Source organism: Bufo bufo, chromosome 2, assembly GCF_905171765.1.
Source record: "Bufo bufo chromosome 2, aBufBuf1.1, whole genome shotgun sequence".
Lineage (NCBI taxonomy): Eukaryota > Metazoa > Chordata > Amphibia > Anura > Bufonidae > Bufo > Bufo bufo.
Genome location: NC_053390.1, coordinates 70,235,627 through 70,297,148, shown reverse-complemented (window position 1 = coordinate 70,297,148; position 61,522 = coordinate 70,235,627). Strand labels below are relative to the sequence as shown.

The following is a 61,522-nucleotide window of genomic DNA, read 5'->3' as shown; positions in this document are numbered from 1 at the left end:
GATTGAGGTGCTGGTAACACAGCCTGACACTCAATCTCCCGTTACCACCCGACACCCACCCCAGAGGGCTTACAAAAACACAAATAATTCAAACTCGTCGTTTAGACCCAATGGAATAATGGTGTTGAATTCAAAGATCCTCCTTGATTCAGTTTGTGACATATTTGCGATATGATTACCGCCTCTCCATGGTTTTTTAACTTTCTCAAAAGCCATGAACTTCAACAAGGAGGGATCACTATTTTGAAAGTTCTTGAAGTGATTCGACACTGAATGAGACTCAAAACCTTTTTTGATATTGGCTATATGTTCTGCGACCCGTATTTTTAAAGATCTCTTTGTCCTGCCTTTATACTGTTTGTGGCAAGGGCATTCGAGGAGATATATCACATCCATTGAGTCACATGTCAGGCCATATTTTATCACAAGTTGGAAAGAGTTTTGAATATATGTAGTTTTTTTGGGAAAGATGTAATTTGGCAGTTGCGGCATCTACCGCACCTGAAGAACCCCTTAAAACTGAGCCAATTCAAATCATTACACATGATCCTATTATTGACCATGGGTGCCACCTTCAAGCCTAGATTGGGTGCCCTGGTGTAAACCATCTGTGGATCTGTTAGTGTGGCTCCAATGGTTTTGTCACCTAAAAGGTGATGCCAGTGTTTCCTGATAATTTTGTCCACTGATTTGTAGTGTGTGTTAAACGGTAGAATGACACGACAGGTGTCCTTCTGAGATTGTATTTCTTCTTTCTCCTGATCTGGTGTGAAAAAAAACTCTCTCTATTCATGGCCCTAACTTTGTTTAGGGATCTATCTATCACCTTGTTGGGATATTGTTTCATCACAAACTGATGTCTGAGTGTTCGAACAGTTTCTCTTGATTCTCCTAAACTGATTAGTGGGGATGTTTAGGAGCCACCTAGGAAGGTGGCAACTGGTATATGGAATGTAACTGTTGCACATCACAGTTTTGTGATATGTGCTACACACCAATTTGCTGTTACTCGTAATTACTAGTAAATCAAGATATTCTATCTGGGTCTGCTGGCAGAGCTAGTGAAATGTAAGTTCCTATTATTTATATTAATGTTACGTAAAAATTCTTCCAGAGACAGGTCCGGGCTTTTCATGGCTCAATGGGAGGAGGATCGCATCCTGCCCAGGCTGGGGACAGATCTGGTGCTATGGCGACATTACATCGATGATATCATTTTCATTTGGAAAAATGAAGCAATCATGTTAAATAGGAGTCAGCATACACCTGACATCATTTAAAGTGCCTCTGATTAACCCCAAATAAAGTTCAGCTACTCTACTTGGTCTTTCCTGAAATTTTCTTAGTCGCATCCCACAGCAAAAGCCACGGTCCACAGAGAGCTTCCAAAGCATCAGAGGGATCTCCTTGTTAAAAGGTATCAGTCAGGAGAAGGGTACAAAAGAATTTCCAAGGCATTAGATATACCATGGAACACAGTGAAGACAGTCATCATCAAGTGGAGAAAATATGGCACAACAGTGACATTACCAAGAACTGGACGTCCCTCAAAAATTTACGAAAAGACGAGAAGAAAACTGGTCTGGGAGGCTACCAAGAGGCCTACAGCAACATTAAAGGAGCTGCAGGAATATCTGGCAAGTACTGGCTGTGTGGTACATGTGACAACAATCTCCCGTATTCTTCATATGTCTGGGCTATGGGGTAGAGTGGCAAGACAAAAGCCTTTTCTTACAATGAAAAACATCCAAGCCAGGCTACATTTTGCAAAAACACATCTGAAGTCTCCTAAAAGCATGTGGGAAAAGGTGTTATGGTCTGATGAAACCAAGGTTGAACTTTTTGGCTATAATTCCAAAAGATATGTTTGGCGCAAAAACAACACTGCACATCACCAAAAGAACACCATACCCACAGTGAAGCATGGTGGTGGCAGCATCATGCCAAGGGGCTGTTTTTCTTCAGCTGGAACTGGGGCCTTAGTTAAGCTAGAGGGAATTATGAACAGTTCCAAATACCAGTCAATATTGGCACAAAACCTTCAGGCTTCTGCTAGAAAGCTGAACATGAAGAGGAACTTCATCTTTCAGCATGATAACGACCCAAAGCAAACATCCAAATCAACAAAGGAATGGCTTCACCAGAAGAAGATTAAAGTTTTGGAATGGCCCAGCCAGAGCCCAGACCTGAATCCGATTGAAAATCTGTGGGGTGATCTGAAGAGGGCTGTGCACAGGAGATGCCCTCGCAATCTGACAGATTTGGAGTGTTTTTGCAAAGAAGAGTGGGCAAATCTTGCCAAGTCAAAATGTGCCATGCTGATAGACTCATACCCAAAAAGACTGAGTGCTGTAATAAAATCAAAAGGTGCTTCAACAAAGTATTAGTTTAAGGGTGTGCACACTTATGCAACCATATTATTTTATTTTTATATTTTTTTCTTCCCTCTACCTAAAATATTTCAGTTTGTTTTTCAATTAAGTTGTACAGTTTATAGGTCACATTAAAGGTGGAAAAAGTTCTGAAATGATTTTCCTCCAGAGACACTGGCCTATCCTACAGTCTGATCCGGACACTGGTGATTTAGTGTCAGACCGTCCCCCCATTACATACCGTCGCAGTTCAAATATACGCGACCGTCTGGTCCATAGCATCTACCTACATCCAACACCCGATACATGGCTAAAAAATACACTGACTGGGACCTTTCCATGTGGAGCATGTGTCATCTGTGGCAATATTATGAAAGGGACATTCTTTACTAGCCAAGTGACTAAGGAAAGATTTTCCATCAGATCTTTCATCAGATGCACATCAGTGGGAGTTGTGTATTTATTGACCTGCCAATGTGGTATGCAATATGTAGGTAAGACCAGACGTGAACTGAGGAGACGTATTGGCGAACACCTACTCGACATTAAAAACAACCTCGACACATCTGTGGCACGCCATGTTTGTGATCATCATGGCGGCAATCCAGATGTGCTCAAGGTCCAGGGGATCGAGCACATTGTGACATCCATTCGTGGAGGGGACATTGATGTGCCGCTGCTCCGCAAAGAAACCGAATGGATTTTCAAGTTGGACACTGTACACGCATCAGGGAGCGTGTCGGAGGACGCGCCTTCCTCTCTGATTGGTGGCTCACGCTGGCACACACCTTTTGGGGGCGGGTGTTAGATTATTTATATCCAGCGTGTGTTTGGCCGCACACGGCCATCACAGCGCCGATGTATGCACGCTACAGTGCGGCAGCTTCATTCACATTTGATAACACTATGAACAATGTATCGCTCCTGATGACACATGCCACAGTGTAGTCGTGTAGAAACGCGTTGAGCGATCTGATGTGTGACTCATTGCTCAATAGGCAGGGCAGTCATAATAAGTGAATTTGTACCTACACTGGCTGTCCAGACTTGAGCGATTTGAAGTGTTATATATCGCTCACCTAGCAGGGCAGCGCTAACAGGGTGCACCAGGACCCATTGTAGCTGCTTAAACTTTGCAGACCATCCACCCTATGGCTCAATACAAAGAGCATAAGGACAGATGCAAAGTGGATTAGATCTGCATATGTCAGCCCCCTGATCTAAGTGCAGCGACATTTCAACCTGGTTGCTATAGGCTACACCTATATCAGTGTGTTCCAACACTAAGTGATAGCTAGCAACAGGCTACTAGTCAGGCCTTCATAGTGTCGGACGGTTTATTACCTTATCCCTCTCCGCATCTCTGATTCCCTGTATGCCTGATTTTATCTACTACCCTTTTCCATTGATTCTAATAAAATCTTTATTATTTTCATTTCTAACGTTCCTTCAGGCTGAGACATAAAATGATTTATCTTTGTCAAAATTTTTTTACATCACAGAAACCTGACATTTTTACAGGGGTGTGTAGACTTTTTATATCCACTGTATATATATATATATATATATATTTCAATTTTAGTTAGTACTCGTTTAGATTTTCAAACCCACGCACGTGCCGTCTGCGTGCGTGGGTCCTGCACCTGCTGAGCGTCGGTCAGTACTGTAAATTACTGACAGCGTCTGCTCAGGTTACTGTGCTGTTTTTTTTTTTGTGTAAAAAAAGAAATCAGTTAGTGCTAGGTTTCATTTTTATCTTATTCTTTCTCTTTTCTTCTTCTCTTTTCTTTTTTTTTTAACATAAATTTTATTTTAAATTTATTACAAGCCCCCTCACGTGTTAAATCACTACATACACCCCCCTGACACTTTTCACTTTACACACACCAATAAAAATAAAAATGTCCCATTCATCCCAGAGAATGTACTCCGCTGAAGAGGCATACGCCACCCTTGCCTCTGAAACGGAGTCTGCAAGTGAGGGAGAAGAGGATGCCACATTCCTCTACTCCTCCACTCCTTCATCATCATGTCATCCGGTGATGAGGGACCCTCAAGGAGACGCCCCAGGAGAGATGAAGTAGCCCCCCCCCAGTGATCCCCTATGGACCACACCACCTTATGAGCCCCAAATTCCAGAGTTTGTGGGAAACTCCGGAATCCAGATTGACTGCACAGGCTTCACAGAAATAGATTCAAAATCTTTTTCTCTGATGATTTTATAAATTTGATGGTGACCCAAAAAAATGTATACACCCAGCAGTTTATTGCTCAAAACCCGACATACTCATATGCTAGACCCCTAGGTTGGACCCCAGTAAATACAGCCGACATTATGAAGTTTTGGGGGCTCTTGCTGCATATGGGCCTTGAAAAAAAACTTAATGAGACAATATTGGAGTTCGGATGTCTTGTACAACACTCCAATTTACAATATGGCCATGTCCCACTCAAGGTTTGAATCCATTTTGAAATTCCTACATTATAATGATAATGCAAACTGCCTAAACTCCAAATTTACAGAGGTGTTCACCCCAGAAAAAGAAATTAGCATAGACGAGTCACTTGTACATTTTAAAGGAAGGGTTAAATTCCGCCAGTACCTGCCCAGCAAGCGGGCACGGTTTGGAATTAAAATGTACAAGCTGTGTGAGACTACCTCCGGGTACACCTACAGGTTCCTGATTTATGAAGGGAAAGATTCCTGGATACAACCCCCAGATAGCCCCCCCGTCCTAGGAGTTACTGGGAAGATCATGTGGGACTTACTGCACCCACTGCTGGATAAGGATTACCACCTCTTAGTGGATAACTTTTATACCAGCATACCCCTATTCATGTCCCTAAAAGCCAGAGGTACTGTGGCTTGCGGCACAGTGCGCAAAAATCAGAGAAGCCTCCTTAGATCCCTGGTAGGGCAACTACTCTGTAAAGGCGATAGTAAAGCTCTCTGCCATGAGAACATGCTGACTGTTAAGTACAAGGACAAGAGGGATGTCCTTGTACTAACCACCATTCACACAAACACCAGTTCTCCTGCCCGAGTGCGAGGTACCACTACCCCTGTCAACAAGCCAGACAGCATCCTTGATTACAACAGGCACATGGGAGGGGTTGATCTTTCTGATCAAGTTCTGAAGCCCTACAGTGCCATGCGTAAAACCAAGGTGTGGTACAAAAAGCTTGCCGTATACATTGTACAGATGGCAATGTACAATGCGTACATTTTACATCGAACTGCAGGCCACAAAGGAACTTTCCTTCAGTTCCAAGAGGTGGGCATCAAGACCCTAAATTTCCAATGTCAGGAAGGGGTGGGCTCAAGTACTTCAGGAGGTCATGGTGCCCGTGTCATACTAGGACATTTCCCTGGTGAAGTCCCACAAACAGTGAAGAGGGGAAAGACCCAAAAAAGATGCCGGGTTGGGGAGGGTGGAGCCAGCACCCGTGCTTGATGGCCGCGTCCTGCTGAGCTCCGGAGTGTGATCCACAGTGGAAGCAGCTATATCAAGCCCACAGAAGCAGAGATGGTCAAGATCGGGGGCTCCAGACCCGGGGACTCGGGAACAATTACCAAAGCCTCATTCCAACCTACAGGGATGACAAAATTCCTAAAGAAACAAGCAAGCGCATCGGCTCCTAAAGAGGCCAAGATGGCGGCGGCAGCCTCCCGTTCAAATGAAGCGGCAACGGACGGTATGTCGGAGGAGGATAGTGAAGGAGAGGAGCCCAGCGAGACCCATAACCTCCAGGTCTCACGTCGCTTTATCATAAAAAGCCCTAGAAGAGGCTCTGGGACCGATCAAGCAGAAGCTGACAGTAGTAGCGCAGGAGATACAGAACATAGGCCACAGGGTAGATTCCCTGGAAAACATCCAGGCCTCAACTTTGAATATAGTGCTGGGTTTTCACAATTCCTCGCCATGTGCCAAGCACACATCAACTCCCTACATTCCTCTCTAGAGGACCAGGAGAACCGCAGTAGGAGAAACAATCTTCGATTCAGAGGTGTTACTGAGACAGTGACCCCTGATGACATCCCTGCTAAAGTCCATATTACTGGGGAAAGACAAAACCTCCGCCATTATAATGAGAGGGCGCACAGAGCTCTTCGCCAGCGTCCCAAAGACTCTGAACCGCCTAAAAACATAATATGTAGATTCTTGAATTACCAAGACAAAGAGATTATTCCCTCCGCTGCTAGAGCAGCTGAAAATATATTATTAGGCGATACTCTTGTCTCGATTTATCAAGACCTCTCACCTCATACCCTGCAGAAAAGAAGGGCACTCAAACCACTTACGAATTTCTTCAGAGCGAAAAAGGTCCCTTATCGGTGGAGTTTCTCCTTCGGCCTATCCTTCTCGCACTCTGGCAGACGTGTGATCATCTCCTCCTATGCTGATCTCCCTGAAGCATACCTTACCTTGGACATTCCACCTCTGAAAATAGAAAACTGGGATAAAGTCTCTGATGTAGATTCTCTACCGACATTACCCATACCACAACCTTGGGAACAAGCTCCGACCCCTAAGCAGCAACGTACCAAGAAGAAAAACGAAGCCCTGACTCCCAAAAGAATTTCCTGGCCTCTAAATGACACTTGAACTTCAAAGGCACAAGTTCTGGGTCTGACTTGCATCTTTCTCTTCCCTATAAGCTCTTCCGAGCTTCATCTACAGTGGATATTAAAAGTCTACACACCCATGTTAAAATGTCAGGTTTCTGTGATGTAAAAGAATGAGACAAAGATAAATCATTTCAGAACTTTTTCCACCTTTAATGTGACCTATAAACTGTATTACTCAATTGAAAAACAAACTGAAATCTTTTTAGGGGCGGCGTTTCAGCTTCACTTCTGCCCAGCCAGCCGCGCCCCAACTGCCGTTTTGAAGCGCCGCCCAGCTCATCAATATTCACTTCGCTGGGCGGCTTCTGTGTGCTGGCCAATTGTGCCCGGCGCAGGCGCAGAACGGAGAGGCTGAAGCGGCCTCAAAGAAGCAGAGGGGACCTAGGCGAGATGTGATCCCAGCGAGTGAGGGTGCCGGGCGCATGCGCAGAAGCTGAAAGTGAGTCCGATGCCCATAGCTTTCTATTGGGCATGCGCGGGATATCCGAACATCGGGGACAGCAGAAGCCGCCCAGCGAAGTGAATATTGATGAGCTGGGCGGCGCTTCAAAACGGCGTTTGGGGCGCGGCTGGCTGGGCAGAAGTGAAGCTGAAACACCGCCCCTTGGGCAGAAAGAAGAGCGATTGCATCAGGTTATAATATATGAGTTTGCTGTATTTATAAGATGGACAGGGGTTATACTTATATGTTTTTAATACACATTAGAAGACCTGTGCATGCATATATATAGATAATTATGCTTATTGGGCCTGTCAGTGTCCCTTTAAGGACCCTCTTATTGATACCTCCTCCAAGAGATCTTCTCTATCTTCCAAATCCCTTAAGGCTCTCCAGGTCAAACTATTCAATCTAGGATGTGTGGCGTTGTCTAAATCCTGACCTAATTGACTATTATTTTTATTCTGCAGCGAATAACTCCTACAGTAGACTAGATTACATCTTTGTGTCGAGGGAGAACCTACAGCTCTGCCCCTCCTGTTGGATTGGCGACATGACGCCATCTGATCACTTCCCAATATTCTGTGACTGCCGCCCACTCCCCAGGACTGGTAAGAGTGTAAACTGGAGGTTCAATGAGTCACTATTGGACAATAAAAAACATAGGAAACATATAGCTACTTTCACACCTGCGTTTAGGTCGGATCCGTCTGGTATGTGCCCAGACGGATCCGCACCTATAATGCAAACGCTTAGATCCGTTCGCATTACCATGACCAAAAAAAAAAACAAAACATTTTTTATTTTATTTTTTGTTCATGATAATGCAAACGGATCCGTTTTGACTTTACATTGAAAGTCAATGGGAGACGGATCCGTTTGAAAATTGAGCCATACTGTGTCAACTTCAAACGGATCCGTCCCCATTGACTTACATTGTAAGTCTGGACGGATCCGTTTGCCTCCGCACGGCCAGGCGGACACCTGAACGCTGCAAGCTGCGTTCAGGTGTCCGCCTGCTGAGCGGAGCGGAGGACAGACGGAGCCAGACTGATGCATTCTGAGCGGATCCGCATCCATTCACAATGCATTAGGGCTGGACGGATCAGTTCGTGGCCGCTTGTGAGCCCCTTCAAACGGAACTCACAAGCGGAGCCCCGAACGCTAGTGTGAAAGTAGCCTAAGAGGATTACTTTCTCATCAATAATACCCCTGATGTTTCCCCTAAAGTCCTATGGGATGCCCATAAAGTATACATTAGAGGCCATCTAATTGGACTTTGCTCCTTTCTCAAGAAAGAAGCTGATAAAAAGTTATCATCCATACTGTCAAAAATACACACTTTAGAAAGGACACATAAACAATCCCTATTGACACAACATCTTTCTGAACTTTCATCTCTCCAAACCGAGCTGAAAAACCTCCTTAATAAGCGTTCAGCCAAGTTCTTACTGTCTTCACAACAAAAATTCTTTGCTCATAGTAACAAAGCTTCAAAGTTCATGATGTAAAGAATAAAACAAAGAAGGAACGCCCGCTACATTCAATCCCTCAAATCTTTGCAAGGCCCTCTACTATTTAAAGCTAAAGAAATAGCGGAACAATTTAGACACTTTTACGAGTCTCTATACAATCTCCCCCCTTCCAAACTGCCAGATTCTTCCCTGGGGAGAGAGGCTAAAATCAGCGCATTTCTAGACACTCTTAATCTCCCTTCTCTATCTCCAGCCCAACGAGACTCCTTAACTAAACCTTTCACCTTATCCGATCTAACCTTAGAAATCAATTCCTCTCCCTCGGGAAAATGTCCTGGCCCTAATGGCCTCCCCCTGGCGTATTACTCATTTAAAGCCTCTCTTCTCCCATTTCTCCTCCCAGTATGTAATCTTGCCATGCAAGGCCAACCCTTCTCCACTGATATGACTAGAGCCACCATCACTGTCATTCACAAAGAAGGCAAGGACCCTACTTCCTACTCCAACTACCGTCCCATCTTCTTGTTGAATATTGATCTCAAAATACTAGCTAAAATGCTGGCCACTAGATTACAAACTTTGTTGCCCAACCTGATCCACCCCGATCAGGTAGGCTTTGTTAAAGGACGTGAAGGAAAAGACAATACCACCAAGGTCCTAAACGCCTTATACTACGCTACACACAGATCCTCCCCACTGGTCCTACTGGGAACAAATGCCGAGAAGGCGTTTGACAGAGTGGACTGGGCATTCATTAAGTTAATTCCACCTCCCAGAGCCTTTTATCCACTCTGTCTTTGCCATGTATTCTAACTCCTTGGCATCCGTGTCAGTTAACTGCGTGCTATCCTCTGGCTTCCCAATCAAAAACGGAACTAGACAGGGATGCCCCCTCTCGCCCCTTATCTTTGTTCTAATAATGGAGACTCTCCTCCAAGCACTTAGACAAGAGAGTAAGATCGGAGGTCTTCGAGACAATGGTAAAGAGACCAAATTAACATCATTTGCTGATGACCTTCTGATCCTCATCACAACCCCAGCAAAGCACTACCCATTGTCTTCGCAATACTTGATTGTTTTGGCTCCCTATCAAACTTTCAGCTCTCCAAACCAACTCTCCCTTCAATTGGCACACCCAACAATTAACTTACTTCGGGATTAGACTCTCTACCCATCTCCCTGATTTATATAATCTTAACTATATACCACTATTAAACTCTATGATTGCTCAGCTGGACTCGTTGGACTTCCCTTATGTCTCCTGGTTTAGTAGGAAGAATTTACTCTAGTAATTGCAAGACTTACAGTCTTGTGAAAAAATTAGGACACCCTTTGAAAGCATGTGGTTTTTTGTAACATTTTTAATAAATGGTTATTTCATCTCCGTTTCAACAATACAGAGAGATTAAAGTAATCCGACTAAACAAAGAAAACTGAAGAAAAGTCTTTTCAAGATCTTCTGTAAATGTCATTCTACAAAAATGCCTATTCTAACTGAGGAAAAAGATAGGACACCCTTGCCCCTAATAGCGAGTGTTACCTCCTTTGGCTGAAATAACTGCAGTGAGACGGTTCTTGTAGCCATCTACCAGTCTTCGACATCGGTCTGAGGAAATTTTACCCCACTCCTCAATGCAGAACTTTTTCAGCTGTGAGATGTTTGAGGGGTTTCTTGCACGTACAGTTCTTTTCAAGTCACCCCACAGCATCTCAATGGGATTCAAATCTGGACTTTGACTTGGCCATTCCAGGACTCTCCATTTCTTCTTTTTCAGCCAATCTTTGGTTGATTTACTAGTATGTTTTGGGTCATTGTCATGTTGCATGGTCCAGTTCCGCTTCAGCTTTAATTTTCTAACTGATGGTCTCACATGTTCTTCAAGCACCTTCTGATACACAGTAGAATTCATCGTGGATTCTATGATGGTGAGCTGACCAGGTCCTGCTGCAGCAAAGCAGCCCCAAACCATGACACTTCCACCTCCATGCTTCACAGTTGGTATGAGGTTCTTTTCTTGGAATGCTGTGTTTGGTTTACGCCAAACATGTCCTCTGCTGTTGTGTCCAAATAATTCAATTTTGGACTCATCTGTCCAAAGAACATTATTCCAGAAGTCCTGGTCTTTGTCAACTTTATCGCTGGCAAATGTCAGTCTGGCCTCGATGTTTCTCTTGGAAAGCAAAGGTTTCCTCCTTGCACACCTCCCATGCAAGTTAAACTTGTACAGTCTCTTTCTGATTGTAGAGGCATGTACTTCTACATCAACAGTAGCCAGAGCCTGCTGTAGTTCTCGAGATGACACTTCAGGGTTTTTGGATACCTCTTTTAGCATCTTGCGGTCTGCTCTTGGGGTGAACTTGCTGGGGCGACCAGTCCTGGGCATGTTGGCAGTTGTTTTGAAAGCCCTCCACTTGTAGACTATCTTCCGGACAGTGGAATGGCTGATTTCAAAATCTTTTGAGATCTTTTTAAATCCCTTCCCAGACTCATAGGCTGCTACAATCTTTTTTCTGAAGTCCTCTGACAGCTCTTTTGCTCTCACCATGGTGCTCACTCTCACTTCAACAGTCAGGAGCACACCAAACTAAATGTCTGAGGTTTAAATAGGGCAAGCCTCATTCAACATGCAGAGTAACGATCTACTAATTATGTGCACCTGGTGTGATATACCTGTGTGAGATCTGAGCCAATTTAAGAGGGAATACATGTGAGGGTGTCCTATCTTTTTCCTCAGTTAGAATAGGCATTTTTGTAGAATGACATTTACAGAAGATCTTGAAAAGACTTTTCTTCAGTTTTCTTTGTTTAGTTGGATTACTTTAATCTCTCTGTATTGTTGAAACGGAGATGAAATAACCATTTATTAAAAATGTTACAAAAAACCACATGCTTTCAAAGGGTGTCCTAATTTTTTCACATGACTGTACATACCTGATGCAGGTCCTTCCCATTCAAATCCCCAGATTCTTCTTTCTCTCTCTAAACAAGCACATATGCAGGTTCACATGGCAGGGGAGGAGCTCGCGGATTTCCTTCGACACACTGTCTAAACCCAAATCAAGTGGTGGCATAGGTTTACCTGACCCAAAGACGTATATGAGAGCCATCCAACTCACCAGAGTTGTGGACTGGATCAGGAACTCCCCTCAAAAATTGTGGCTAGGCCTAGAAAACGCTTTCTTCCCTATGTCCATCAGGGCCCTGCTGCTGGCTAACAGGCCACTTCCAGCACCCAACACCATCCCTAATTTCATGATACAAAGCACACTCAAGGTCTGGGAGTGGTTCTTGGCTGACAGGGGAGCCCTGACATCCCCTTCCCCTTTTTTACTTTTGAAAGATGTCATAGCTCTGGCTCCTAGAGAATTAAGGCAGAGCTGTCCGACCCTGATACGGTCTTCCACAATCCCCTTATCGGATTTGCTCGACCAGGACGGATGTGTTCTTTCGGAACAAGCCATCCAAGAGAAACTTAAAACAACCATCCCTAACATTCTTCTTCTTCGCATTCTCAGATCAGAGTCACTCCTTCTTCTCAGACAAACACAACCCAAGGAGGCGACTATCTGGTTTGAGGGAATGATAGGAAGCCTGGTACCCTTCTCCAATCCATATCCATGATATATAAGAAACTCAATGCCTTCCTATTGGTTTGATGTTAATACTTTATTCCTAAGTACTAAGTTAATACTTTATTCCTAAGTACTATTTGCATAATTTTGCACTGTTTCTTCTTTCATTTGTTATTACTATATGTATCAGCCTTATTGGTAATTGCTAATGTACTCCGCTTATAAATGGATATTGACTGTATGTTTATTTTTCTTAAAACAATAAAAATTGTTAATAAAAAAAAATAATAATAAAAAATGCCAGGTTTATTACAAAAGGCGAATATAAAAGAACACCATTTATCAGTGCGACACCTGCCCTGATAAACCTGGCCTCTGTATAAAGGATTGTTTCCGAACCTACCACTCATCCATGGATTATTAATTTTATCCTTTATCCTCCCTGTAATATTTCAATATCTCTGATTTAGTCCACCTTGCTTGCATACCCACTTTCCAACAACCACTACATATTCTTTTCTGTGATACAACTGTTAGGTCAAAAGTGCCCTTTCCACTACTCAAAATGTTTGCACAGGGGTACAATTTCCAAAATGGGGTCACTTCTTGGGGTTTTGTAATTTCTGGGGACCTCAGGAATTTTTATGCGACATGGCACCTAAAATCCATGTCTGTTTATTCAGGCCTGCAAAATCCATATTTTGCTCCTTGCCTCTAGAGCCCTTCTGTGCGCCCTTACAGCAGGCTACAAGCACATATGGGGTGTTTGCAAAAAGGGGAGAAAATGGGAAACATATACTGGGGTGCATTTTCTCCTTTAACCCCTTGTGAAAGTATAAAAATGGGGTCTGCTAGTAATTTTTCAGTTTCAGAAATGTGTGCTTTGAAATCCTTTCTCTAGTATATCTGCCACCTGTTTGCTTAAAAGTACCAGGGCCGGTTCAAGGATTTTTGCCGCCCTTGTCACTCTCATTATTCCCCCCCCCCTCTCCCTTGTCACTCTCATTATTTCCCCCCCTCTCCCTTGTCACTCTCATTATTCCCCCCCTCCCTTGTCACTCTCATTATTTCCACCCCCCCCTCCCCCCTTGTCACTCTCATTCTACCCCCACGCCCCACCTCTAGTGTAGCGTGGCCGAGCTCTGTTCGGTCCGCGGTACAGGAGCATTTGTTTCCTGTACCCGGCCGGACTGACAGGAAGTGCACACTAAGTGAGCACTTCCTGTCAGTCCGGCCGGGTACAGGAAACAAAAGCTCCTCTACCACGGACCGACGGCCGCCCGAACTTATATAAGCAATTTTTTTTTTTTTTTACCGCAACGGGCGCCCCCTGCTAAATGGCGCCCTAGGCGACTGCCTAAGTCGCCTTACTGGTGGCGCCGGCCCTGAAAAGTACCCTTTCCACCACTTAAAATGTTCGTACGGGGGTGCTCTTTCCAAAATGGGGTCACTTCTTGGGGTTTTTCATTTCTGGGGACCACAGGAAATTTATTTAATGTGACATGGCAGCTAAAATCCATGTCTGTTTATTCAGGCCTGCAAAAACCATATTTTGCACCTTGCCTCTAGAGCCCTGCTGTGCGCCCTTACAGCAGGCTACAAGCACATATGGGATGTTTGCAAAAAGGGTGTAGTTTCCGGAATGGGGTCACTTTTTGGGGGTTTCCATTGTAGGGCCACCTCAGGGTGTCTTCACATGCGTCATAACTCCCAATTACCATTCCAGCTAAATCCGCTCTCCAAAAGCCAGATAGTGCTCCTTCCACTCTGAAGCCTGCAGTGCGCCCATACATCAGTGTTTGAGCACACATGGGGTGTTTCTGTAAACTCCAGATTCAGGGTAATACATTTTGAGTTTTGTTTGGCTGTTAATCCTAGATATTTTGCAGAAAGAAAAATTTATTAAAATTTTAAATCTGCTAAAAAAAAAGTAAAATTTGAAATTTCATTCCCATTTTCCTTTAATTCTCGTGCGGCACCTAAAGGGTTAACAGTTTGTAAAATCAGTTTTGAATGGCTTGAGGGGTGTAGTTTCTAAAATAGGGTGATGTATGGGTGGTTTCTAATATGTAAGCCCCAGAAAGTGACTTCATAACTGAACTGGTCCTGAAAAAATTGGGTTTTGGAAATGTTCTTAAAAAATTCAAGATTTGCTTCTAAACTTCTAAGGCCCCTTTCACACGGGCGAGTATTCCGCGCGGGTGCAATGCGTGAGTTGAACGCATTGCACCCGCACTGAATCCTGACCCATTCATTTCTATGGGGCTGTGCACATAAGCTGTGATTTTCACGCATCACTTGTGCGTTGCGTGAAAATCGCAGCATGCTCTATATTCAGCATTTTTCACGCAACGCGGACCCCATAGAAGTGAATGGGGCCGCGTGAAAATCGCAAGCATCCGCAAGCAAGTGCGGATGCGGTGCGATTTTCACGCATGGTTGCTAGGTGACGATCGGGCTGGGGAACCGATCTGTATTATTTTCCCTTATAACATGGTTATAAGGGAAAATAATATTATTCTGAATACAGAATGCAAAGTAAAATAGTGATGGAGGGGTTAAAAATAAAAAACAATTAACTCACCGAGTCCACTTGATCGCGTAGTTGCGGATCTCTGTCTTCTTCTGCAATGTTGAGCTGCCGGCTAAGGACCTGTGGTGACGTCACATCACATGATCCAATCACATGGTCCCTCACCATGGTGATGAACCATGTAATGAGCACAGTGACGTCATCAAAGGTCCTATTCCTGTGCACAGCAAAGAAGACAGAAGAGATGGCGGCTGCGCGATCAAGTGGATTATGGTGAGTTAAATTTTATTTTATTTTTTTAACCCCTCCAGCCCTATTGTACTATGCATTCTGTATTCAGAATGCTATTATTTTCCCTTATAACCATGTTATAAGGGAAAATAATACAATCTACAGAACACCTTCTGTGAAGAAGTTCGGGTCTGGGTACCAAACATGGCGATTTTTCTCACGCGCGTGCAAAACGCATTACAATGTTTTGCATTCACGCGGAAAAATCGCACATGTTCCCGCAACGCACCCGCACCTTTTCCCCCCAACGCCCGTGTGAAACCAGCCTAAGCCTTCTAACGTCCCAAAAAAATAAAATGACATTTTCAAAATTATCCAAACATGAAGTACACATATGGGGAATATAAAGTAATTACTTTTTTGGAGGTATTACTATCCATTATAAAAGTAGAGAAATTTTGCAAATTTTGAAAAATTTTCGGAAAATTTGGTATTTTTTTTTTATAAATAATTATTATTATTTTTTACTCATTTATAGCACTGTCATGAAGTATAATATGTGATGAGAAAATCTGAGAATGGCCTGTATAAGTAAAAGCGTTTTAAAGTTATTACGTCAGATTTGCAAAACATGGCCTGGGCAGGAGGGTGAAAACTGAAAGCCTGGGCAGGAAGGTGGAAAAAAAAAAAAAGCTCCGCAATGTATATTCCTTCACTTAGGCTGGATACACTTGGCTTTGCATCTATCGCTAGAAATGAGAGAAGTTTTGAAAAATTTGATTCGGCTACTTCGCCGACTTTCAACAAGAAATTTGATTTGTAACAAATTACTTCATCACAAATAGCTTTCCATTGTATGTAGCGGGAGCAATGACGGGGGAACGGTGATCGCACAATCCCCCGTCATTTAACCCCTTAGATGCCACGTTCATCGCGGCATCTGTGACTCACATTAAGTATTTCAGGAGTTAGAAAAAAAATAACCTCATCCATTTGAGAGGCCGCCAATTCCCATCTTGATTGAAGAAAACGCGCCGAAGGACCTGCGGTGAGCGCGATGACGTCACCATGCTGGGCACGCACGGTGACAGCATCACCGCATGCTCTCAGCGTGATCACGTGGTGAGGTCATCATGTTCGCCGCAGGACCTTTCGCTCAACGAAATCTATTGGAACAAACAGGCGCCAGGGTTCCATATTATAAGGCAGTGATGCCCAACCTACGGCCCGCGAAGCTGTGTCATGCGGCCCGTGCAGAGGAGGTCGCGATTTTACTCCCTGTAAAAAGTCTAAGGCGTACCGGTACGCTGGAAGGAGGAGGGGCCGGCTCCCGGGGGTGGCTGCAGCAAGGAGTGATGGGCGCGATGCCAACCATGGCCCAGTTTGGTGCTCAGCAAAACATGCTGTGACCTGAAAAAGGAAGATAATACCACCCCAGGCTGAGTGAGATCCTGGAAGCAAGCAGAGCAGCTGATGAGGCCCAAGTTACCAGGTAACAGTGTCTCCTTCCACCCACCGCAGCATCAAAGTTTGTTCAGAAACAGTTTGTTCCATTTAAATTTGTTGGAAGAGAAGCAATAGCAGCACTGGTCCAGAAAAGATCAGCCCCATCTCAATAATGGTTAAAGGTTTGATTCAATCCTGGCTCCTTTAATATTATATTAATAACCCTATAATGGACCTAAGTAACACAACAACCCACTCCAACAACATTCTGTGTTATGGCTTCATTAAATCTAACAGCATCCATAAACCTTACATTTCACTCATACCGCTCCATTCTCCTGATCATGACCTTAACCACACACACTGATGTATGTGGTGCAGTGTGGAGTGCCAAGTGATAAAGTATAGGGAAGATCCGCCATATTGGACTGGACTTTATCACTTGGCTATAATTGTCTGCTGTTATTCAGATCAGTAATGGTCCCTCCACCGCATAAATACTCACCTCATTGGCCCCGTTCACACCATCACTATTTGTTTATGTTGTTCTGCTCAGTTACCTGAGCAGAAAAACTAAAGTAACAGAAGTGCTGGATGTGCCCCTTACAGTGGTAATGCCCAGATGTGCCCCCTTCACAGTGGTAATGCCCAGATGTGCCCCCTTCACAGGGGTAATGCTAGCACGTGCCCCCTCACAGTGTTTGCATTTCTTTCTGGTAAAGCTACCTGGTTCCAGCCCGCAAAATTTATACTATGTCTAGTGCGGCCCTCAGACGAGAAATGGTTGGGCACCACTGGTATAAAAGAATAGATGTATCTCCAATAAAAAAAAAAAATTTTTTTTTGATTTATCTCACGGACACCATATGAATCAGAGAATTAAAAAAGAAAAACCCCCTCAGTATGCCTTCATCTGAACTGTGAGGGGTTATCCAAGATGTGCCCCGATCCTGTGTGGTCGCGCCACTTTCAGGAACATGTGCCGCATATTGGGCACGTGATCCCAGTCTGGGATTACAACCTGCAGCACAGGCGTACGTCTGAATATCTCACCAAAGTCCATAGGAGAGATTCAGGCTGGGTTCACACTTGAGCGTTTTACAGCGCGTTTTTCAGCGCTGTAAAACGCTCAACACATGAAAACCAATGCTTCCCTATGGCCCTGGTTCTCACTTGAGCGTTTTACAGCGCTGAAAAACGCGCTGTAAAACGCCCTACGCTCAAACAAGTACTTGAGCTTCTTTGGGGCGTTTTGACGCGCGTTTGTGGCCATAGGACATTGCAGTCAATCACACAAACGCGCGTCAAACGCGCGTTTACTATTGCAAAAAACGCTCGTCAAAAAACGCGCGTTAAACGCGCATATCAAAGACGCTCAGGTCTGAACCCAGCCTCAGACTTGCGCATGCGCTGTAGGTTCTAACCGCACGCTAGGATCATGTGCCCAATCGTATCTTGGATAACCCCTTTAGGACTCCGTAACAAACCAATGTGGGGCAGATTTACTAATCCTAAACCAGACTGTCTATAGCTGCACAAGATTTTCACAGAGGCTCAGGATTAGGGTAACTTCACATCCCAGTTTAGTAAATCCGGCAGTTTGTTCCGGCATAGGAGCAGAGTACAGAAATTACCGCTTCTGGCAAATGCTGCGTTTTTCCTCAGTACAAAGCCAGCATTTATGGTGGAAACCCGCCTGATCGTATCATAGTGAATGGGGATCTGGCGGTGTCTGGGTATGTTGGCTGCGGTAACTCCAGTCGGCTGCTTCTATGCCGAAACAGATCACTCGATTTAGTGGACGAAGATGTGAACCTAACCTAAAGGCACTTTTCTCTGACCAACTATAAGCTGGCTAAGGGCTCATGCACATGGCCGTAGCAGTGTTTGCGGCCCGTAAATTGTGGATCTGAAAAACACGGCTGTGTGCGTTCCGCATTTTGAAGAGTGAAACGTCCTTCCCTCTATGGAACTGTCCCATCTTTGTCCTTAATACAGACAAGAATATGACATGTTCTATTTTTTGGTGGGGCCACAGAACAGACAAAGTGAATGGGTCCGCATCAGACCCGCAAACAATGCAGATCAGATGCGGACACGTTCATGTGCAGCAGAACTAATCACAATGAGAGAGATTTATCAAACTGGTGTAAAGTAGAACTGGCTTAGTTGCCCATAACAACCAATCAGATTCCACCTTTCATTTTTTCACAACGCCGGAAAATGAAAGGTAGAATCTGATTGGTTGCTATGGGCAACTAAGCCAGTTCTACTTTATACCAGTTTGATAAGTCGCCCCCAGTATGTTGTATCTTAGGTCACGCTGCTTTTTCAGACTAGGCACAACTTATATGAGTCAAATTACACAATTTACCTCAAGATCTAGGTGCAGTCTCATAAGAAAATGAAGGCCACTGTGACCCACATGTATAATTTTTTAGACCTCGCTCACATCTCCGGCAGGTGGTTCCGGCGCAGAGCAGCCTGCCAAATCCTCTACTTCACCTCTAGATCCCCGTTGATTGGAATGAGGTCCAGTGGTGATCCTTTCTATTTCCGGCAGGGTGTTTACTCACTTGGTATAACCTCCCCATCCCACCCACTTCATATTTAAAAAAAAAAAAAATTCATATTACCCATAGATTTCCAGCTAACATCTGGAGCTGATGTTTTACTGCAAAACACACACACACACACACACACACACACACACACTAAAAATGCCACTAAAATCACAACAAATGCCACACAATACCTATGTGTTGTCAGCCAAGAGAGGTCTAATTATCCATACTAATGGAATCATCGGATCTGTTAGACTCACAATCTGGCTGCACCTTGTGGCCCTTAAGGGTCCATGAACACACGAGTTTTTCTTACAATTTTTTTTACCCCTAAAAAAAAGTCTACATAAACGCATGCATTTTTTGGCACCTGCACTGTTTGCGGTGCTTTTTTGCAAATCGCATGCTTGCCTACTACCATTTTCTTCATGACATTTTTTCCCCTACAGAGAAAGTGATGTTAAAACTCCTGAAAAAACCCCACCAATAGCTGCAGAGTGCTTTCGTGTCCCATTTTCCATATTTCCCATAGACTTTCAGGTAACACCCATAACCGGCTTTTTTCTGAAAGAAAAAGAAAAAAAAAAAAGTGTGCAAAAAAAGCAAAAGCACAGAAAAATGCCACCAAAAACCCATGTGTGTAAAGCAGCCTGAGGGCTCATGCCCACAAACATGTGGCAGCCGTGCCCGTATTGTAGCCGGCAATATACAGGCACTGGCCGTGTGCGCACTGTATTACGGATGCGGACACATTCACTTGAATGGGTCCTCAAACCCGGAGGCAACGCGGTACTGAGGCACGGATTCAAATTCTGTCCGTGCCTTTCCACTGCAAAAAAAGTAGTGCATGCACTACTTTTTTCAGTGCAGACCATCCAATACAGATCCTAGACCCCATTCAAGTGAATGGGTTCGCGTCCGCAGACAGCAGCCACACGATCAGTGCCCGGGCATCGCTGGCACACATTCATGTGCATGTGCCCCAAGACTGGATTTACATATGTGGCATTTTTCTGCTCTGGATTTTTTATTTATTTTTTTTCTTACTAAAAACACCAAATTGAAGCCATGGCATATTTTCCATCACCTTCTCTAATAGGCAGTTTTTATTTTATTAATAATGGCAAAACCCTCCCACCAAACTATACTATGTTAGTAGGAGCCCTGCTCCCATTCATTTCTATGGGGCCGATTGAAATAGCCAACCCTGAAGTGTAAGGGTCCATTCACACGTCCGCATCAGTTCCGCAATTCTGCGGACCCATTCGTTCTCTATGTGCTGTCCACATCCGCATTTCCGGAGCGTGTCGCCGGAAAAAAATAGAACATGTCCTATTCTTGTCCGCAATTGTGGACAAGAATAGGCATTTCTATGGGGGTGGTGCCGGCCCGGTGTATTGCGGATCCGCAATACACCACGGACGTGTAAATGGACCCCAAGAGCTCATGCACATGGTCGTAGTTTCTGTCCGCATCAGATTTGCATTTTCTGCGGTTTGGATGCAGGCCCATTCATTTCAATGGGGCAGCAAAAGATGCTGACAGCACACCGCGTGTTCCGCAGTCCTGCCATGTAAAAAATAAAATAAAGCATGTCCTGTTCTTGTCCGTTTTACAGACAAGGATTGGACATTTCTACAGAAGTTAAAAAATAAATGGAGGCATGCACTCTGCCGGGATCGGTGTTTTGCGGAATGGAAAACAATTACAGCTGTGTGCATGAGCCCTCATGTCTGATCACTAGTCTGGGAACTGCATCTGCACCAAAGAAATGTACCTTCCCCTGGGTACAGCACATTAGGGCCAATTTTTTTTAAAAATATTTTCAGACACATAGGGAGGAAGCGGCGTATCGGCTGCAGATTTTCTACATTTCCAGGAGTCAGACCCCAATTTATTGAGTATAGGTCAACAATTTTAAAAAGGTTGGACAACCTCTTTACATAGGGTCATGTTTGGAGGTAGGAGCCACCCTAAACTGCCTGGAATGTTACCAATAACCCCCTCAACAATATACATTAAGATTAACTCTTAAGCCTCTTTCACACAGGCATTGCGGGAAAAGGTCCGTGTGCGTTGCCGGAACATGCGCGAGTGCAAAATATTGTAATGCGTTTTGCACGCGCGTGAGAAAAATCGCACGTTTGATACCCAAACCCGAACTTCTTCACAGAAGTTCGGGCTTGGGATCGGTGTTCTGTAAATAGTATTATTTTCCCTTATAACATGGTTATAAGGAAACATAATAGCATTCTGAATACAGAATGCATAGTACAATAGCTCTGGAGGGGTTAAAAAAAAAAATAATTTAACACCTTAATCCACTTGCTCGCGCAGCCGGCATCTCCTTCTGTCTTCATCTTAGCTGTGTGCAGGAAAAGGACCTGTGGTGACTTCACATGATCTTTTACCATGGTGACGGATTATGTGATGACCGGAGTGACGTCACCACAGGTCCTTTTCCTGCACACAGCTAAGATGAAGACAGAAGGAGATGCCGGCTGCGCAAGCAAGTGGATTAAGGTGTTAAATTATTATTTATTTATTTTTTAACCCCTCCAGCCCTATTTTACTATGCATTCTGTATTCAGAATGCTATTATTTTCCCCTTATAACCATGTTATAAGGGAAAATAATAATGATCGGGTCTCCATCCCGATCGTCTCCTAGCAACCATGCGTGAAAGTCACACCGCATCCGCACTTGCTTGCGATTTTCACGCAGCCCCATTCACTTCTATGGGGCCTGCTTTGCGCGAAAAATGCACAAAATAGAGCTTGCTGCGATTTTCACGCAACGCACAAGTGATGCGTGAAAATCACCGCTAATGTGAACAGCCCCATAGAAATGAATGGGTCCTGATTCAGTGCGGGTGCAATGCGTTCAACTCATGCATTGTAACTGTGCGGAAAACTCGCCCGTGTGAAAGGGGCCCAGTATTACTTGTGTTACGCCCCTGGTGGCATATGGCAAGATTTAGGATTGGCTCATAAGACAACTCGTTGAAGACATCACACCAGGTAGCTTCCACTGGCTCAGCAGGCTTGGGGAGTAAACACTGGGGGAAGGGGTTTTCTGCTGCTCACACTACTATCGCTTTGATTTCAATAAGAAGAGTGGGTCCTCCAAGTCAGTCCAGAGCAGGGTGTCCCAAAGTTCCCAAGCCAAGTACCCCCCACGCCTTCTTAATTTATTAGATCTAGGTATCCTCGAGTGCTATAGTTATGCATTGTGTTGTAGCACCGTGAGGTTACCCCTAAAAGTATTGATTGTACCCATAGGATGAGATCTTGGGCTCCAGAGCAGACACTTGTGCTTTGGACAACACACCATAATTCATATCAACAGCTTTCCGTCACATGGTATATTTGACCACTTAAGGTCCTTAGAAAGTACCTATTACTTCTGAAACCCCTTCCATACACGTGCACTCAAGTCTTCTCAGTGGGGAGAGGAGAAGTTGCTGCCAGATATCATGATGCCTGACCACTCAACATCTGAGGTCAAGGAAAAATGGGGACACCCGACAACAGTTGGTTAGTTAGACCAACATTCATCCAACACGTATGGGCACCCTAAAGGGACGTTCCTGTTTGAGTCAACCACCTTTCCTTCATTCTATTGTTTGGTGATTTTTTGCTTTGTAATGTAGTGTACTGGCCCGTACTGTTGAGGTCACCTACTCCAAACTGCTGTCACATAACCTCGTCCGCTCCTTATGATCTCACGTGCCATCCACTTCAAGCCATGTCTTCCGGTCATTACGGTGTCATGAAGGGAGCATGTAGATCTAGTTAGCATGGGTGGGGAGAGGTTGGGTCTCTCCGATCCTCTGACTTTTTAGTAGTAAGAAAGGAAAGTCCCGGCACATGCACTAGAAGTTCCCTGCTTCACTACTGAAAAGACAAGATAGGAGAGAACAGCCTTCTCCCCACTTAGACTAATTACATGGGTGCTCATGCTTCAGAAAGTCGCAGTGACCGAAGACCAGGCTGGAAGCGAACGAACACCGCGGAGAGTTAGATACAAGAGCAGACAGGACTACAGTGAAATCAGCGACAGGTAAACAAAGCGAAAGACCGCCAAACAAAAGAATAACTGAAAGCTGGTTGATGTAAACTGAGGAGTACAGCCCCACAGAGGGGGAATTTACACTACGCATTATGCCACAATTCCGTGGCAATATCTGTATGCGCTACAAGTGTATTGCAGGTTTTGCTGCAAATCTGACAACTTTAAAAAAGGTATCTGTCAGCAGGTTTGTCCCTATGACACCGGCTGACCTGTTACATGTGCACTTGGCAGCTGAAGACATCTGTGTTGGTCCCATGTTCATATGTGTCCGCATTGCTGAGCAAAAATTTGGTTTTAATGAACGCAAATGAGTCTGTAGGAGCAACAGGGGCGTTGCCATTACACCTAAAGGCTCTGCTCTCTCTGCAACTGCTGAACCCTCTCCACGTTGATTAACAGGGCCAGGCAGTGTAAACATGATGCACACAGCAGGTTTTAGTCCGGCTGATTCTCGGCATATTTGCCGGGTTGCGGCCAGATTTTCATATTATTTTAAAGGATGTTGATGTTAAGCGGAAAACCCTTTTAACATCAAAAAGAGGATCAGTCACCGATTATTTCACATTTTTATCTTTTTTTCTTTATTTTGTCCTCTTCTGCTTAACAACAGTGATAGACACCCACATACAAACATACCACAAGAGCCCCGCAACTGTTAGGATGACATGAGTGTCGGCAATACAAAGGAAAAAAAAAAAAAAATTATATATTTAGGGTGGGGGATGGAAATCTAACAAAAAAAAAAAAAAAAAAGTCAAAAATATTAAAGCCATGACCTCTTGCACAGACATCTCCTGGATTGCCGAAAGGATGTAGAAACAACACGGTGCTGAAAATTGTGCCGCAAACCAAAATGCAACTTCTGTTCTATACTCTGCTTCTTTTATAGATTTATATATACAGTATATATTTCTATATATATATTTTTTTTTCAAACCTTTAATGACATCACAAAAAGCCATCAGCACAAACAGCAGCAGCAGTAGTAGTACTAGTAGTAGTGAGCGCACTCTGGTTTTACAGAGGTGCCATGTTGGAAATGCAGCCTTGTCACAGATTTGTCTTCTTGAGGTTGAGGCAGGGTGTATTGGGTGGAGGGGTGGGTGGTCTGGCTGAGGTAAACAGAACATGGAAAACTCATGATCACTGGAGCTAGACCTTGGCATGAACCTGAAGTGATCACTGCAGTCTGTGGTATGGGAGGGTAAAAAGCTACAAAAAAAATAAAATAAAAATTAAAAATAATGTAAAATAAAAAACAAAAACAAAACCAGAGGACCTCCAGACAAAAAAAGGAACCATTTCTCTGGCTGAAAACATCCACGTGAGTTGAAGCGTGAACCAAACCAAACAGGTCAAACTGTCAGTTCGAGTTTTTTTTTTTTTTTTTTTTTTTTTTTATGTGTGTTTAATTTTTTTCTTTTTCTTTTTTTTAATTTTCAAATATCGCTTAAAGGTATATAAACAGGAGAGGGAGAGAAGTGATTTCTAGGAAATTAAAAAGTAAAGAATAGTTTTGCACCAACGCTTGCAGATCAGCAGCGAGAATTTCTGAAATTCTGTGAGGTGACAGTATTCCCCATCCCTTGCATTCTCCTTGATGGGTCCATAGAAATGGAGCAAGGAAAAAAAAAATAATTAAGTGTGCAACTGCGCTATGCGGCAGAAGACTCGTCTCTTTATATCCTATAGCTTGGGCCCAGCAAGACGCCTGCCAGGCCAACACTACTCCATTTGTGGCCTGAGTCAGCAAGGGAAGAGGGGCAGAGGGAGAGGCCGAGGAACAGAGCGCAGGAAGGTCTAAGGGTCAGGCCATGAGAAAAGAAAGAGAAACACAGGCAGGCGAGAGTGTCACGACTCCTCGTTCCCGGAATCATCATCATCGTAACAGTCGGCATCCTCCTCCTCCTCATCTTCGTCATCTATGTCGTCATCATACAAGTCATCGTAAAGCAAGTCTGAGCTGTTATCACTAGAAGGCACTTTAGTTTTAATGCAGTATTCTGCCAAGGTGGTGGGGACTTTCACACCGTCTTTTTCTGCTTCCACTTTAGTTGCTGATACTTGTTTCCTATTTAGAGAGAACAGATTAAAGACTTTAGAAGGGTTAAATCATTAATGTATTGATCAAAAACAGTTACCATAATACTGCCCCCTATGTTTAAGAATATAACTACTGAAATACTGTGTACAAGAATATAACTACTATGAAACTGCCCCTATATACAAGAATATAACTACTATAATACTGCCTCCTATGTATAAGACTATAACTACTATAATACTGCCTCCTATGTATAAGACTAACTACTATAATACTGCTCCCATGTACAAGAATATGACTATTATAATACTGCCTCCTATATACAAGAATGTAACTACTATAATACTGCTCCTATGTACAAGAATATAACTACTATAATACTGCTCCTATGTACAAGAATATAACTACTATAATACTGCCTCCTATATACAAGAATATAACTACTATAATACTGCTCCTATGTACAAGAATATTACTATTATAATACTGCCTCCTATGTACAAGAATATAACTACTATAATACTGCCTCCTATGTACAAGAATATAACTACTATAATACTGCTCTACTATATACAAGAATATAACTACTGTAATACTGCCTCCTATGTACAAGAATATAACTACTATAATACTACCTCCTATGTACAAGAATATAACTACTATAATACTGCCTCCTATGTACAAGAATGTAACTACTATAATACTGCTCCTATGTACAAGAATATAACTACTATAATACTGCCTCCTATGTACAAGAATCGAACTAGTATAACACTGCCTCCTAAGGATAAGAATGTATGGCGCTCTCATGTGATGCTCAGTATGAGTGGCACCTCATTATACAGGTGACATCCTCACTCACCTAATGATTTCAGCATATTCCTTGTCTTTTCCTTTGCTGTCCCTCCATTTCCTGAACATTACAGAAGCGTCTACATTGGCCGGGGAGAAGGTGTTTGGTTCATTCAGCAGTGAGATCACACTCAGCAGGATTGTCCTGGGGAGGAGACAAGAGGGGGTGAAGGTTCTGGTGTACAAGGTCCACGGTGTCACAGATGCAATGTACTTGAGTGCCCTGGGGTAAGAAGGCAAATCCCACAAGTAAAATCCCGTACACACTGCGGGCTTATTTAGATTGCTGTTATGAAGACCCGTGGTCAGACTAGAACTTGCCGCCATAATAGACATTAAAATGTGACCACATAATGGCCACCAGAATTAGACCTTCTGCAAATTATGTGGTTCAATAACACCATTCTCAAGATCTCTGAACATTTTAAAACAAAAAACAAAAACATCTTGACCAATGTATCGCCATCAGTCTGCTCCCATACAGTCTCCTGAAGCATTACTTGGCTGCAGAGCTCACATGTCCCCGTGTCCCTCATTAAGCAGGAGGTGGAGAGTAGGAGGGGACTGGGAAACCTCAAAATGGGGGCAGCAGGCGAGCGGTGGAGGGAGTTTTTTATTTTATTGCCTAAATGCTGCCCCATTGTAGCGAATTTTTTCCACTGGAAAACACATGAAAGGGCTTATCCCATTATGACAACTTATCTCCTAACCTGTGGATAAGGGGTAAGTGTCCGATTGGTGGGGCTCCCACCGATCACGAGAATGGGGGCCAATGCTCCCCAGTTCAAATGGAGCAATGCCACTACCTTCAGCTCTGTGGGGCTGCCAGAGATAGAAGAGCACAGGGGCCCATTTTTGTGGTAGGAGAGTGCCCCAGCAGTCGAACCTCCACGGATCAGACACTTATCCCTCTACCAATGGATGGAAGGGGCAAACCCTTGAAATCAATGGCACAATTCACATTCAGGACATCTGTTCCACACATACGAATGGGGTAGTTTTGGCAGCAAGCACATGGCGTTCAGCAAGCAGCACCAGACACATGGGGTGGTCAGAGAGTGGTCCAACAAATCTGCCACGTGTGAATGCAGAACGTGCCAGAAGGTGAACCTGAAATGTGACTTATTATCCGATAAACCCTGATAGCAGGCGGATTACATGGAGGATGGTTCAGCAGTCTTCACACTTACCTGACGTTCTGGGTGGGGTTCCACCTTTCTGAAGGCAGCTCTCCACTCTGTGGGTCATCTACAGGCGGGTGAAGGATCGAGATGCAGACATCGCCATTCTAAGAAACAGAACAGAGACATGAGGAACCCTCCGCACCTTCAGTAATTCGCAACTTCTTTTTGCAAAAGACAAAGTTTCACTGGATGATAATTTTACAGACTGTGGGGCAGATTGTCTAAATTTGCACCGTCTACAGGATTAGTAAGTCTGTGTAGACTAGCTAGGCGCAGTGCCAACTTGGCAGAGATCGGAATACCCCTAGTTTGTGATGGCCGGGGTTATAGAAAAGCCGAGTTGACTATGCCATGCTGGTTCCATACCTCCCTTTTAACCTCCAGCCATCTCAAACAGGTATTCCGATCTCCGCCATGAATGACTGCGCTGGGAACATCTTTCTAAGGCCTCGTCTACATGACATTTTCAAGTCAAAGAAAAAAAGCGTCAGTTTCATCTGTGAAGGATCCACATTTGGTCCTTGTGTCCATTTTTAGCCTCCGTGTGTCATCCGAAATCCACACACAAAGTAGTGCATGTTCACATACTGATGTGTGAACAGACACAGTCAAATCAATAGGTACGTGTGCTGTCCGTGGAAAATGCAGACAGCACATGTCAGTGAAAAACAGAGATGTGGATGAGGCCTAAGTTAGGCCTCATGCACATGACCGTATCTATTCTGTGGTCCACAAACCAAGAATCCGCAAAATATGGATAGCAGCCGTGTGCAAACCGCACTTTCTGCAAAACGGACAACACTAAGCCAACATTCAGGCACGGTCCACAAAAACAAAAGGGGGTATTGGACACAGACCAAAAATACAGTCATGTGAATGAGGCCTTAACCCCTTCAGGACCCTGCCATTTTTCACTTTAAGGACCAGGCCATATTTTGCAAATTTGACATGTGTCACTTTATCACTTTAAAACGCTTTTACTTATCCAAGCCATCTGAGATTGTACTTCATTTTTAATATAGATGTGGGTGACGCACGGTTATGGGGGGACCTGTGGGTGACGCACTGTTATGGGGGGACCTGTGGGTGACGCACTGTTATGGGGGGACCTGTGGGTGACGCACTGTTATGGGGGGACCTGTGGGTGACGCACTGTTATGGGGGGACCTGTGGGTGACGCACTGTTATGGGGGGACCTGTGGGTGACACACTGTTATGGGGGGACCTGTGGGTGACACACTGTTATGGGGGGACCTGTGGGTGACACACTGTTATGGGGGGACCTGTGGGTGACACACTGTTATGGGGGGACCTGTGGGTGACACACTGTTATGGGGGGACCTGTGGGTGACGCACTACTACGGGGGATGTAGCATCATATATAGCATCTTATGTAATGGGGGTCACTATTCACATAGGGACAATATACTGTGATGATCTTATGCTGGTCACAGTATCATGTGTCACAGTATATTGTCCCTGTGTGAATAGTGACCCCCATTACACCACCGGGCACACAGTAGACTTTATATGTAAAATCTTTTAATGGCTCTGCTTTCTTCTATACCAGTACTCACTATAAAAGCAGCAGTCCGGCCAGCACGTGACGTCACTCACTCAGTCAGTCACGCTCCTGCCAGCTTCATTAATGAAGTGGGAGAAGCATGACCGAGTGAGTGACGTCACGCGCCGGCAGGACCGCTGCTTTCATAGGGAGTACTGGTATAGAAGAAAGCAGAGTGTAATGAAGCCGTTTTCATATGTAAAGTCTATAATCTTCAAGCAGTGTCTCTGCTTTAAACTAGGGCAATCCTCTGTAGTGCAACTCACTATGAAAGCGGCAGGCAGAGCGGCAGCGTAACCTCGCGATTCTCACTCATTAATGCTCCTCCCACTTCCTTCCCATGAATGAGTGAGAATCGCGAGGTTACGCTGCCGCTCTGCCTGCCGCTTTCATAGTGAGTTGCACTACAGAGGATTGCCCTAGTTTAAAGCAGAGACACTGCTTGAAGATTATAGACTTTACATGTGATAATTACCGTGAGCGGGGTCCGATGTATTACAGTACAGTGACTGCATCGGGCCCCGCCGCGAGTGTTGCCAGCCTCCGTCCCCTCCTCCCACCCCTCTGATACATTGCGGCTTGCGATGTATCAGCGTCAGCAAAGTAAACATGGCAGTGTTCGCTTTATAAGACGCACTGCCATTTCCCCCCCACTATTGGGGGGGAAAAAGTGCGTCTTATAAAGCGAAAAATACGGTATATATATGCGCAGCACCGTCCCTGATGCAAGCAGAAGGGTGCAGCTGGCCCAATGTGGATAAAAGCCAATCCAACAAATACAAGACAGAAAAAGATGGGCAGCACTCCAAAAAGTAAAAAAATACAAAAATACTTTATTTACCCAAGCAGGACATGCAACGTTTCGGCTCAATACAGGAGCCTCTCTCAAGCTTGCTTTTTTTGGACGGTGTTCACCTGAGGGGTTGGTCATGTAATGTTTTTATAGAGCCGGTCGATACAGATGCGGCGATACCAAATAGGTCTACTTTTCTTTTTTCCTTTATTTTTTGTCCCACTCTGGGACTTCAACTTTTGGGGGTCTGATCCCCTTTACAATGCATTACAATACTTCTGTAAGTGTATTACACACTAACGTACAGCTTCCTGCCTGTGAGATCCAGGGGGCTGGATCTCACAGGCTGTCATAGAATGCAGCCATGATGCCTAAAGAAGGCATTGGGCTGCCTTCCCTGCCATCAGGTCCCCGTCACAGCAGCGCGGGAACCCGATGGCCACCCTGGACCCGACAGGATCCCACAGTGCGAGGGTTAATGCAGCATCAGCGTTTTCACCGATGCCGGCGCATACAGCAGGGGTCCGGCTATCAGTGACTGCCAGACCCCTGCTGCTGATTGGGAGGGCGCAGCTCCTGCGCCCCCCCAATCAGCGCACCGTACATGTACGGTGCTGGTCCTTAAGGGCTTGTTCACACGACAGTGTGCTGCCTGTGGACCACAAATTGCGGTCCGCAATTCACGGGCACCTGCAAGTGCATCGCAGATCCATTCACTTGAATGGGTCCGCAATCCGTCCGTTCGGCAAAAAGATAGAACTTGCTCTATCTTTTTGCGGTGCGGAAGCACGGAACGGAACACTCCGTAGTGCTTCTGTACTTCCGTTCCGCATCTCCGGATTTGCAGACCCATTCAAGTCCATGGGTCCACATCCGTGATGCGGAATGCACAGGGAAGAGTGCCCGTCTATTGCGGATCCACAATACAGCAGCGGGACACCTACGGTCGTGTGAATGAGCCCTAAGGGTTTAAACAGGAGTCATTTCTCAGTTAAACCTACTCTAAGAAAAAGAAAGAGAAAGAGACAAACCTAAAGTTAAGGGGTTTTCCCAGATACTGATGACTTATCCCTCAGGACAGGTTATCGATATCAGATCGGAGGGGATCTGACAACTGTATCTAGCCTTCTGCTTTTACTTCATACTATTGTTTCTAACGCCACGCCTGCCCAAAACAGCTGATCGGTGGGTGTGCCAGGTGACTGATCCCCACCACCCTGATATTGAGGACCTATCCTGACGACAGGTTATCAATATTTGTAGTCCGGACCGCAAAACACAGCACGTTCCTGTGCATGAGCCCTTATACTCATTTGTGGTATTCCCCGTGTAATAATTATGGAGCATCTATTTTCCTACTAGAAATCTGAAGAAATTGACAACTGGATGTGTTCTTGCAGAGAGTGATACTATCAGCGGTGATTGGAGAGAGAACATGCAGGGACACCAGTCAACTTTATTTTGTGGGTCAGTAGGATTACGGTGATACTAGATTTATTTTTTTTTGCAAGAAAAACACTTAAAAATGTTTTGAGAGGCATAAACAATTTTCTGGGAACCTTTAAACCCCGGGTGATCACAGTGTAGATTAAACAACATGATGATTTTATAGTTTAACCCTTTCAGCCCTAAGGTTCTTTTGGTTTGAGTTTCACTTCCCGAGGGCGACTTTTTTTCATCTTCACTTAGGCTACTTTCACACTTGCGTTCGGAGCCGATCCGTCTGATGTTTCATCAGACGGATCCGCTCCGATAATGCAGACGTTCGCATCCGTTCAGAACGGATGCGTCTGCATTAAAACTTAGAAAATTTTCTAAGTGTGAAAGTTGTCTGAGCGGATCCGTCCAGACTTTACATTGTAAGTCAATGGGGAACGGATCCGCTTGAAGATTGAGCCATATGGTGTCATCTTCAAGCGGATCCGTCCCCATAGACTTACATTGTAAGTCTGGACAGATCCGCTCGCCTCCGCACGGACAGGCGGACACCCGAACGTTCAGGTGTCCGCTCACTGAGCGGAGCGGAGGCTGAGCGCTGGCAGGCGGATGCATTCTCAGTGGATCCGCCTCCACTGAGAATGCATTGGGGCCAGACGGATGCGTTCGGGGCCGCTCGTGAGCCCCTTCAAACGGTGCGCACGAGCGGACACCCGAACGCTAGTGTGAAAGTAGCCTAAGCTGTACGAGGGCTTGTTTTTTGCTGGACAAGTTGCACTTTCGAATTCCGCCATTTAATAATGCACCCGATGTAATGGGGAGCTGAACAAAAATTTCAAATGGGGCAAAATTGTGGGGGGGGGGGGGGGGGGGGGATTTGCAATGCCACAAAAAAAAAAGGGGGGGGGGGGGGGGTTTATATGATTTTACTTGAAAAATAATATACAAAGGCCATATTAAAACTATTTTAGGAGTTACATAATTATTAAAATATCATATAAAAATACAATAGGAAAAAGGGGGAATCATTTTAATTGAGGGAGGTGCTTATTTACATTTTAATAAAACTAGCCTGTACACTCCTACTATACACATGGGGGTATGTGCAGACTGGGAAGAGCATTGCATCATAGTGTCTGTACTACAGACACTAGGGTGCAATGCTTTGCACATACCCCCATGTGTATAGCAATGTGCAAAGGCCTGGGACACTGTGGCAATGCGGCAGTAAGGCCCCTTTCACACGGGCGAGATTTCCGCGCAGGGGCAATGCGTGAAAATCGCAGCATGCTCTATATTGTGCGGTTATCACGCAACGCAGGCCCCATAGAAGTGAATGGGGCTGCGTGAAAATCGCAAGCAAGTGCGGATGCAGTGCGATTTTCACGCATGGTTGCTAAGATGACAGTCTATTCACTGTATTATTTTCCCTTAACATGGTTTTAAGGGAAAATAATAGCATTCTTTAATACAGAATGCTTAGTAGGTCAATTGAGGGTTAAAAAAGAAAAAATTATTTAACTCACCTCCTCCTCTTGATTGCGTAGTTGCCGATCTCTTCTTACTTCTTTAATTATGAGCTGCCGGCTAAAGGACCTGAGGTGACGTCACATCACATGGGCCAATCACATGGTCCATCAGAGTGGCGATTGACCATGTGATGAGCTCAGTGACGTCACCACAGGTCCTTTAGAAAGAACAGGAGACCGGCAGCTACGAGATCAATTGGAGGAGGAGAGTTAATTTTTTATATTTTTTAGTTGACCCTCAATTGACCTTGTACTAAGCATTCTGTATTAAAGAACGCTATTATTTTCCCTTATAACCATGTTATAAGGGAAAATAATTACATCTACACAACCTTGAACCCAAACCTGAACTTCAGTGAAAAAGTTCGGGTCTGGGTACCACATTCAGTTTATTATCACGTGCGTGCAAAACGCATTGCACCCGCCCGATAAAAACTGAACAACCGAACGCAATCAAAACTGACTGCAATTGCGTACCTACTCGCGCGGGTTTGCCGCAATGCACCCGGAATGCATCCGGACACGCTTGTCTGCAAGGGGCCTAACAGTGGCAGCATGAGACCTGAGCAGGGCACATTATACAGCGGGCAACTGGCATACCGACAGCAGGTGGGCTTAGCGTCGTACGGGCAAGGTCCTCCAGGGCAGGCTGAGGCTCCATAAATGTACGCACGGCGTAGCATTATGCACAACGTAGCACGTCAGGTAGCGGGGGAGGAGCTACCTGATTGGTGAGCAGAGGGTCAGGGGAGGGTGGGACTGAAAGGAAATCTGTCACCTAGTTTTACCCTATAGAGCCACAGACATGCACGGATAGATCTCTGCTAGCATGTCCGCAATATACCTGTCTAATAGCTCTATGTGGCTTCCGCGTGACCACGGCATCTAATGGTTAAAAGTCTGAGATCTGCATTATCGCCCGTTGCAGACTTTAGCCACGGGTGTCTACTGTATGAAGCAGTAGGCACCCTGCGGCTATGGTGCCCGCTGTGAGGCATGTCTAACCCTTTCACTACCGGAGTTTTTTTTTTTTTTTTCATTTTCCTTCCCCATCTGCCTTGAGCCATAACTTTTTATATTTTCGTTCAAAGAGCTGTATGAGGGCTTATTTCTTGCAAGTTGTACTTTCTAATGTGACGATTAATTGTCATACAACGTAGTGGGAAGCGGTAAATAAAAAAATTCAAATGGGGTGGTATTGGGGGGGGGGGGGGGGGAAGCATGCGCAATTCCTCCACCATTTTATGGGTTTTGTTCCCAATGTGTTTCATTTGCTGCAAAATTGAGGCACTCCCATTATTCTCTGGGCAAGTACGATTACAACGATACCCCATATGTATAGGTTTTGTATGTCTTAGTGTAAAAATAAACTTTAAAAAATAAAGTTTTTTTTTTTTTTACATCACCATATTCTGACCCCCTTATCTTTTTTATACTTATGTCTACTTGGGGGGAGGGGGCTGTCATTTTTTGCAGGACAATCTGTAGTTTTTATTGATACCATTTTAGAGAGCGTGTGACTATCACATTTTATAACTTTTTCTGGGTAAGAGAAGCAATGACAAAATGGCAAATCGGCCATTTTAACCCTTTTTCCGTTACGCCATATTGGAATTTTTAAAAATATTTTAATAGTACTGGCGTTTTCAGTCACGGTGATACCCATGAGGTTTATATTTAACTTTTCAATTTTTTGTAATTATTTTGAAGCTCATACATGAGCCTATAAATTCTGTTTTTTCATTTTGTACAATCAGGGACTTTTAAATTGAGTTTATGTTGGTAGAAAGCGAGATCTTCCGGGTTTTTGCGCATTTAGATGCCGTGATCTCACTTGATCACAGCATCTAAAGCCTCTAATTACCGCGATCAGCATTATTGCCGGCCACGACGCCCACTGCACGTGCGAGCGGTTTCCATGTTTACACATCGCTCCAGTGCCGTACACGTACGACGCTGGTAGCGAAGGGGTTAAAGTCCCGGCCAGCGCCGTATATGTACGGCCCTGGTTGGGAAGGGGTTTTCTGGGATGGGATTTTAATATGGCTCTATCCTCAGGATAGGTCAACACTTACAGATTGGTGGGGAACTGACACCCAGCACCACTGTGAATCAGCTGCTTGAAGAGAAGGCCACACTTCTCAGCAGCGAGCAGGTGTAATTACAAGCTGCCCCATTCACTTCTATGGGATGGCTCTGTAGTATACACTCGAATAGGAACAAGCCGTCCCATAGAAGTAAATGGGACAGCTTGTAAGTTCACCTGTTCGCTGCTGCGATGTTGACGGAGAGCAGGTAAACAATGAAGAGAAGGCAGCGCTTGCGCGCCTTCTCTTCAAACAGCTGATCAGCAGCGGTGACAGGTGTTGGACCCCCGCCAATCCGATATTGATGACCTATCCTGAGGATACGTCAATTTTAAAATCCCCTTTAACATTTTACTTAGGGACTTCAACTTCTATGAACCGCTCAAATAATAAACAGCAACACTTCTGCATTGCAGTATATCATGTCTATTGTGCTTAATAGATGTAATAACATAACATCCCATCAGCACCTCACAATCCCATAAGCACTAACCAGGGAATCTAAGGGGTTAACATCCGGGATCAGGGTTATTGCTGACCCAGGTCGTTCAAGCAGGGTGGTGGTTGTAGTACAGCCAGTGACAGCAAGTGATGGCATGGGCTCCTCTGCCTGCATAATCACTATAATACACTATCAAAGAAACTTGCAGGAACTGAGGGGGGGCGTCTGACTCTTTGCACCCCTGCACAAAATCTGATGCCTCATGCCTCTGCCATTTACCTGCACACTGTGTGTTATAGCGGTGGGGTCCAGCTTTGTCCTATTTGCTTCAATGGGAACAGTGTTGCAGTAACCAGGCACAGTCGTTGCACAGTGTACCGAGCTGTGGAGTTCAGGATATTGATGGCACATCTTCAGGACGTTTGTCACCCACGCCGATCAGCTGTTTGAAAGGGCCAATGCAAGGTATTACAGCTTTGTTCTATTCACTTGAACAGGATGAAGCTGAAATATCCTTCACCACTACTAAAGCAGATAGCATGCAGCTAGCCATGGTGCTCACACAGCTGACCGCAGGGATGCAGCGAGTGGCCTCCCGACAATAGGATATTGATGGCCCATCCTGGGGGACAGGCCACCGATACCTTGAACTCAGAAAGCCACTGTAATGTGCCCACTGTCTAATGATCAAATGACACTGCTCACCCTACCTCAGTCTACACAGCAAAGCTGACAAGTGATCTGCTGAAAACCGAATTGTTAGCCTACTGTGGATGCAGTCAAATACCAGGTTTCAATAATGGCATTTTCTAAGATATGCACCATGGAAGGGTCATAGTATGCGGTTAATGTCTTACCTCATATATATTGGGATGCCACATCTTTGTCAGGAAACGGAAAGTTGGAGGAGAGTACGGATAGTCTATGGGGAATTTTATGTGAGCCTGCAACAGAAGAAACAAGGACAGTCAAGACACTGAGGAGCATTATATTTCTATCATACATGGAGAATCCCATCGTCACATTTCTCACATCTTACATTCACGACCAGGTAACATCCAGTGTCCAGCTCAGACACAATGAACATGGATGATAATTAGGACTGATTTACAATAAAATAGAGGCACTAAAGATGGAGAAGCTCTTAAAAAGGGGTATTACGGTTTTAATGATTACCTTTATTTATTTTACAGAATAGGATGTTGAACAATTTTCTAATATACATCTATTTAAAAAATTTTGCTCCCAGACCTTTATTATATTCACACAGTAGCCTCTTCCTAAAGAAAATAAATTAAATTATAAAAAAAAAAAAATTGTATGGCCCATTTTAGTCCAGTAAAATGCATCCATACGAGAGCTGGATAGGACTAAACATGGCATCAGTCATGTGACCCGACTTTCAGCTAACTGAACATAAAGGGAGCAGAATATAAACAGTATATAGGGTATTACTACCTGTCTAATTTTCCATGTAGAAGCAGTTTTTTTTTTTTGTTTTTTTTTTTTAAACACCATTAAAAACATGACATCACCTACAGACAGGCAGCCATTTTACCACATCACCTACAGACAGGCAGCCATTTTACCACATCACCTACAGACAGGCAGCCATCTAAATACATGCAAAGATGTAGTTACCATAATAAACACAAATGTCATTATTCCAACTCTAGTTCTCTTTAGTTATAACACAGATGTAAACTGTGTGCTGACCCAAAACAAGCTCGTTGAGGCATGGACTCTACATGACCTCTGAAGGTGTCCTGTTGTCCCCGTTTCCCCCCTTTGCAACTAATTTTCACAAGACAGGTATCATTTTAAATCACCACGATGAACCCTGTTAGGAAGTATACAGGTACCAGTTTAATAGGGCTGGTCCTGCACACTGCTGCATGGATTGAAATTAATTTCCAGCACAACTCACAGATGACAATTGGATTGCGATCTGGTGAATTTTGAAGCCAAGTCATCACCTGGAACTCATGGTCCTCATTCCTGAGGCGGAAAGAATTTGGACAAAGTCAGGGCCAAAAACCACCGTCTGAACATACCCTTAGCAGGGAGTATTTTTAGTCAAGGAGGTGTGGAATAGCTGCACTAAGTAATCAGCATGTGAGCACACAACATTATGAGGTCACTATTTATGCAGGAAAACCATTTAAAAGGGAACCTTTCACCAGTTTTATGGCGTCCTAACTAAGGGCAACATAAATAAGTGACTGATTCTATGCTGGGTCACTTTCTTTAATTGACCCAGTCAATCTGCCAACATCTTGTATTCAAAAGCTCCAGCTGATAATGATGAGTCATGAATATGTATGAGCTCCTGACTCTCCCCGCCCACCTGCTGCTGATTGACAGTTATTTTCCATATGAATCAGCAGCAGGTGGGCAGGGGAGTGGCTATAGCTGTCAATTAAAAAAAAAACGCTGGACTCACTGACATCACGCTGGACTCAAATCAGCTCAATAGCATGCGGCATGTTTGTGTGTATATTATGAGGTAACCATCTGTCACACCAGTAAGTGAATACATCTAAAGCACTTTTTAGTAGTTAATGATTATATATAATTAGTTAGACGATAATCAAATATCCACATGACAGGTTCCCTTTAAAATATTATTTGCATCACTATTTTCTGACACCCTGTGTGATGGTTTGGCATTTACAGCTTGGGCTGTAGTTTTTATTGGTACCACTTTAGGAGGAAGCAATACTTTTTGATCAATTTGTATATCATTTTTTGATAGTGGCGAGGGGACCAAAAACAGCAAATCAGTTATCTTTATATGTTTTCCCATTACAACGTTCAGTATTAATAATATTTTTATATATTTAAATAGTTTTGTCACGGCAACAGTTTATTTCGAATTGTTTACTTTTATATGTAAAATTGGAAAAGGGGACAATCTGACTGTTTAACCACCTCCGGACCGCCTAACGCAGGATCGCGTTCCGGAGGTGGCAGCCCTGCGCAGAGTCACGCATATATGCGTCATCTCGCGAGACTTCCTGTGAACGCGCGCACACAGGAACGGAAGGTAAGAGAGTTGATCTCCAGCCTGCCAGCGGCGATCGTTCGCTGGCAGGCTGGAGATGTGTTTTTTTTAACCCCTAACAGGTATATTAGACGCTGTTTTGATAACAGCGTCTAATATACCTGCTACCTGGTCCTCTGGTGGTCCCCTTTGTTTGGATCTACCACCAGACACAGGTAGCTCAGTAAAGTAGCACCAAGCACCACTACACTACACTACACCCCCCCCCCCCCCGTCACTTATTAACCCCTTATTAGCCCCTGATCACCCCATATAGACTCCCTGATCACCCCCCCTGTCATTGATCAACCCCCTGTAAAGCTCCATTCAGATGTCCGCATGATTTTTACGGATGCACTGATAGATGGATCGGATCCGCAAAACGCATACGGACGTCTGAATGAAGCCTTACACGGGCGTGATCAATGACTGTGGTTATCACCCCATATAGACTCCCTGATCACCCCCCTGTCATTGCTCACCCCCCCTGTAAGGCTCCATTCAGACATTTTTTTGGCCCAAGTTAGCGGAATTATTTTTTTTTTTTCTTACAAAGTCTCATATTCCACTAACTTGTGTCAAAAAATAAAATCTCACATGAACTCACCATACCCCTCACGGAATCCAAATGCGTAAAATTTTTTTAGACATTTATATTCCAGACTTCTTCTCACGCTTTAGGGCCCCTAGAATGCCAGGGCAGTATAAATACCCCACATGTGACCCCATTTCGGAAAGAAGACACCCCCAGGTATTCCGTGAGGGGCATATTGAGTCCATGAAAGATTGAAATTTTTGTCCCAAGTTAGCGGAACGGGAGACTTTGTGAGAAAAAAATTAAAAATATCAATTTCCGCTAACTTGTGCCTAAAAAAAATAATTTCTATGAACTCGCCATGCCCCTCATTGAATACCTTGGGGTGTCTTATTTCCAAAATGGGGTTACATGTGGGGTATTTATACTGCCCTGGCATTCTAGGGGCCCCAAAGCGTGAGAAGAAGTCTGGTATCCAAATGTCTAAAAATGCCCTCCTAAAAGGAATTTGGGCACCTTTGCGCATCTAGGCTGCAAAAAAGTGTCACACATCTGGTATCGCCGTACTCAGGAGAAGTTGGGGAATGTGTTTTGGGGTGTCATTTTACATATACCCATGCTGGGTGAGAGAAATATCTTGGTCAAATGCCAACTTTGTATAAAAAAAAAAATGGGAAAAGTTGTCTTTTGCCAAGATATTTCTCTCACCCAGCATGGGTATATGTAAAATGACACCCCAAAACACATTCCCCAACTTCTCCTGAATACGGCGATACCACATGTGTGACACTTTTTTGCAGCCTAGGTGGGCAAAGGGGCCCATATTTCAAAGAGCACCTTTAGGATTTCACTGGTCATTTACCTACTTACCACACATTAGGGCCCCTGGAAAATGCCAGGGCAGTATAACTACCCCACAAGTGACCCCATTTTGGAAAGAAGACACCCCAAGGTATTCCGTGAGGGGCATGGCGAGTTCCTAGAATTTTTTATTTTTTGTCACAAGTTAGTGGAAAATGATGATTTTTTTTTTTCCATACAAAGTCTCATATTCCACTAACTTGTGACAAAAAATAAAAACTTCCATGAACTCACTATGCCCATCAGCGAATACCTTGGGGTCTCTTCTTTCCAAAATGGGGTCACTTGTGGGGTAGTTATACTGCCCTGGCATTCTAGGGGCCCAAATGTGTGGTAAGGAGTTTGAAATCAAATTCTGTAAAAAAATGACCTGTGAAATCCGAAAGGTGCTCTTTGGAATGTGGGCCCCTTTGCCCACCTAGGCTGCAAAAAAGTGTCACACATCTGGTATCTCCGTACTCGGGAGAAGTTGGGGAATGTGTTTTGGGGTGTCATTTTACATATACCCATGCTGGGTGAGAGAAATATCTTGGCAAAAGACAACTTTTCCCATTTTTTTATACAAAGTTGGCATTTGACCAAGATATTTATCTCACCCAGCATGGGTATATGTAAAAAGACACCCCAAAACACATTCCTCAACTTCTCCTGAATACAGAGAAACCAGATGTGTGACACTTTTTTGCAGCCTAGGTGGGCAAAGGGGCCCATATTCCAAAGAGCACCTTTCGGATTTCACTCGTCATTTTTTACAGAATTTGATTTCAAACTCCTTACCACACATTTGGGCCCCTAGAATGCCAGGGCAGTATAACTACCCCACAAGTGACCCCATTTTGGAAAGAAGAGACCCCAAGGTATTTCGTGATGGGCATAGTGAGTTCATAGAAGTTTTTATTTTTTGTCACAAGTTAGTGGAATATGAGACTTTGTAAGAAAAAAAAAAACAAAAAAAAAAAAACACACATCATTTTCCGCTAACTTGTGACAAAAAATAAAAAGTTCTATGAACTCACTATGCCCATCAGCGAATACCTTAGGGTGTGTACTTTCCGAAATGGGGTCATTTGTGGGGTATTTGTACTGTCTGGGCATTGTAGAACCTCAGGAAACATGACAGGTGCTCAGAAAGTCAGAGCTGCTTCAAAAAGCGGAAATTCACATTTTTGTACCATAGTTTGTAAACGCTATAACTTTTACCCAAACCATTTTTTTTTTTACCCAAACATTTTTTTTTTTATCAAAGACATGTAGAACAATAATTTTAGAGCAAAATTTATATATGGATGTAGGTTTTTTTGCAAAATTTTACAACTGAAAAATGTCATTTTTTTGCAAAAAAAATCGTTAAATTTCGATTAATAACAAAAAAAGTAAAAATGTCAGCAGCAATGAAATACCACCAAATGAAAGCTCTATTAGTGAGAAGAAGAGGTAAAATTCATTTGGGTGGTAAGTTGCATGACCGAGCAATAAACGGTGAAAGTAGTGTAGGTCAGAAGTGTAAAAAGTGGCCTGGTCTTTCAGGGTGTTTAAGCTATAGGGGCTGAGGTGGTTAAAGGGGTTGTCTTTCTTTTTTTTTTTACTTCTACTTTTAGTCCCCTTAGGGGACTTGAACGTGTAATCCTTTGGTCATTTATACCATATACACTTGCGGTCTAAAATTTTAAAAAAACAACATTATACTCCCCCTTCCCCATGCCGCTGGTCCGCTCTTCTTAGCGCGGCTTGTTTCCAAACTGCAGTGGAGCCATGCCGCACAACTGCAGCCAATTACAGTGCTCAGTGGTAGCCTGGCGAGTAAATATGGCCAGGGATGCATATGAACATAATTTTTTTATTTCAGCCAATTAGGGTGGGGGTAATGAGAGATTTTTTAATCATCTCCGGCACCCAGTTACTAATACCAAAACGTAGTTTGTTAAGACAGGCCTGGTAGTCAGCAGATTGCAGATCCACAAAACATGGATGCCGCCCGTGTGCATTCTGCAATTTGCGGAACAGAACAGGCGGTTCATTATAGAAATGCCTATTCTTGTCCGCAAATCGGACATGTTCTATTCTTTTTGAGGAGCCATAGAATGGAGCAATGAATGCGGGCAGCACACGGGGTGCTGTCCGCATCTTTTGCGGCCCCATTGAAGTGAATGGGTCCGCATCAGAGCCGGCTCGGATTTGGACCAAAACGGTCGTGTGAACGTAGCCTTATACAGAGGGCACCTTTTGTGTATGGAATGGGCTCAGCTGGGGAGCCTGCTTCATACATGCCTCATGCACACGACTGTGTCCCTATTGTGGTCTGCAAACCACGGATCCGCAAAACATGGACAACTATCATGTGCAGGCTCACATTTTTTCCTCACTCCCATAACTAGAAATTACTATTCTTGTCCGCAATACGGATGCTCTATAAATTGTGGAATAGGCACACAGATTTTTTTACTTTTTGCAGACCCATAGAAAAATAATGTGTCCACGTGCAATCCACAAAACGCGAATCGGACACAGATACAAAATCCGGTCATGTGCATGAGGCCCTACATGTAAATGACACATTTGCATTAAGCAGTGACCAGTTCCTCATTTGCTGCGAGTATAAAGCTCCATTAGGCTACTTTCACACTTGCGTTCAGAGCGGGTCCGTCTGGTGTCTGCACAGACGGATCCGCTCCTATAATGCAGACTTTTGGATCCGTTCAGAACGGATCCGTCTGCATTATAGCTTAGAAAAAAAATTCTAAGTGTGAAAGTAGTTCAGACGGATCCGTCCAGACTTTACATTGAAAGTCAATGGGGGACGGATCCGTTTGAAAATTGAGCAATATAGTGTCATCTTCAAACGGATCCGTCCCCATTGACTTACATTGTAAGTCTGGACGGAACCGTTTGCCTCCACACGGCCAGCTTGCTGAGCGGAGGCTGAACGCCGCCAGACTGATTCATTCTGAGCGGATCCGCGTCCACTCAGAATGCATTAGGGCAGGACGGATGCGTTCGGGGCCGCTTGTGAGACCCTTCAAACGGAGCTCACAAGCGGAGCCCCGAATGCTAGTGTGAAAGTAGCCTTACTGGCAATGTCGGGCACCAACAGCGTTGCTGCGCAGGTCAGTGCTCATGTGTAGAAATAAGCGCGAGACTCTTTGCAAAGTGTAGGCTGCTGGTGTCTCATGCCCGTATGAGCATTGGTGTAACAGTCTAACATCTTCCCCTCCCAGCAATACATTAGGCGCGGGTAGGGGAGATTAATGTGTTCATGAGCAGAGCCGCGCTGGTTATTAACATAATCTAGAATGATAATTCTGGATTGCAGCTGGGGGCAGATGCTGCATGCTCGGCCCATCATACAGACCCCTGCAGATCAGAGACATCCCAGCACTAGGCCTGTATGCACACACCATTCTCACCATCCATATTCTAATAATATTCTGCATACCACGCTGCATGTATATACAGTGCTTTGCAAAAGTATTCACCCCCTTGACTTTTCGTGTTTTGTTACATTACAGCCTTAAGTTCAATGTTTTGTTAATCTGAATTTTATGTGATGGATCAGAACACAATAGTCTAAGGTGGTGAAGTGAAATGAGAAAAATATACAAATAAAACTATTGTTTAGAAATAGAAAATTTTTATGTGCATATGTATTCACCCCCTTTTGTTAGGAAGCCCATAAAAAGCTCTGGTGTAACCAATTACCTTCAGAAGTCACATAATTAGTGACATGATGTCCACCTGTGTGCAATCTAAGTGTCACATGATCTGTCATTACATAGACACACCTTTTTTGAAAGGCCCCAGAGGCTGCAACACCTAAGCAAGAGGCATCACTAACCAAACACTGCCATGAAGACCAAGGAACTCTCCTAACAAGTAAGGGACAATGTTGTTGAGACGTACAAGTCAGAGTTATAAAAAAAATACTAAATAAAATCCAAATCTTTGATGATCCCCAGGAGCACCATCAAATCTATCATAACCAATTGGAAAGAACATGGCACAACAGCAAACCTGCCAAGAGACGGTCACCCACCAAAACTCACAGACCGGGCAAGGAGGGCATTAATCAGAGAGGCAGCACAGAGACCTAAGGTAACCCTGGAGGAGCTGCAGAGTTCCACAGCAGAGACTGGAGTATCTGTACATAGGACGACAATAAGCCGTACGCTCCATAGAGTTGGGCTTTATGGCAGAGTGGCCAGAAAAAAGCCATTACTTTCAGCTAAAAACATTAAGGCACGTCGTGAGTTTGCGAAAAGGCATGTGGGAGACTCCCAAAATGTATGGAGGAAGGTGATCTGGTCTGATGAGACTAAAATTGAACTTTTCGGCCATCAAAGAAAACGCTATGTCTGGAGCAAACCGAACACATCACATCACCCAAAGAACACCATCCCCACAGTGAGACATGGTGGTGGCAGCATCATGCTGTGGGGACTGGGAAACTGGTCAGAGTTAAGGGAAAGATGGATGGTGCTAAATACAGGGATATTCTTGAGTAAAACCTGTACCACTCTGTGTGTGATCTGAGGCTAGGACGGAGGTTCACCTTCCAGCAGGACAATGACCCCAAACACACGGCTAAAGCAACACTTGGGTGGTTTAAGGGGAAACATGTAAATGTGTTGGAATGGCCGAGTCACAGCCCAGATCTCAATCCAATAGAAAATCTGTGGTCAGACGTAAAGATTGCTGTTCACAAGTGCAAACCATCCAACTTGAAGGAGCTGGAGCAGTTTTGAAAGGAGAAATGGGCAAAAATCCCAGTGGTAAGAAGTGGCGACTGCTCATAGAGACTTATCCAAAGCGACTTGGAGCTGTGATTGCCGCAAAAGGCGGCTCTACAAAGTATTGACTTTAGGGGGGTGAATAGTTATGCACATTGACTTTTTCTGTTATTTTGTTTTATTTGTTGTTTGCTTCACACAAAAAAATAAAAAAAATCTTCAAAGATTTCGGCATGTTCTGTAAATTACATGATGCAAATCCTCAAACAATCCATGTTAATTCCAGGTTGTGAGGCACCAAACACGAAAAGGAAAAAAAAAATCAAGGGGAAAGGGGGGGGGGGGGGGGGGGTGAATACTTTTGCAAGGCACTGTACCCATGCAAAGGAACCCAGCCCATACAACCTGTGCAGGAAGACAGCAAGGAACTGGTTAACCCCGAGCTTGAGTGGACTATGCAGAACAGGCTGATTACTCCAGTCATGGGCTCCCTGCCAGGCTATTTATTGCTTGCAGCCCTATCAGCACATGGCGACTCAAGACCATCATCACAAGGCCAGAGCCAAGGCCACATAGTCCATCACCACCGACACATGGGGGCGGGAGGCTGATGGCTCCACAGGCCTGAAACACACAAGGCCAGAGTCGATGAAATAAATCTAGTAAAATAAAACCGCACAAATAGGTTATGGAAAGAACTGACCTATTTTTACGCTTGACTGAAGAGCTTGCATTCCGTCGTCTGAACACATGCACTGGAAAGCCAAGCGTTAGGACTCATGCACACAACCGTTGTTTTGGTCCGCATCCGAGCCGCAGTTTAGGCGGCTCGGATGCGGACCCATTCACTTCAATGGGGCCACAAAAGATGTGGACAGCACTCTGTGTGCGGTCTGCATCCGTTGCGTGGTCCGCCAAAAAATATAACCTGTCCTATTCTTGTCCGCGCTTTGCGGACAATAGGTAGTTCTATTAAATGCTGCCCGTTCCGCAAATCGCAAAACACAACGGTCGTGTGCATGTAGCCTTAGGCTGACAGTTACCACCACTGGTAGGCTTAAAGGGGTTTTCTGACTACAAGTAGTGAGGTCATAACTTACTGATCATTGGGGGTTCAATTGCTGGAAGGGCCACCGTGCAGGGGATGAGCCACAGGGGACAATGTGCCTTTGTTCTTCATGAACCCATCATAAGGTCAAGTCACATCCTGTAACTTGACGAGATGGGAAGAACTCCTTGAAGGGGCCGCTCTTAAGTATCAGCTCCTAGTCACTTGAAAGGCAGCTGAACTGCAGTACCCTGGCGCGGCCACTACTTAGCGGATGGAGCTTTCCGCTTCCGGGTTTGTCCACTTCGTTCATTATGGTGCCTGCTGCTGCCGAATACAACTGATCAATGGGGGTGCAGGGTGTCAGATCGCCAAAGATCATCTATCCTGAGAATAGGTCATTAATATCTAGAAAGTGGTAAAATCTCTCTTAAGGTGGAGTCACCCTCAAAAACTGTGTTTTGTGGCTTAAAAACAAAAAAAAATAAAAACACCTGCCTACGGCTTGTTTACATTTTTTTTTTTTTTTTGGGGGGCGCATGAAGCCTTATACGTATTTCTCACTGAATTTCCACATCACATTATTGCCAATCTGCATTGCTGTTCATACAACCACAGAATTTTTTCCGCGTGGAGTTCAAATCTGCGTCAAAAAGGGACATTGCTGCAGTTTCCTCACGGAAAGCACCTGGAAATGACGGCAGTTGTCCGCAGCATGCAGATTAGTACATCACGCTGGGCTTCTGAAGAACACACAAGGACGCAGCCATCCACCACTGACTACACTCTATTCCAGCCTATGTAGAGCGTCTGACAACACAGCAGAATACGGCTACACAAACGTACACTGTGCTTGCAGTGTAATATCAGCCATCAATCTGATCGCAGGGGTCCTGCACTTCTGCTGTTCACTAGTAGCTTAGGCACTGGAACTTAACCCCTTAGGGACCAGGCTCATTTTCACCTTAAGGACCAGGCCATTTTTTGCAAATCTGACCAGTGTCACTTTATGTGGTGATAACTAACTTATGTGACGGAAAAAAAAAAAAAAAAAAAAAAGCCTCGGAATGGCCTGGATATTGTACTTCACGATACTGGTAAAATGGAGTCAATTTTTTTTTTATTTTTAAAAAAAATAAAAAATACTGAATTTAGCAAAAGTGTGCAAATTTTTACGCTTCACTTTCTCTACTTCTATAATACATAGTAATACCTACAAAAATTATTACTTTACATTCCCCATATGTGTACTTCATGTTTGGATCATTTTGGGAATGACATTTTATTTTTTGGGGATGTTACAAGGCTTAGAAGCAAATTTTCAAAAACCCACTTTTTAAAGGACCAGTTCAGGTCTGAAGTCACTTTGAGGCATACATAATAGAAACCACCCAAAAATGACCCCATTCTATAAACTACACCCCTCAAGGTATTCAAAACTGATTTTACAAACGTGGTTAACCCTTTAGGTGTTCCACAAGAATTAATGGAAAATAGAGATACAAATTAAAAAATTTCACTTTTTTGGCAGATTTTCCATTTTAATATTTTTTGTAGTAACAAAGCAAGGGTTAACAGCCAAACAAAACTCAAATATTTATGGCCCTGATTCTGTAGTTTAGAGAAACACCCCATATGTGGTCGTAAACTGCTGTACGGGCACACGGCAGGGCGCAGAAGGAAAGGAATGCCATACGGTTTTTGGAAGGCAGATTTTGCTGGACTGGTTTTTTTACACCATGTCCCATTTGAAGCCCCCCTGATGCACCCCTAGAGTAGAAACTCCAAAAAAGTGACCCTATTTTAGAAACTATTGCATAGGGTGGCAGTTTTGTTGGTACATATGATTTTTGGTTGCTCTATATTACACTTTTTGTGAGGCAAGGTAACAAGAAATTGCCAAAACAGCTCAGTTTTTTTTTTTTGTTATTTACAACATTCATCTGACAGGTTAGATCCTGTGGTATTTTTATAGAGCAGGTTGTCATGGACGCGGCGATACCTAATATGTATACAATTTTTTTTTATTTATGTAAGTTTTACACGATTTCATTTTTTAAACAAAAAAATAAAAATCATGGTTTTAGTGTTTCCATAGTCTGAGACCTATTGTTTTTTCAGTTTTTGGGCGATTATCTTGATTTTTGTGGGATGAGATGACGGTTTGGCACTATTTTGGGGTGCGTATGACTTTTTGATCGCTTGCTATTACACTTTTTGTGATGCAAGGTGACAAAAAAAAAAAAAAAGCTTTTTTTTTTAAAGTTTTTTTATGGTATTCACCTGAGGGGCTAGGTCATGATATTTTTATAGAGCAGGTTATTATGGACGCAGCGATACCAAATTAGTATAATTTTTTTAGTTTACTTAAGTTTTACACAAGAACAGCTTTTTTAAAACAAAAAAAAAATATGATGTTTTAGTGTCTCCATATTCTGAGCCATAGTCATTTTATTTTTTGGGCGATTGTCTTACGTAGCTGCTCATTTTTTGCAGGATGAGGTGACTGTTAGATTGGTACTATTTTGGTGGGCATACGCCTTTTTGATCACTTACTGTTGTACTTTTTGTGATGCAAGCAGTTTTTATTTTTTACGGTGTTCATCTGAGGGGTTAGGTCATGTGATATGGTTATAGAGCGGGTCGATACGGACGCAGCGATACCCAATATGTCTATTTTTTTTTGGGGGGGGGGGGGGGGACAAACTTTTTTTTTCACTTTCTTTTTTGTCCCACTTTGGGACTTCCACTTTTGGGGGTCTGATCCCCTTTACAATGCATTCCAACACTTCTGTATTGGAATGCATTGGCTGTATGAGTAATACAGGCTCGTCACTGGAAGGCATCGCGCTGCCGTCCATGCCATCGGGTCCCTTCTACAGCTGCACGGGGACCCGATGGCACTGCCGCCACATGTAAAAGCCGCAAACCGCAGGCCTGAATTGACCTGCGGTTTGCGACACAGATCGCATTGACCCAAGGTGCCTGCTCAATGATTTGAGCAGGCACCTTGTTCCGATCACCGCCCGCATCATTTATCATGACCTGTCACTCCTCAGGTAATGAGTCTGACAACTAATGTATTAACAAATAAAATTATATATACATATACTCTCAAAAACAAAAAACAGGCGGAGACTCTTCAGCAGCGACAGAATCAGGTCAGCCAGGTTGCAGTCCTGAAATGACACCACCATGAAGTAGTGAATGGACACCGCAAGACAAAGCCACTTAAGTCACACACGCAATTATTAGAATGCAGTTTGTACAGTTTTGAGACAAACAAAAGGAGTGGATACAAAAAGATAAGTATAATGGAAAGACATACTTCATATTCCAGCCTTAGGGAATGGATATGCAGGCCAAGACCAGTAATCCGGTATGATGGGGCTGTTGACAGAGCACTGCCTCCCTGTCTCCCTCTGTAAATGATGTAGGTACAGAGAGTACTGCCTCCCCGTCTCTCTCTGTAAATGATGTAGGTACAGATAGTACTGCCTCCCCGTCTCTCTCTGTAAATGATGTAGGTACAGAGAGTACTGCCTCCCCGTCTCTCCCTGTAAATGATGTAGGTACAGAGAGTACTGCCTCCCCGTCTCTCTCTGTAAATGATGTAGGTACAGATAGTACTGCCTCCCCGTCTCTCTCTGTAAATGATGTAGGTACAGACAGTACTGCCTCCCCGTCTCTCTGTAAATGATGTAGGTACAGAGAGTACTGCCTCCCCGTCTCTCTCTGTAAATGATGTAGGTACAGACAGTACTGCCTCCCCGTCTCTCTCTGTAAATGATGGAGGTACAGATAGCACTGCCTCCCCGTCTCTCTCTGTAAATGATGTAGGTACAGAGAGTACTGCCTCCCCGTCTCTCCCTGTAAATGATGTAGGTACAGAGAGTACTGCCTCCCCGTCTCCTCTGTAAATGATGTAGGTACAGAGAGTACTGCCTCCCCGTCTCCTCTGTAAATGATGTAGGTACAGAGAGTACTGCCTCCCCGTCTCTCCCTGTAAATGATGTAGGTACAGAGAGTACTGCCTCCCCGTCTCTCTCTGTACATGATGTAGGCACAGACAGTACTGCCTCCTTGTCTCTCTGTAAATGATGTAGGTACAGAGAGTACTGCCTCCCCGTCTCCCTCTGTAAGTGATGTAGGTACAGATAGTACTACCCCCTTATTAATCTTTCTGTAAGGAGATACACAGCACTAGATAATTACACAGTGGAGTCACATTACTATGACCACGTCCTACATCGGCAGTGTGTAGCTCATGAAGGAGATCAGATCTGATGAGCTGGCTCAGTGGGTATATAAGGTGTGTGATAGGCTGTCTGCACACATATCCCTTGTTGCGGTCATGGGTAAAAGGGACAATCAAAGAGTTGAAAAAAGGGGGGCAATTATTGGCTTTCGGGCCAAAGGTGGCAGTATTTCTGAAACCATGTGGTTTGGGAACCGTTCTTGGGCCGCTGATGTGAATTATATGGCAAGTCGGCTACAGTGGAACAGTTCAGCGAACCCTTACTGTGTATGGGGCTCTGAATCAGACGGATGGTCACTGCATCTCTGCTAATGAAGATGCATAGGCAGAAAAGGCTTCACTTTTTGGAAGTATCAGAATTGGACCTTCAGTGATTGGCAAAGGGTTGCCTTCTCCAATGAGTCACATTTTCTGATTCATCAAACCATGCAACCATTGCTGGAAGAACACTGTTTTTGTGGCGTTCTCTGGGCCCATTCATTTATGTGGAAGGCACCCAAAAAATTTGGATAAGAATCCATCCTTGCAGATCACATGCACCCATACACACCGATTGTATTCCCTGGGGCAGACGGGATCTTCCAGCAGGACAATGCGACATAGCACACAGCTAGAAATGTCTGACATTGAAGTCTTGGTCATGCTCTTCCAAATAAAGTACTACCCTCGCCCCCTAATTTCCCAGACTTGTACCCAACTGAGCATCTGTGGGACCACCCGATCACGGTGTTCGCTCTATGGATCCCTCCCCACGCCCCCTACAGCAGCTGTGGATGTACTGCAGTCAGCATGGCTCCAGATACCTGTGACCACCTACCAGGACCTTATGGAGTCACCCCCAGCCCGTCTAGCTGCTGTCCGTGCTGCACACGCCAGTTACTCTGGATATTAGCTGGTGGTCAGAATAACAGGATTCCACTGTAAGTAAAGCAGGAACAGAAACTACTGAATAAAGTAGATTTTACTATACATAAGCACATATGGCAGAATTATGGAGTGGCTGGGGTCTGAAATTAAAACCCATTTGCTGCATGAACATGTCTGTGCCCTCATCTCAGAGGCTGCCCGCTCATCAGACGACTGGAGGTAAACAGGGTGGTGACCCTCACAGTAACACGCAATCATGATAACCGCTTATCAGTGGGGGACATTGCGTTCTCCGACAGACGGACACACAATACTACCAAAATTTATACAAGAACACTTAATGAGTCAATTCATCTGATGAGCCACATGCCGTGGCAGAGTGTGGCAGGGCTACGCACCACCGAGAGCTCTGACCTCTGGCACAGCTTGTGCTCATCTTTCACCACTCTCCGTTATCTACAATTACACCTCCACAATCAACAGGATTCGGTTACAGGGGTGTCCTTTAAAAAGATGGCTGCCGGCTTCTACAGAGGCGCAAAACTGAAATATACAGGTTATCGGAAAAGACCGATAGTCATCCGCTCAGTTGGGGCGTGTAAATGCACCTTTAGATGCCACAGTCAATAACTACCGCCGGATAAAGGGAGGGGGGCTGGCAGTCACCCCACTGACTGAATGAGACCCTGTCATCTGTGGGACAAGTTGTACTTTAATAGCCAATATAATAGCTACATATCACGGCATACACAGGCAGCGGCGTTCAGGAGTCCGGGAAAACTCGGTGACATCTTTCCAGCAGGTCTACAGTGGTAACCATCTTTCTCAACTATAGTATTACCGTCTTCAGTTGATTCTTAGGCCCCTTGCAGACGAGCATTTCCGGATACGTTGCAAATGCGTTCAGTGAAAAAGGTGCGATTTCGTAGGCAAAGTCAGTTTTATCTGCGGGTGCAATGTGTGATGCGAACGCATTGCCCCCGCAGATAAAACTGACTATCACAGCTTCTGAAGGAGCTTCCATCCAGCTTTCCCAGACTCCAGAACACCAACCCTCTGCACAGCTGTGCTGCCATCCATCCCCCAGATCCATATTGGCGAGCCAGAGACTGGACGGCAGGAGATTTGACCGCTTGTGTTGTGGGGACCTTTGATATGGCATGCGCCTGCGCGTCGAGAATACCTACAGGACGGCAGCGGAGAATCACACAGCTCTGAAGCAAAGTGGCCATTCCAGATAAAGACGCACGTCTCGCTTCATAAGACTGTGCCTGTCGCCGACTCGCGCGTCGAATCAAACGCCGTCAGCTCTGCTATAACCCATGGACACCAATGTACAACCACAGGTAGGAAGTGCGCAACATGGTGCAATCCTAACATTCCTGACACTGGGCCTGGCAGGAGGGCTCAGTTTTGGAGAGGGGCTGGGGGGGGGGGGGGGGGGGGGGGAGGGGGTCTTTTCTTCTGGGCACCAATGAGAATCTCAATTTTCACTTCTCCACCAAATCAGATATGGACGCCATATGGCCAGCAACGCTTACAGCGAGTAAATCCACTTCACCCCTAGGTGTATGTGGCACAAGGGTGGTAGCCTCAGCTGCTTGCCACAGATGGAAGACAGGGAATATATGGGAAGCCGTGCACTAGCCCGGACCCTATGCACCTTTTATTAACACTTACTTATCTAGTGTCATTCAATTTCATCCTGTCTTTACAGGATTGGTCCTTTGCAATCTACGATCATGGAAAGTTTCTGACCATTTAAAGTGTCGGCGCTGCCCGCATAGATCGCACACTGGCAGAGGAGCCCATCTGCAGAGCCGGCCCTGTACAGTAAAGGATGGAAACAGATACCATGCACCGTCTATGGCCGAGGACAGACTGCAGCAGATCGAGCTTCACAGGAATGAGGACAGAGGGCCGGCTGCAGAGGCCATCCTGGAGGTCACACTTCTCGTATGTCCATCGCCTCTGCAGTAGAAGTCGCCTTTAGGGAACATTCACAGGGAGGGGGAGGGGGGATATTAAAAAAAAAAAAAAAAAACACACACACACACACCAGCATTAGGCCTCCTGCACACAACCGTCCCCCCATCCCCCCCCCCCGTTTACTGGCCGTTTTTTGCGTTCCGTATACGGAACCATTCATTTTAATGGTTCCGCAAAAAAAACAGAATGTACTCCGTATGCATTCAGTTTCCGTATTTCCGTTTAAAGATAGAACATGTCCTATTATTGCCCGCAAATCACGTTCCGTGGCTCCATTCAAGTCAATGGGTATACAAAAAAACGGAACACATACGGAAATGCATCCGTATGTAAAAAAAAACAAACAAAAAAAATAATAAAAACACACAACACACACACTCTGGACACTTGCTTCTCACTGCAGGCAGCAAGACCTGACGCTTCCAGAGCGATCAGGAGACGTGCTGGCTGTGCTGATGACGCAGGCATGGCACAATACTACTGCCAGCTCTCCTCCCTCTACATGCTGCACCGCCCCTGCCCTTCCAAAGCTTCAACAGCCATTGGCTGCTCAAGTCAGCCGGTAGCCTACGCACCCTGGATGTACCATATAACTCACTCCCAAACAGTCCATCACCCTGTGTCCAGCACTATCCTCCCACCCCCCCGCCAAGCACATAAACCAGCTGCCCCTGACAGTGCCTTTAGGAATAATAGTACTGCCTCCCCCAACAACAACAACAACAAAAAAAATTAAAAAAAATTAAATCCCCCAGTGAAAATGCCCCTAAAAATGCACTAGTGACCCCGGTAATAACACTTGTGGTGCCCCCAGTAATAATAAAGTAATATTAACACCCCCTATTGTGTCTCTGGTAATAATAATGTCCCCACAGTGCCCCCAGTAACATCCCAACGTCCCTATACTGCACCCAGTAATGTCCCTATAGTGACCATAGTAATTTTCCCGCAGTCTTCACTCACTGGTAACGGGGCCCAGCACGGTCACTGTACTTCATGCTGGGCCGCCGTCAGAACGCTCAAAGCAGCCAATCAGAAAACAGCAAACTTACAAAGCAGGTCTTCAACAGGAGCTGCCGTCCGCAGCGAAAGCCAGGTGGCTCCCGCTTCAACATCTGGGATCGGATCCAGCTCGGACTAAGGCATCGAAGCAGTCAGAGTGATGGATCTCCTGTCATCCCAATGCCCTCCCTCCAGGCCGCCATCATGAGTTGGTATTGCAACTGGGGGCACAACAACGGCCTCCAAGTCCGCCGTGTACGGCCAGAGCAAATATGTGAACAGGAACATATAATACACTATTAGTAGTAGTGTAAGCAATTAAACAATGTTCAAGTCCCCTTGTGGGACTAAGAAATTGTTTAAAATGGTTTAACGTTAAAAAGAATAAAAAAAAACTACAGAATTCGGCAGCGCCATCATCGCACTGACTCATAGAATGAAGGCGGCAGGTGGTGTACGGTGAACGTAAAAACTATGCCAGAGTTGCAGTTTGTCTTTTCCCATACCCCCAAAAAGATTTAATAAAAAATAAGTGACTCAGTTACAGAGATCACAAAATGGTTTTCTCCTTTAAACCCGTCAGTAAAGCAGTGCAGACGCGGAGGTGATCTGAGCGGCCCCATACATCATCCCCAGGACACGTCGTCTGAAGGCGCCAGTATCTGGAGCCTGTCCCTACATGTATAATGTGTTCTGACTACACGCTAAGAGACCCGGTAATGTTAACCAAGGCATGTTGGATGTACGTACTACAGATGACTCCACCATAGTCAGCCCTTCCAGGCTGTACATAACACAGTATAAGGCTACCTGCACACAGGTACGAATTTCTGTGCGTTCCACGCCCCAGATATGAATCAAACATCGCATGTGTTACTTGCGGTTTTGCCGCAGATCTCACACAAAGGGTGAAGAACCGCACAAAGTGTGCTGCAGATTTCAGAATCCTCGCGGTAGGTCAATGTCCGCCCGGAACAAAAAAGCTCCCATAGCTGGTGCGGTATTGCACTGCGTTTTTTCTGCACGAGAGTCGGCGCGTAATCCGCAATGTGTGCAGGTAGTCTGAGGTTTATACGACACAGCGAGTTCTTTTGGGATCTGCTGACAATCTAATACGCATGGGTCCAGCTGATATCTGAAGGCTAGGGTTGGGCAGAAGGCGCAGCCGCTTATCTCCTTCCCTAAAGAGAAGGAACATACAGGCCAAGCTAAACTGGTACGTTACGTGTATGAGCAATAGGACTCCTCCACCAGCGATCACAACTTGTCTGTGTCCAAATCCGTGTGGCCTCTTCCTGCAGACAACAGGCAGTTCTACGACAGGGCCCGTAGAAAGGGAGAGGTGTTGTGCAGAGCACAAAATGTATACAGTGGTGTGAACGCTCACTAAACCCGTATGTTTAAGTGGTCATGGGCCGCCGTACGAGGATGGGATTTCGGTTGCACGCAGCACCCGCTACATGCAAACCATGCCTAAAGGGGTTGTCAGGGGGATTCATTTTATTCCTTTATTTTTTAGAAGTTCAGAATGATGTAAAATAATATATGAAGTCGCCGTGTTGTGCCCCCGCTAACGTCGCCTTCCTGGTTCCTCTCGACACACAGGACCGCACAGCGAATCACTTTTTCCCCGTGTGTAGAGCGGAACCAGCAAGAGCTGGAACGGGAGCGGAGAGGGATCGGTACGGAGAGTACCACAATAATTACGGAGAGTACCACAATAATTACGGAGAGTACCACAATAATTCCACTGTCCACCCAGAACTCCTTGTGCGTACTGGTATCAAGGATGAAGGGGACTCTCCCTTTATTAGGGGGTGGCATTCACATGACTGTATTTTAAGTTGGTATCCAATTTACATTTTCTGCGGATCCGTTCATTTCAACGGGGCCGCAAAAGATGTAGACAACACACAGCGTGCGGTCCATATCTGTTCCACAGGTCACGGGGGGGGAGAACAAACAATAAATAAATAACACACCACATGTCCTATTCTTGTCCATTTTGCGGGATGTGCTGATCCACAAACCGCAGGACGCACACAGCTGGTATCCGTTTTGCGGACCTGCAATCTGCAGACCTCAAAAGGATACGGCCTTGTGAATGCCCCCTTAACGGCAGTGACAGACTGCAGCAGAGCGCCTGTCCCTCTCCAATATATATTTTTTCTTTTAAAGCAAAAGACGTTACATGTTGGCCAATTGAAAATGCTAAGATGCCCTACAGACATTGCTTTATTTTGTAGCAGCGTTTTAAGATGTTTCCCCGATTATTATTATTATTTTTTATAAAGCACCGCGTGCTCTAGGTGTGGCGTTTTTTAGGCAATTTTCTACAGGAAAGATAAAACACAAGTAAAACATTTCAAAGTAGAAAACTGAACTGAAATATTGATTTTAACGTGCTTTTTACAAAAACACACGTTGAGTGGCAGCCCTAAAAGGGGAGTTATAACCGCCTGAAAACCCCTTTAGGGTGGCCACAGACAGAATCTATAACCACCACCAAATCAGTCAGTGCCCACCTGAAGAACCACGTCGATACATACCCTGCATATCCATCACTTCTAGAGGGATGGCACGCTACCCGATACAATCGCCTCCCAATTACCGCAGGACGATCAGACACCGCGCTGGGCGCAGAGATAGATATACACACACATCATTCCGGTTACTAAACCCACTCCTGAAACACGTTTTAGCAGTCATGTCGCAATCCTCTCCTCCTCAGGAGTACACAGCAAGGAAGCAGACTAACCCAACCTCCAAAGCCGGTGTGTGCCAACACAGGCCAAGCCAATGCCAGGAGCCAACGAGCTAAAAAAAGAAAAACACATCGTACGGATGACACCTATATTTTCAGGTTGTTGTTTTCTATGAACTCTCTTTCCTAGCGTAATCCCTGGAAACGAGCAGTGTAAAATTAGATAGAAAATGAATCCTACCAGCAAAGGAAGTAATATGGACAATCACAATACATTAGTAAGTGCCTTGTGTTAACTTTCTGTTCTAGGCCGGGTCATTTTTTTTAAGCAAATTTGGCATTTGGAAGGGGTTGGATTATAGAAACGGAGACCCCCAATGGATATGAAACCACTCATTTTAACACCGAAAACTGACAAAAAAATAAAACCACAACACAGTAATACAAATAAAACAAAAATTACAAAAGTTAAAGGGGTTCTGCAGTTTGTTTAAACTGATGATCTATCCTCTGGATAGATCATCAGCTTCTGATTGGCAGGGGTCCGACACCCGGGACCCCCACCGATCAGCTGTTTGAGAAGGCAGTGGCGCTCCAATGGCCTGGGCGGGGCTAAGCTCCATGCAAGTGAACAGAGCTTAGCCCCGCCCAGGCCACTGATACTAGTCGTGATGTCACTGGGCCTGCGGTAGACAGCGAGAAGTGCGCGGCGCTGCCGCCTTCTCAAACAGCTGATCCACAGGGGTCCCGGGTGTCAGACCCCCGCCGATCAGATGCTGATGATCTGTTTAAACAAACTGGCGAATCCCTTTAAGAAAATATCTATATATAAAAAATAAAAAAAATCTCCAAGCCCAAATCAAAATTAGGCAATAGTGCATTTTTGACCCAATAAGACGAATCCCCCCCCCCCCCCGCCTCCTAAAATGTTGGGAAAATGCCAGTGCGTCTTATGGGGCCAATACTAAGGAGTGCTTCCATTATGGAAGTGCTCACTAGTACCGGGAAGCAGTGAATGCAGCGCTCCCGGGCTCTGTACTCACCGCTACCTGGTCCTCTGCCGTCGGCTGTACTGCGACCTCATGCTGTACGCGGCAGGTGGTCACACCAGCTCTCTGGCAGGAAGAGGTGGAGCGGAGGCGTCCTGAGCAGAAGGGGAAAGTGTTTTTTTTGTTATTTTTTTGCTCTGAGCAAGGGGGTCTCTACTGAGGTCTGTGGGTCATCAATAGTTAGGGGTCGGATCTGAGGTCTGAATGGGGGGGGGGGGAGGGGGTTTATTCATAATGAGGCTGTTATCTGAGAGTCTGATTTGAGGTCTAAATTGGGGGGGGGGGGGGGGGTCATTCACACTGTGCTCTGAGCTGAGGTCTAATGAAAATTCTCTTATTCTCCTCTTCTAAAACCTTATAGGGCGAAAAAATATATTTTTTTTCATTTCTTTTTGAGATAACTAATCCTCCGCCACTGATCTCTGCCCCCGACGTGCAGGAACAGAGCGCCAAACACCGCGATGACCTCAGCCAGCGACTGAATGGTCATTTCCTGTGTGTTGAGAGGGAAGCAGAGACGGCGGGGCCCAGTAACCGCCGGAATGGGAGCAGTGGATGAGCGAGGAAGGTGACTTTTTTTTTTTTTAACACATTGAAAAGGGCCCCTGTCACCAGCTTTGTCCCCATGACACTGGCTGACCTGTTACATGTGCAGCTGAAGACGTCCGTGTTGGTCCCATGTTCGTACGTGTCCGCATTGCTGAGAATTTTTTTATTATATGCAAATGAGCCGCGACGAAGCGGTCGTCTACTCTGAGCAATGATGATAGACTCCCCGTACTGACCACTCTAGGGGTGGCCAAGGTGGTCATGTGACTATACGACTTACCATCGGATAGAACAGCGCGCAATACGCGGTTTATATATCTCAAGGACAATAATCACCCCCAGTATCCACACAGAGGTGTATGTGCACCGCGCAGCAATCAGGACTCCATACTCACCTTAAAGTAACCCCCCTCATAGAGGGTATTGGGGGGCCCAAAGATGGCCACCTCCCAGTTGTACAGGTCGCTTTCGTCCACCAGGGTGATACGGAAACCTTCCACTGGCTCCTCCTGCAGCGACTTCAGCTCCAGCATCAGCGCCTTCTGCGAGCTGGTCATCTGTTGCTGAGCCATGGCGAGGAAAACGTGCAAATCAGTGGCTTTGAAGGGTCTCTCGTTTTTAGAAAGTGTCAGCTCTTGGGACAAGCGTCCTCTGGGAGGCGCTAACGGGAGAGTCCTTTGTCCACTGCGAGCGTCAGCTCTTGGAACGAGTCTTATGGTGGACGCAAACCAAGGAGAGGGTCTGCTCTTGGGCCCAGCTTCTGGTTATAGGTGACAGCAGGTTCTTTGTTCCCAGAGAGTGTCAGCTCTTGGGCCCACCTTTGTATGGGGGGTGAGGAGGAGTCTATAGGAATATACAAGTCCTTTGTCTCCAGCGAGTTGTCAGCTCTTGGGCCCACCCTTATGTGGAGGGGGGGAATCTACAGGACTACAGGACTCCTTTGTCTCCAGTGAGTGTCAGCTCTTGGATTACAGGACTCCTTTGTCCCCAGTGAGTGTCAGCTCTTGGGCCCACCCTCTTGTAGGAGCAACCACAGTCTTGTCCCCTTTAAGGGATCCGCAGGCTACACTCAGGGGCCCCCTCGCTCTATAAACTTCCGTCTCAATCTATGGGGCCCCTTCAGTGTCTGCGGTGTGGCCCCTGAATTAGGCTGCTTCTCTCTAGGTTTAGGATGAAGAGGCCTTACTGTAATCCCCGGCCTGTAGTGAGCGGCCGGACGGTGTCGGGTGAAGGGGAGGACGGATGAGGCCTCGGCAGTGTCCCCCTTCCTCCTGCGGGTGTGTGTCGGGGGCTTGGGGTGACGGGGCTCCAGCGTCAGGGTGTCGCTCACTCTCCGGGCTTCCCAGCTGTAGAGGTAAGCGAGGCGCAGCGAGTTCCTTTTGTGACGTCACGGGGTGTGGTGACGTCACGGCCCCGCCCAGAAAAGGAAGGATGACGGGCGGGACAGGAGTCGGTTTGGGGGCGTGGCTGTCACTGGACGTTCTGATGACACACTGATGATTATAATGTGTGGGGCTGTGACGTCACCACGTGTGGTGTTCTGTACAGCACCCAGCCAGTGATAGGAAGAGAAGGATCCTGTACTGCTAAAAACTATGTGCCCCCTCCCAAATCACCAGCAAATGGCTGCTAATGAGTGTTCCCATTATTTGCCCCTAGAATAATAATTCCTAGTACTTATATCATTTGCAGTGATCACCTTAAAGTACACCCCCCCCCCCCCCCCCCCCCCCCTCAAAGATGGTCACCACCAAGTTCTGAAGGTTGCTCCAACCTGGGTGATACAGAAACTTTCCATTCATGCTGCGCCATCTCTCAACCCAGACCATGTAAAGGGCCCCCCGCTTGGCCCACCGGTGTGTTTTCGGGAACAAGCCCCCCTTTCTTGGTCTGGGGGGATTCGCTCCTCACCCATTAAACATATTTTACTTCCAAAATCAGTGCACATCGGCCTGGGACCAGGTGCAAGGGCAGCCTCCGTACCTGTCACGGACGTTCCCGTGGCAGGAGATCTGTGAGACTGGCAACACGTGGTTTGATCTGACATGTTTTTGGTTTGGATCAAATGACGTCTGTGTTGATTCTGGGGCTTGCCACAGGTCATGTAACCTTCTCTAGTCATTGTCCTGTGCGGTTTATAGCTTCAGTTTGAGTTGTGGATTGCTGGTGTATGGATCTCGGCTGAGTTCCTGGTGCTTCCATAGTAGGATGGCCAGACATCCGGTTTTTAGACTCCTGGTCCTCCGTCCGGCACAAGGCCAGGTTAATGGCCAGAAGTCCTCCCTTTTTTTGGGTATCGGTGCGAGTCCAGCGACTAGTAGTACGGGGCACTGTAAGGATTCACTCACATGTCACATCCGGTCTCCGGATCACCAAAAGTGCAGAGCGCTCGGCGTCCGGCAGCTCTACCGGCAGATTCACACCAGTCAATTCTGGTTTGCAGGCCTGGCAGACTCTGACTGAGGAGCCCAGCTGCGCTGAGGGAGTCCTAGCTTGAGCCTACTGTGCTGTTGTCGCTGTGGCCGGGCCCCCGGGATTCGATTGCTGAAACTGAAAGGGAGGAAGTCCGGGGACTGTAATATAACTGCTGTGAAAGGGGGGAATAAGTTATAAGAAAGTGAATGGCTAGTGGCTACTGGGCTGGCGCTGCTGATTTTGAAAGGGGTTAATAACTACTGTGAAGAGGGGACTGAAAGGGGTTAATAAAATTTATACTGTGAATGGTGGACTGCTGAAAGGGGTTAATAACTACTGTGAAGGCCCTTCACAGTAGTAATTAACCCCTTTCAGCAGTCCCCCATTCACAGTAGTAATTAACCCCTTTCAACAGTCCCCCATTTACAGTAGCTATTAAACCCTGTGAAGGGCCTTCCCCCCGTTTTCCCCTGGTGGTGATGGGTGCGTGGCTTCACTAGAGTAGGGGTGTGGCTTCATGAGCATGGTTATCGGTTCGGGGGCGTGGCCGGTAAGGGCCGGCTTTCTTGGGTGAAGCCAGTGGCCAACCCTATTCCATGGCCACTTGAAGTTAAGTGTTTTCTTTCCCTTTTGTATTTTGTTTGGATGGTACTAGTCGCTGGACTCGCGCCGATAACCACAAAAAAGGAGGACTTCTGGCCATTAACCTGGCCTTGTGCCGGACGGAGGACCAGGAGTCTAAAAACCGGACTGTCTGGCCTAAAACCGGATGTCTGGCCACCCTACTGATCCACCTCTCACCCTGTTACTCCTCTGCCTCTCCCCTCTGCCAATCCCTTCACTGACTCCCCATTGCCCAGCGAATTCACTTCAAAATACTATCAAATACATACAAGGCTGTCCACAACCTGTCCCCTCCCTACATCTCTGAGCTACTTTCCAGATACATCCCCACAATCACTCTCCGATCCTCACAAGACCTCCTTCTCTCCTCTCCTCTTATCGCCTCTTCCCACAATCGACTCCAAGATTTCTCCCGTGCATCCCCCATTCTCTGGAACTCGCTACCCCAACATATCAGACTCTCACCTACAGTGGAATCCTTCAAAAGAAACCTGAAAACCCACCTCTTCAGACAAGCCTACAACCAGTGACCCTGCTGCCTCTATACCGCCATGACCAGCTTCACCCGCACCTACTGTGTCCTTC

General features: G+C 45.2%; 1 protein-coding gene across 1 annotated transcript; it reads right to left on the bottom strand.

The window, feature by feature from the left end:
* Positions 1 to 23,902: 23,902 nt before the first annotated feature.
* On the bottom strand, positions 23,903 to 59,306 carry UBE2R2 (ubiquitin conjugating enzyme E2 R2). Its single transcript, XM_040421165.1, has 5 exons — positions 58,294 to 59,306; positions 36,127 to 36,213; positions 27,424 to 27,521; positions 26,244 to 26,378; positions 23,903 to 25,408 (listed from the first exon to the last, which is right to left on the bottom strand). The coding sequence occupies exons 1-5, from the start codon at positions 58,468 to 58,470 to the stop codon at positions 25,189 to 25,191; spliced, it is 717 nt and encodes a 238-aa protein (XP_040277099.1). The 5' UTR covers positions 58,471 to 59,306; the 3' UTR covers positions 23,903 to 25,188.
* Between the last annotated feature and the right edge of the window lie 2,216 nt (positions 59,307 to 61,522).

Excerpts from the sequence above, each read along its gene's own strand:
- UBE2R2 (XM_040421165.1), bottom strand. The coding sequence starts at position 58,470 with ATGGCTCAGCAACAGATGACCAGCTCGCAGAAGGCGCTGATGCTGGAG. Across the intron at positions 36,214-58,293 it reads ATGAGGGGGGTTACTTTAAG|GCTCACATAAAATTCCCCAT; the intron begins GTGAGTATGGAG and ends CTTCTGTTGCAG. Across the intron at positions 25,409-26,243 it reads GAATATGCTGAAATCATTAG|GAAACAAGTATCAGCAACTA; the intron begins GTGAGTGAGGAT and ends CTCTCTAAATAG.